Consider the following 70,972-nt stretch of genomic DNA (forward strand, 5'->3'; position numbering starts at 1 on the left):
ATCCTCGTAAGCAAAAATCATGAGATTAATCATTCAAGTGTATGTCATTTCCCAACAAAGATAATGGTTTAAGGACGACTTAGTTCAAGATTTCTTTTTACTTTAGTTTTAAAAGCAATTGTGCTTGGGGTTAGGTAGGGTATTGTGTATCAGCTAAGAAAAATATTTGATGAACGTCTAATAGCCTATCAATATCTTGAGAGAGAAAAAAAATATATAAATATGATAAGATTTATGATGTGATAAGAAAAAATAAAAAATAAAAAATTTTATATGTTATGTACCCTCTTCTCTCATGTAAGATTTGATATCTCCTTTCAGTACACTTCAGATTTTGACCAGAATTATACTCTCTACTAGCTTCAGTGAAACAGTTGAATGATATTTTTGCCGTTAATATGCCTCTCATTACATTAAGTCTCATTTTCACCCGCTTTTTAAACATGACATCCCTCCCTGCCTTTGAATGAAGTCCATTTCTAATACATTAGCTACCTAACACCTGTCAGTGATCATATTGTTACCGTGTATGACATTAATTACAGATTACAACATGCAAGATATATAGGATTTGAATAGAATATTCGCTGTCCATTAATTCTTATTATTATACCTATGATTAAAAAAAAATCTTGTGTGTTGATAATGACTTTAATATTCCAATAATCTTTATCCACACATATATACTCAAGTATTAGTCAAAATAAACATTAAAACTATGTTTGACAAATTAATAAACATGTATGCTACATATTAATATTTAATCAAAATAAAAGTATTGCTTAAAACTTATAAGTATAGTATATAATTTCATTAGACAATATTTAAAGATAATCCAATTCCTAATAATAAAAAATTAGAGACACAGTTATTTATTTTAAACAAAAATATTAAATTTTTTTTCCAATTATAAATATATGATAATAAAGTTAAATTACTCATTTGGTCCTTATAGTTTTGTACCTTCCAGTTCCTATAGTAAGGTTAAATATATTTAATTAAATTATGATTTGTATCTTTCGGTCCTTATAGTTTGAAAGTGGTTTTTTTTTAGTCCTTATAGTTTATATTTTAATTTTCTTTTAGTCTTTATAGTTTAAAAGTGGTTTTTTTAGTCCTTATAGTTTTATATTTTAATTCTCTTTTAGTTCCTATAGTTTAAAAGTGATCTTTTTAGTTTATATAATTTGTATTTTAATTATCTTTTAGTTTTTACTACAAAAAAATTATAAAAATAATTAACTACAAATTAGTTATAAATTATCAAATATTTTGTTATTACAAATTATCTTACGATAAATTAGTTATGAATTGCTTGTTAATATTTTTGTAGTTAATTATAATTAATATTACTCATATATTTTGATGATAAGAACTAAAATAGAATTAAAATATAAAGTATAGAGAATAAAAATACCACTTTCAAATTATAGGGACTAAAAGAAAATTAAAATATAAATTATAAAGACTAAAAAAATTATTTTCAAAATGTAAATGATAGGAACTAAAAAAATTATTTTAAAATATAAAAATTAAAAGATACAAATAATAAAATTATAGGGATAAAATGAGTAATTAAAGTTAATACTAATATGGATAGGGTCACACACGTGCAATTGTATCCAAAAAAAATCGTATGTAATTTCTCACGTCTAGATTCACACGTGCAATTTTTTTTTATTTTAATAACACTGAAAATGTTCATCTGGAATGAAATTGTGTTTTATGGAGTTTTTTTATTCATAAAATAGATAGACAGCGAAGAGTTTATCCTAACTCATTAATCATATTCAATATTTCAACCAAGTGAGCTAATAAAACACTTTAAAGTGTTAGGAAGTAAGATCCTTGGAAAATAAAAAAGGAGAAAAATCTTATGCTAATGAAAAATCTAATAAAACAACAGAAGAATGTATGTTGTACATAAAACAACAACAAAAACAATAATAATAATAATTAGTAGATGATATAGGGTTCAATAACTTGATTCAATTTTTTATAGTGAGCAATTAAGAATAAGAAAGGTGAGAGTGACAGGAGAAGGAAGAAAACGCGTTTGCAAGTTCTAACATACAACTGCCAATATGGCGTGTGCTTGTCATCTCCATCTGTTAGATACTGCCTTCCTCGCAAAACTGATCTGTCATCCAATCATCACCGTTTTAGAACTTCTATTTTTTTTTCTTCCTAAAATGTAAGATATATAATATTTTAAAATTGACCCTATTATATTCAAATACTTAATTTTAGAAAAAGATAAACCACCTTTTTATTCCCGAAATGAAAGAGTTAGGGTATTTATTAATGCTTGAAATTGTGAGTCGTTCATTTAAATCCTAAAATTTAATTATGCATTATTAATTTAATAATTAATTATATATTAATATTCTCACTTAAATTATAAGCATATAACGATTGGACCATAGTACAGTGAGTAACATTTTGTTTTTCCTTTCAAAATGATAATTTATTATTAAAAAAATTCTCAAAGGCCAGAAATTATAAAGTACATGTAATGATCGCATTAATAATGAATATTACTCCTTCAACTAAGATTAACAGACAACTAAATCCAACAAATCAAAGTAAGCTTGTCTTTAAAATTAATAAATAAGAATTTATTTAACTATAAATCTTAACATCTTAAAATTATGATATTTTTGGAACTAAACGAAGAGCACCATCATTCATTATATTAAGACAAATTTGTACGGTTAGTTTACGTTTTTTTTTCTATAATAGAAAATATAAGAAAAAAAAAGGAGGAAAACATAGAATAAAATAATGGATATTAGTATTGCCAAGAAATATTAAAAAAATATATTATAAAAAATATTCTAATCTTTACTTTAACTTAAGAGTGTCATTAATGTTTGAATCAGTATCTTAAACGAAAAAAAATGTAGATACAATGAAAGAAATTATTTTTCAATTAAATTTAAAGTTTTATATTAATAATTTGGGTAAAAAATGGTACTAAAATTAACACTATAAATTATTGAGGTAGATCTTAAAGAATTACGTTTAGAAAATCTTAGATAATGAGTCCGAATACAATAGTTACCATTTCTAGTGAGAAGAGAGATTATAGGGAGTCAATTTATAAAATAAATGAGACAGGTTAGTGTTTTTCTTCTTCAAGAAATTATAATTAAGATGTTGGTGAAAATAGCTGAGAGTGGATAACTAATATTCTTTCTGTTCATTTTTATTCATCTTTTAAGATTTTTATGCAAAAATTAAGAAATCTAATAATTTTTTATTCTAATTTAATAGATGTATAGTTTTATATTTTTATCATTTTTTATTTCTATTCCACAATAAATACATATGTATAAATTAATTAAAGATTAGGTGAAAGTAAAAATATAATAAACAAAATATTAATAAATGTTATTTTAATCTTTAAAAATGATAAATAAATAGAAATATTTTTTTTTTCAAAAAAAAAACAATAATAATAAAAGAACGAAGGTAGTAAGAGTTTTTTTTTTTCAGGAAAGGTAGTAAGAGTTCACTTATAAAAGTTTGAACAGGATAAAAAAACTCTTTTGAAAAACATATAATTATTAACAAATTTAATATTACTAATTAATTAATCAACTTTTTTAATGAACAGAAAATAATTAAATGAGTCTTATATTAGAACGAAAATAGTATTTTTAAAACATTAAATATTTAATTTTTTAAGAAAAGTATAAGAGACTTTTTACAAAGATTAAGAGATAAGTACATAACACTACTCCACTTATTAATTATTTTCAGTTTTTTTTTGTACCAAAATTATTTTCAGTTTTGTTATTGAAATATAGTATTATTTTCTCTTACAAGTTAGGTGCGGTATTTAAGGTAGTTTTCAGTTTTGTAACACTTTCTCACTCCATTTTCAACTTCCATCCTCCTTCTTCTCTCTGCCCTCTGGTGTTTCCAGCTCGAAGCACCTGGCAAATCCAATCCAACCCTAAAAACTCGGGATCGTTCCGCTTTGACTCACCGAGTCGCTTTTCAGCTCCTCTTCCCATGGCATAAGGTAAATCAAATCCCCTTCTTTCTCTTCCTTCACTTCCCTCTAATTTTCACATTATCATCCACGCCCTGATTAGTGATTTTCCCACACCTTTCTTTCTTCACCCTGTTCTTCACTGTATACCTAGTTCATCATTTTTTTCCCTTTTTGGATTTTGCTGATTTTGGAAAATCTGGGTCCAAGCTGAGCTGATCATAACTCCCCACCCCCACCCCATTTCCATTTTCTGATTCGGGTGTCTAAAAAATCAGATCTTTAGAGCAAATTAAGGTCTTTGTTTGATTTACAATTCTGGGTGTGTGTGAATTGTAATTCTATTCAGAAGGTGTTTGCAATTGTATGATAGAAAACAAAGCAAGGTTTTTGGTTTTGGTTTGGAATTTTGTGTAATTATGAGGAGCATGAATCGGTACTATGTTTGTGTTCCATTGTTTGTGTGCTTGGTATTGGCTATTGAACTTGTTGTAGCAAAGGATTTTGAGCCTAAAGATAAGATCTTGCTCAATTGTGGTGGTCCTCCTAGTAGTACTGATACTGATGGCCGTGAATGGACCACTGATGTTGGTTCCAAGTTTGGTTCCTCCACCGCAAAATCCGCCACGTCACCGGCGGCGACACAGGACCCTGCCGTCCCTCAGGTTCCCTACATGACGGCACGCGTTTTCCACGCGCCGTATACCTATACTTTTCCGGTGGCTTCTGGCTGGAAATTCCTCCGGTTGCACTTTTACTCGGCTTCTTATTCCAGCCTCAATGCTTCGGATGCGCTGTTTGCCATGGCAGCGAATTCCTACACGGTTCTTAGGAACTTCAGTGTTGCTCAGACCACCTTGGCTTTGAATTATGCTTACATTATGAGGGAATTCGCCATCCATGTGGAAGGGGAAAGCTTGAATGTGACTTTCACTCCGTCTACCAATGCCTCGAACTCGTATGCGTTTGTCAATGGGATTGAGATTGTGTCCATGCCTGAGATTTATACTTCCACTGATGGAACTTTAATGATGGTGGGTTCGAATGCTCCTGTCACTATTGATAACAGCACTGCACTTGAGTGTGTTTATAGGTTGAATGTGGGTGGGAATGATATCTCTCCCTCCCATGATACTGGTATGTTTAGGTCATGGTCCGATGATATGCCCTTCCTCTATGGGGCTGCATTTGGAGTTACCGAGCCTGCTGATCCAGATGTGAAGTTTGAATATCCTCCGGACACACCAAGTTATATTGCTCCACTTGATGTCTACACTACTGCGAGAACAATGGGACCGAATGCTGAGATCAACACGAATTACAACTTGACTTGGATCTTCAACATTGATTCTGGATTTTCCTATCTCGTGAGACTCCATTTTGCTGAGGTATCATCAAATATAACCAAAAGTAATCAAAGAGTATTTGATATATTCCTCAATAATCAAACCGCTATGCCTGAAGCTGATGTTATTGCCTGGGCAGGCGAATTTGACCTTTCACATTCTAATGGGGTTCCAGTGCATAAAGATTATGTTGTATTTGTTCCCAATGGAGAACCACGGCAGGACCTGTGGCTTGCATTGCATCCAAATGAAAGTAATAAGCCCATGTATTATGATGCAATCTTGAATGGAGTGGAGATATTCAAAATTAATGATACTGCAGGTAATCTGGCAGGGACAAATCCTATTCCTCCTCCTGTGCAAGACATAATTGACCCGTCAATGGCTAGGGCATCTCATCATGGTAAATCAAAGAATCATACAGGCATAATTGCAGGTGTTGCTGGAGGAGTTGTTTTAGTACTTGTGATTGGGCTATTTGCTTTTGCTGCATCACGTCGTCGCAGGCAAGGAAAGGATTCTGGTACAAGTGAAGGGCCATCTGGCTGGCTTCCACTTTCTCTTTATGGTAATTCACACTCTGCAGCTTCTGCCAAGACCAACACAACAGGAAGCTATGCATCCTCTCTACCATCAAACCTTTGTCGTCATTTCTCATTTGCTGAAATCAAGGCTGCCACAAACAACTTTGACGAGGCTTTGCTTCTTGGTGTGGGAGGATTCGGTAAGGTTTACAAAGGAGAAATTGATGGTGGAACAACCAAGGTAGCAATTAAACGTGGGAATCCACTATCTGAGCAGGGGGTGCATGAGTTCCAAACTGAGATTGAAATGCTCTCAAAACTTCGTCACCGCCACCTTGTTTCACTGATTGGCTACTGTGAAGAAAACACTGAAATGATCCTTGTCTATGACTGTATGGCCTATGGAACACTCAGGGAGCATCTGTACAAGACCCAGAAACCTCCACGTCCATGGAAGCAGAGGCTTGAGATATGCATTGGAGCTGCCCGGGGTTTACACTATCTACACACTGGTGCTAAACACACTATTATCCACCGTGATGTGAAGACAACAAACATTTTACTAGATGAGAATTGGGTGGCTAAGGTTTCTGATTTTGGACTGTCAAAAACAGGTCCAACTTTGGATAATACCCATGTAAGTACTGTGGTAAAGGGTAGTTTTGGGTACTTGGATCCAGAATACTTCAGGAGGCAGCAACTGACTGACAAATCTGATGTTTACTCGTTTGGTGTGGTTCTCTTTGAGGTATTATGCGCTCGCCCAGCTTTGAACCCCACCCTTGCTAAGGAGCAGGTGAGTCTGGCTGAGTGGGCAGCTCATTGCTACAAGAAAGGCATTCTTGACTCTATCATTGATCCTTATCTAAAGGGCAAGATAGCTTCAGAATGCTTCAAGAAGTTTGCCGAGACTGCAATGAAGTGCGTGGCTGACCAGGGCATTGATAGGCCATCCATGGGTGATGTCTTGTGGAACCTTGAATTTGCTTTGCAGCTGCAAGAAAGTGCCGAGGAAAGTGGCAACGGCTTTGGTGACATTCACTGTGAAGTGGAGCCATTATACACAGATTCTAAAGGAAAGGACTCCAATCCGGGTTATGATGGTAATGCGACCGACTCCAGAAGCAGTGGTATTTCAATGAGCATTGGAGGTAGAAGCTTGGCTAGTGAAGACTCTGATGGGCTAACCCCTAGTGCTGTGTTCTCCCAGATAATGAATCCAAAAGGTCGTTAAGGTTATGCAGCAGTAACAACACTTTCAATACATACACAGTCAACCCACTCAAGTTCTGTAGTACAATCTGCTTTCACCAAATTTGAATGTTACTCGTTATTCATTTTCTTAATATTGCTATTCCTTTGTATGTTGTTTCTAATTTTTTATGATTATGTAAGTTGTAATTTGTGACCATGTTATATAAAGATTGAAGAGCAAACATGTTGTAACGAGGTTGTTATCTGAATTTTTTGAAAACCCTTTCCTTCAAAGATTGATAAGAGACGTGAAAGGCAAAGAATACGTGTTTCTTTCTCTCTTTTTTTTAAGGAGCACTACTTTGTTTCTGTCATAAGATAAAGTCTACAAGTAGTCACAAAATTAGGATCATAGGATTGATTTCCTTGAAAATGTTAATTGCTCCTGTTTATAACCGTGTATTTTGTAGGACTGAAGTATGTTGGTAAGAAAGATTGTGCTCTAAACTAAATCATGCATGCCAAGTTACTATGCCATGAAATGGATATCTTGATTTTTGATCTTATTTTCTGACTGTAAACCTAGCATATGCATTATAATGATCATGATAAATGGTGTATTGATAAGCATCAACATGATCTATGTGTATTATATCTGGGGACCGGGGTGGTCCTTGTTCAGCTGAATCCATATGGATGGACTATGTGCGAATGTGTGTGATTAGAAGTGAAGTTCTTCTGTCTTCAAAAATGAAAAAGAAAAATCTTCTAAAAATATCACTATTATCAGCAATTTTTTCTGGATCCCACTAACCATGAAAAAAATATTAAAGGGACAACGTGTGAAGGAGTTAGAGGAGGAAGAGCATTTTTCAAAGTTTGCGTTGTATGCATGACTCCATAACAGTGACACCTGTGCGGTGTGTACATAATATTCTCATTCATGAATGTGACACTTGCACTAAACATCCACCGTCATATTTGTTTTTCTCTTAATATACGGGGTCACTGTTTATACCATATATAAATTAGTTTATAAAAAAGCATAAACTTTTAAGTATGAACCATTGACCTAGGAAATGGTTAAATGTGAAGTGAACTAAGCTTCTTGGGTGCAAGGCACATAGTTGTAAATTGTTTGGTTTGAATTGGCTGGTAGTGTAATCTTTGTGTGAAGAAATGAAAAGAACTTGAGGTGCGAGATGCTTCGAGAACCAATGTTGAGAATACCTTCCAATTAGGCTAACCATTTTACCTATCTTTTGACATTAGCAGCCACATTAACGGAAAAAATGAATTAATAATTTATTTAATACTTACTTTATTGAATATTAAAAAGATTTATATAAAAATATAATAGAAAAATTTAACATTTTTCAAAATTAACACATAAGATAAAGTGGGTGAAAGAAAATGAAATGCTATAAGATAAAGCAACTGTTGAAAAGATTTAAGTCACACGTGTTGGATAGATGTCTTTCATTGCCAACCACCTTAAAGTTATCACCCAACACAAAAATCAATTTCACATGATCAATGGCAAAAGGGAGACATGCCATGTTAGGATATCTATAAACACGTTAGAAACCAAGGGAAAACATTTGAAATATATAAAGTTTTATAAGTTATGTTTAAGTGGATTTATTTTTTAGGGAAATAATTTTACAGATGTAAGGCACTAATTTATTCTCGAAATTATTCGTGTCGAAACATGTATGATTTGTAATACTTAGAAGAAAAATGTTATTTGTTATGAATCATTTTTCCCATTAAAAGCATGACTCGTAATTGCAAGGGAAAACAGGTATTGAGTAATATATTAGCACCGTTTTGGTACAAATTAATTGTAAAGGATCAAATTACAATCTATCTTTATGTATTTTATTTCTTTGTGTTGAGTTAGAAACCAAGGGTATGACTGTTGTCCTCCAATTAGAGACTAATCCTAGACTAATCCTACTAGTGATATATGATTGGCATTGATTAAGAGAATTTTACATAAAAAAAAAATGAAATATGAATTCGTGACGTGAATGTATCGTCTACATGTGAATGCAATAGACATGCATTACTCATACCAGTCTTAGGCCAAATAAAACGCTATAGACATGCACCCCATATGGTCCTCATGCTAACCATACGTACACATGAAGCCAACCAAAACTGCAAAGCCTCACTTTGATACCCCCACCCCCATACAAAGTCCCTGACAGAAACAGAAAGAGATTGAAGCCATAAAAGAGGATTAGAAAACCATTCATAGAAGGGAAAAATGAAAGGTGCTTAACTTAGCATCTAGCCATTAATTGACCATCGGGATCCTCATTCTGCATAACATTTGTCTTTAAAATTTGGTCATGGCTTTCCCGATACAAAAACATTCAACAGATCTCTTAAGTGACCTTTCATTGCTATTAGTTAACTCTGGAGTGACAATACATGTGATATTGACATGAATAGTTGACACTAACTTGACATTAAGGGCAAAATGCGTGAAAACTTAAAAGAGACAAATCATGTTACCAAACCTTTAGAAAAATGGCAAAAGTGGTGAAAATGGTGTCTGAATTCCTAATTCCTTACTTTCCCGGTCTACTAAATCCTCTGAGTCATTTAGGTTGTTTGATTTATAAATAAAAATTATTTTAAATACATCATTACTACATTTATTAACTGTACTTTTATTTATTAAATTGCATAGAGTTATTTATTAGTTAAATTTAAGATAATAATTTGATTATATAAAAAACTACCATCTTAAATATTACACCGCGTTAATAGTTTGTTAAATTTGATTAATTAAAATAAAAATAAATTTATAAGATATTGTATAATTTAACTAATAAATAATTAAAATAAAATTTAACAAATATATTAATTGAATCGGGTTGGGACAACCCAAACTTTTCCTCAAATTATACTGAGTCTAATTCCTTAAAAGTTGAATCCATAGAAATAATTTCAGACCAGATTAATGGGATAGAACAAGTCATAAACATCCCTAAAGATGAGGAAAGGCTAATGAAATTCGTTCTCTTCAACCCTTTGAGACTAGATTAAGGAAGTTACAAAATGTACAAATTGGTTCCTTAATGCAAGATGTTTAAATTAGACCGTTTAAAACTCTCATTTTTGTCTCGTGTTTTCCCATGTTATCAAATGTAAAAAAAAAATTACTTATTTTTTATTTACAAGGTATTTATTAAGAAATGAAAATATTTACTAAATAAATTAATAAGATTTTGTGTATTTTAACTAATAAATAATTTTATATAATTAAAAAACATTTAATAAATAAATTTATCATCTTAATTTTTAATATAATGAAGAGTTGAGTTATTTATACAACAATTTATAAAACAATACTCTTTTTCATGTCTATCTCCCTCTATCAGACTTTTTTTTAGTTTTTACCCAGAGGGGTTTAAACTTTTTTTCAAAATTATCAAATGAAGATAGTTTTTGAAAATATACCCATTTAGGGGTAAGTCATATATGTAAATACGATTTTATAAATAGAAGTCATAAATATAAATATGACTCCTAAATTTTATTTTATTTTTAATTTTCATAAATAGAAATCTCAAAACATGGTATGACTTCATCTTCCCTTTGATATTGATTTTTTAATTATAAAGCAGAAGTCGTGAATGAACTCACTATTTTGGTGAGGAAAAGTAAAATAAATAAATAAAATTCAGAATTCGTAAAAGCAAATATGAATTTGGTGAGGAAAATTAAAAAACAAAAAACCACATAAGTCATTATAATTTATATATGACTTTTGAAACAAAGTCGTATTCCAATTTACGACTTATCCATAAACGGTTAATTATTCAAAATTTACCTCATCTGATAATTTTGAAAGAAAAAAAAAACCTTGGTAAAGAAAAAACCTATCCATCACATCTTTCGTTATATATCGTTTTTCTCTTCTTTTTTTTTCTCTCTGTATTTTTTTTTTTTTACAATTTATTGTACAAACAACATTTCTCTACAATAAATATAAACATACACTTACTCTTCGTATACTTTTCCACTCCATTTTCTTCCCACCTCTCTTTGTTTTCTATCAAACTATATTATTTATTTTTAAAAGATATTTATATTATTTTTTAAAATTAAAATAGTAAAAAAAATATTAAATTCAATTCAATTCACAGTATCCTGTTTTAAAATGAGCAGATAGCTTTATATTTAATATTCATTTAGTATAAAATATCGTAATCTTATTATGCTGAAATTTAAAATCGAATGCATCATATATGAATTGGTAAAAAAATATCGTAATCTTCATTATTTGTTCACTTTAGATCAATAATTTTTTAGGAGTAAGGCCAAACAACTGATACAAGGAGTGCAACATCAGTTAGCCCAACTGATAAAGAAAAAGAAAAAAATCTATACACACTATACTGTGCATTGCTACAAACCATCAAGTAGGTCAACGATCTCTCTCTCATTTTCTTTCTCTTTGTATTTAGTATTTTGATCACTTTTAATTCAAAACAAACAAATGAAGGGGACAAGGTAGTGTAGTCACAACCAAATGCCAAGCCACCGATTGATCAATGGGAATTGAGCCATATGGCATGACACAAAATTGAATTTGCTTAAACAACAAAATACAACAAATTTTTATATTTGCAAAACAGGCTTGTTCTAACTAACTACAGCAACATCACTTTGGATTGGAGAAATTCATGTGCCATGTCTTATATTTACATCCGAGGAAGAATACAACGACACTCACGGGAAAAAAAAATGTAGAACACTAGTTATGACTTGTGAAAGGACAAAGGGCACAGCAACATGAATAAGAAAACAGTCACTGCTTATATTCGGGAAGCGAATCATTAATGGCAACAATCTTCTTCTGCAGTTCTGGCTTGTTGGCTCCTACAAGTTTGTCAAGTTGTTGTCCATCTTTAAGAAAGAAGAAAGTTGGTGTGGCTTTGATGTCCCATGAAGTGCTAAAGTCCTGCAACATTCGTGTTCAATAAAATGCCTTAACACTCACCAGGGACAAACTTCATGGTCATGAAACAAACTTTAATGTGATTATGTCCCCTTTTTCAAGGTAAAATTATATTTTTGCTGCAGGTGGCACTTGAGTTTGTTTTGTGTTTAGATATAAGGGAATACTAGTTCTTACAAAATAACTCTGAAATAATAGTATAATAATGTCTATAGCTTCAGTACTTACAGTTAGTTCATCCACATCAACTACCAAGAACATCATAGAAGTGTATTTCTCAGATAATTCACAGTAATATGGTGCAATCATCTTACAAGGACCACACCATGCTGCACTGAAATTTGCAATCACCTGTTGAAGATGGATTCATAGTATTAAATTATTGTACCGAAGGAAAATAAATTACTCAAATTCTAACTAAGACCCCGAGGACACTTATCAAGGAAACAAAAATTGAAAGTTTTTATGAAAAAGAAAGCATCTGTTATATTAAGAATACAAAAGTCATTTAATACATGCTTTCTTCTAAGTAACTAGAAGCATTTAGCGAAGTGTACATAGGCATAATATGAATAAATTTCTCAACGAATTCTTATAGAAGAAGAAAATAAGGAGTTACAATGAATCAAACTTCTCTCATAAGTTAAAGTCAATTTATGCACCTAGGTTTCTTTAAAAGTTTCCTCTTCTAACTTCTTCAAAGGTTACACATAACCTGATTTCAACTAATTTAGAACACTTATTTATTTTACTTCTTTATTTTCTTCTCTTATAAGTACTTATTGAAAAGTTTATCCAAACTAAACCTTAATGATCCTCAATTAGTGCTCTTAAGGTACTCATTAGCAAACCCCAACAGATTATATAGAATAGCAAGTAAAATAAAGTTAAAAGAAAATATACAGGAAAATCTGCAAACAGTATATTTATATTACTATATATTTTATTCAAAAAGGGAGGGAACGACATCAATATATCTCTATAAGCATCCACTATTGGGTGCTGGTGAGAGAGAGAGAGAGAGACAGACAGACAGACAGTACTAATCAACAATAATTTAATATCCTAATACCTAGTTTGCAGAAATTTTACGCCACTACTAGACTAGCAAGAGTAAAAGTGTAAAACCATGTCAAAACTCAAAAGAGAGACAAAATCATGTCGCGCTTTTCAAGGTTCAAGAGTACATTGCAGGATATCCATTGAGATTATCAGGTTATATCCTTAGTCTTTAGATAAGTCTTAGACTGTTGCATCAGTCTCCATATTATCATGAAAAATTCTTTCAATGTTTTTGTCAAAATTAATAGCAGGGAATCAAATATCCTGATTCTGAATCAGATCACACACATTGTTTGTCAGGTGCTTACACAAATACAACTCATCACAATGCTAGAAATGAGATAGTAGCATGTTGATTACATTTGAAAGATAATTGAAACAGAATCCAAAATTAGCTTGACAATAAAGTAGAAGCACTCAATAGAAAGAAAACAGAAGACACAGAGCATTTCATTAATATGGACGCTTGAGTGTAGAATTCTTTCCAAAGTTATAACCTTAAAATTCCTAAAGAGGTACTGAAAATACAGATGTTATCAAACTATACACATGCATGATAAGTCATGGTAAGGTATTAGTGGTTCATCCAAACCACACAACAAAATGGAAATAGGTCTTTAATTTTACTGTCCTACAGAGTAAAAAAGAGGGAAAACTTACAATTTTGCCATCCCTCCTTGCTTCTTCCAAATATTGGTCCCACGCTTCTTTGGTGGTAATAAGTTTCACATTCCCAGCAGCAAAATCCACATTATGATCAGAATCATTATCCCTAGCTTTATTCTACAAGCATTAGAAACATGAAACTTCTCAGTCAACTAGTTTATCAATGTTTACAAAGTTAAGCATTGAGGCTCCGCTAAGCTATCCCACAAAAACACACTGAAATCTTTTCCCGTTGTTCTTTGTGGCAGCCAGTAGCAGGTAGAAACAGAATAGTCAGGGCTAGAGGCTGACATCAGAATCAAACTTCTAGCTACAGAAGGAATACTATCATATCATACTGCATTAATAGGGTTTCCATACGCCAAAAACACTGCAATATCAGAGATAAGCAAGAACGGGGATGTGGAAAAGAGACATTTTGAAATAACCGTTAGTTACAGATAATCTCTCCCTTTGTCCCCATTTAAAAGATAAAGGAAGACCGGGGGGTGGCAGGAGGAGAAGTAAGTGAAGAAAGTTGCAAAATAGAAAATGCATACATAAAATAATTGCCAATTTCTAATTCTTCCATAGTTCTCATTAGTTTTGCATCCTGTTAAATTTGTTTCTCTATTCTTGTTTTCATCATCACTGTCTAACCTATCTGCTACAGATTACGTACAAGTTACAGCACATTTCACACAACCACAAAAAGAAGCCACAGTAAAAATCTATCAGTTCAAAATTACAAACAGCAAGGGAGCCTTCCTTATGACATCCAGGTAAACACTATCAATGAGAAAACACCATACAACACACTTTGCAGGAAATTTATTTTGCTTTCAGAGTATGCTTTCTGATGAAGAAAACAATTTATCAGAGATAACAGGTGAAAGGCCTGAGGCTTTCAACTTATAATAGGCATAAGAATAAAGATTATGAATGATTGATGCATCCAAATATTCTCACCTTAGACACACAACTCCCCATATAATTGTTTGAAAGCCACAAACTTTATACTTTAATGAATGGAAGCCTGAAAGAAGGAAGACCACCGATGTCAGCATATCAAATTTTTCCAAGTCAACCAGAACAAAAGGGAAAGTACAGAAGACAATAGCCAAGTCACAGGTTGATTAATAATCGTATGCAACACTCAATTACTGGACTATCTATCAGCCTGCAAGTTACACCAAGGCCACAGGTAAAGCAAAAAGTAAGCAGCATAAGAAAATATGCACTCCTATAAATGTTCACCTAACCAAATATCAGAAATCACATCCTTATATAAATTTCCAAAAAAAAGGAACCACAAACAACTACAGTGCAAGAAAAGATGAAATCTGATAATAGAAAGTATTTTACTCTTCAAACATGCATGCATTCTCAACATTTGTCAAGTTGAAGCAGAGGGTAACAAAAACCCTACACTCCTCCACAATCACAAGAAGAGTAGAGTGTGCCATATAGAAGCCAAAATGAGACTGAGAAGAATGAAGGGACACAAAATGAAAATTAGAATGTATATTTAGACATGACACATGGTTTATTTCTCAATTTTTCATCCATTCCTACAAGAATGCCAAAACACAAGCTCCCATAAATGCAAAGCAAAGTAAACAAACTCCCAACATGTTGGTTTTTCCTCAGAAAATTGGTTTTGTTGCTGAGAAACTCAAGAAGACCAGAATGTAAATAATTCGGGGAATCAAATCAATACCAAATTTTCCATATCTGGAAGGTTAAAGTTGCAAGCTTTCCATCATTTTCCATACAATAAAAACAACCCCATCAAAAATAAATTAGAAAAAGAAACAAATTTAATTGAAGGAAGAGTCACAATTAAATCACCTCAAAAAAATTGAGGTTTGAGATAGCTTAATTAGAGAGAAGGATAAATTCAGTGATGAAAGACAAATCGTACCCAATTAACAGAATTAAGATGAAACGAGGTAGTGATTGTGAAAAACCACAAATTACTACCACTCCTCGGATTCGGAGAAGATAAGGAAAGAGCTATCGCGGTTTCGTGAATAACAAAGATTTTGGTGTTGGTTTAAACACAGGATAATATATACTCAAACAGGTTCTTGAAACAGAAGCTATTTATAATTATATAATTATATTGATATATAATCAAGTTTTGGTATGGATGTCTGATGAATTATAATTATAAAAGGCCTCTAACTTAGAACGTGGCAAAACAAAACTACTTATAATATTAATATTAGTTAATTAATTAATCACTTGAAGCCACCTAAGATGAATATAAAGTAAAATCCTAAGCTTGATTTTAACACCGTCCAGGTTCAATCAATTCCTTACATACCAATAATCCTTACTCTCTAACAATATAACTCTTCAAACTTGAGACGCCAATTGTTCTCTTTTTAGCGGCCAAAGTTTTAGATCCGTCAATATTCTTACAATAATTAAGAAAGAAAAAAAATTATGAACACCAAAAAGTACCAAAGGGGCCTAAATCTCTGGACTAGACCTGACTTTGATATAGCATCTGAAAATGTACGTACTGAATCACGCATTTTTTTTGTGTGATGAAATAATAAATTATCTATTTTTTAATCAGGATATATTTTTTAAAAATCAATAATTAATCTCTGAAAATACAAAAAATGTTAAGAATTGATCTCCCTTAACATATATTTTATCCATACGTTTTTGCCGAAAATTGATAATTAAAATTTGAAATTATTATTCCGAGTCACTACTAAATCACGCATTTAATTCTCTCTAGAGTGTTTTGTTGCATTATTGCACATTTATACAGATAAATTTTGAAATTCTTATAAAGGTTTTATTGAGCCTTTATGATTGGTTTCTTTTTTTCTTCTTTCTTGGTACGGCCGGTATTTGTGTTGAAAAAAAATAATTTATGCAGCATTTTACATTTTTTTTTACAATGGTGACACGAAGTTAAAAACATTTGACAGAGACTCGTAGTTTCTGTTATGTTCATCTATCTATTGTGTTCTTTAGGCACCTATAATATACAGTACATATGCTTCAAAATTGACCACATATCCGTATAGTACCTGCATTAAATACTACTAATACAGTAATATATATAAATGAGACTACCTTTGTATTAAAATTTGACTGCTTTATCTTTAAATTTCTTAATATATATTTTTTCTTTAGATAATGAATGAATTATTATCCTAATTTGAATAATGACATTTTGTTTTAAATTTGGCTGTGATTATACTTTTAAATAATTTTAAAAAATAAATAAATAAAAACTAACAATGAATGATAATGAGAATTAATATAAATGTTAGTTATGCTAAAGAAAAATTAATCAATAAACTATAAGCAATTTATAAGCATATATAATTATATTTTAAATAGTGTTTATACTGTTGGAACTATATTTTAATTTTTTAGAAAAGTTATTGTATTTACGTGTCTTATTATCTTATATCTATATCCATGCAATATAATTATACACTTGTCAATTCTTCTTATGATAAAGTTAAGAAATAAATTGTTGCCGTGTAATTTCTAATGGATAACGTTAAATAAATCTCCATCATTGACAGAAAGATGTATTCGCATCTCAGATTCTTTCACAATTCTTGGTTAATTAAACAGAGTTTTAATATGGAATATCAGAATAGCTAGCTAGTTAGAATCTATGATTGTTACAAAAATATACAACAAGAATATATCAGATTGTGACAGAAAAAGAAGAAAATAAAAAAATAGTGTGGGTCTGATCTATTTATATACGTATCAATGGGTGTCACGTGGTATTTATTAAAAGAAAAGTTGTAATAATAGTACTAATACAAATCAAAGTGCATGCCACGTCTGTTCCAAAGAATTTAAGAAAGAAGTCCATGGTGATTGTGGCCATGATTTTCGTGTTTAAATCATTGATAGTGGCTAGTGAATCAGCCAACACGCGGTTTCTGATCTCAAGTATCAACGCTGGACTTTAGAATTTAGATACATATATACAATAACTCTTTTTTTATGTTAAATTCATATGTACATCTCGTATTATTACAATTTTTTTAATTAACTTTATAAATTTTATTTATTTTTAACTGAGTTCTTATATTAATTTTAAATTTATATTAAGGTACCTATATTAATTTATTATGAAAAATTTATTAGACTTTGACAAATATTTTATCATATATAGATAATGTTATTTCATGTTGGTCCAAATAATGTTGTAGCACATAAAAAAAATTAATTTTTTTATCTAACCTGTCTCAACATCTCTTGTTTTTCATTCTCAACCGTCTATTATCTTTCAAATTGTAATTCAACCCTTAAATGTGGATGTCATCTCCAACTGTAACTTCAATCATAGTGCATGATTATTCTTTAATTTGTTTTTAATGTTGTTTGATTCTCCTTAATCACCTATGTAACAGTTTATGATTTGGATTTACACCTCTCTAATCAGCTTAGGTATATTGATTTAAGGTTCACATCTACGTATACCAATATGATCAATATTTCATCACCTCTAATAAATTCTTCACAACAAATTAACATAAGGACTCATTACAAATTTAAAATTAATATAAGGATGCAATTAAAAGAAATAAATACAGAAACCTAATTACAAAGTTTATAATAGTACGGAGACTTAAAGATTAATTTAACCCTTTTTAACACCATTTGTAATTTTCTATGAGTATTTCATTGTGTTGTGTACGGGTTGAATTTTGTTTGTACTTATTACGAGCTTATTTGTTTTATATAAGATAAATAATTTTTATATAGTACAAGTAAAGTTTATGATTAAGAATAATTAAAATGTATACCTTTATTATGGCTAATAGTGCAAAATTAATTTTATCTAATTTCAAAATGAAATAATTATTAATTATTTATCAGCGTTTTTCATTTATAAAGTGGGTTAGTTTTTGAGTAAACTACGTTCTCTTTTTTTTAGAAAATTTATAAATCACATTCTCTTCTCTTTTTATTTTTAAAACATGCATTCTTCTCATAGTAGTAACTAGGAAGTAATTATTAATGTTTCTCAATGAGTTTTGGGTAGTAGTGACTAGTAAGCACTTATGAATTTCTTATTTTCTTTTTTACAAATTTTACTTATTGTCGTGATAATTAATTTTGAATATTTTATGAAATGGGAATTATTTATGAAATGGATGAAATGTGCAAGGAGAAAACAGAGTGGTGGGGGCTTTTAATTTTGCCAAGCTGGAGTCAGAAGACAAGACAAGACAATGAGCCCCACAACCTACTCTTTTTCTGTGGACTATAATAGCTTTAGGTACAAGACAGTTGTGCAAGAGAAGAGATGAACCACGGAACTATAATAGCTTTAGTCAGGTGTCAAAGCAAAACAACAAAAGCACCAATTACAGGCAAATCAAACTCCAACCTTAATAAATAGGGAAAGCAAATTTCTAAATGCAATAATAAGTGACGCAGGAATCCATTTGTCGCTTGAAACTTTGTATTCATAAAAATAAGAATAACAATTATCTAACTTAACTTTTTAAACTCTTGTTTTTTATTCCTATGTGAGTTTAATCATAATGTATTATTAATGTACCATTTAATTATAAATTATTATTAATATAATTTTTAAAGTAATTATTATAAAAATCAATAAACTTATCATACAAAATGAATTATAATTAAAAGATAATGTAAAATTATTTTATCTTTTTTGAATTTTAGCTTATTAAAGTGCTTTATCTTCAAGAGATTTTCAAAATTTATATTTAACTGATTTTTTTTCATTTAAAACAATTATTCCAGTGGATACTTTGTCCAGAAGCAAAGGGCATTCATATCTAATAGACAATCTATGCTGAAAATAAGCCATAGTTGATGCCGATAAAATTCAGGGTTTGAGAACTGAGTCTCTACATGCCTTAGCTCTAGCCACTAAGTTAGAACAAAAGAAAAAAGTTCACATCATATTTAATTACATTTTGTTGGAGTGTCTTATTTTACAATCATCCCATTCTCGTTAGTAAGACGTTGTCCATTATTTTCTAACCACCCCATCATCGTTTTCAATGTTTTTACAATTGGGTTAGTGTTACATATAAAACAGCACCTTAACATAGTTTATTAGAGATTATTTAACAGGAGATGTTATCACAATTATTGTGCCCGTCTAAATCAGTTTATTTTGAAGAACCAATTACTTAATTTTACTGGCATTCAAAAAATGCTTTCGAAAAACCTGATTATTTTTCTTGGAAAAAGCTGATTAAAACATATTGGGAAAGGTCTGTGCTTCATATGACTATTTCTACATTACTTCATAGAGGAAGTTACAACACAGCAATGACACAAATAACATCCTGTTCATGCGTTTGCATCATGATAAAAACATCACAGTGGTTGTTGAACACAGTTATTTTTTTTATCAAATTAAGACACCTCCCTTCCCTAGCCCCTCATAACAGAAACATAATCTTACCCAGAAAACAGGAAGTGAAAAGCAAACCCACAAAAGTTTTCATAGATGCAATCCATTTCAATATACATTATCCAAACACAAATCAGCCCATGGCATACTTCTGGGTCCAGCTGCGTGCAGTGGCCTCATACTTGGCCCGGTCAGTTTTGTACATGTGAGCGATTTCCGGAACAAGTGGATCATCAGGATTTGGATCAGTCAGCAATGAGCAGATAGAAAGCAGTACCTGCATATGCCAAGAAACATAATTATAGAACCCTTTACTTGGGATTCCTCTCAACATCAGCAATCATTTTATAAATTCATAGCAATCAATTGTACAAAAAAGCTTAAAGACATCCCTTGATAGCTGCCAATGCCCTCCACCATTTTCCCGGGCCCTACTAGGGAGCTTTTTGGGGGTCTCTATGGACCCCTCCACCAGGCCCAACCAAAAAAGTGCTTAAAAGACAGAATTACATTGTTAAAATAAGTCTAAATTTACCCTGCCATTGCACCAGGCAAATAAAAATACAGAACCAGACTACCTAATTATGTTGGCAGGAGGCAAAACAACCAACCACAACTAAAAATCAGTATTGTGTAGACTGTACAAAATGCACAATTCTCAACTATTAAGGATGAATTTGACACGCAATTAAAAGTTAACAGAGAAAATCCCAGGTAAGATATTTTCAAAGAGTAAATTAAGAGAAATCCCTCACTCCAATGTTTGGTAAAAAACTTTGAATAATTCAAAAACCATCCCTCTTTATCAACCTAAAAGAACACTCCTCAGCCCCTCAATTCCTCCATTATTGTAATCAGAAACTACCCATGGCAGTGACTCATCTATGACATTCCAAGAATTCTTGAGCAGTAGAGGAACTGGCTGCATCAATCTGAACAGTGGTGGTGGATTGAGCAACATAACCCAGCAGTAAAGCACCTCACAGATTTGATTTCAAGCTAACTTCAGTTGAGGATTAAATGGAAGAGTGAAACCTTGCAAACCATGCCAGTGATGGTATATGCAGAGGATCTGCCACAACAGAGTGTTCACAGAGAAAGGGTTTGACACGAGAGAAAGAGATGGATGGCCAAAGGTACCAATTAGAAATAGGGAGAAAGGGTAAACATCACTGTAGCTTCACTTGGGATAAATTTAATCCCTAAGAGAGGGGAAACATTATTCTCCTAAAATCTTGTGCTTCTATTACTGGTGTACTTAATCATCTTTTATACATAAACTTTTACTGTCCCAAAATCTTTCCCCCTTTTAACATGCATAATAAATTTAAGAGCTGAAGAGACTGACATAACATTCTTATTGGCATGACACGTGCATATCCATCTACACAAACTTCTTAACAGCACTGGCAATGAATCACATGCATAATAAATTCAAGGAAATAAAGGTAAGCCTAGAAGAGAATTCTTTTGTTTTAGGGCATGGACTTTCCCAGAAAGAAGAGTAACATGTGACTTTTAGATGTCAAAGGCTTATAGATTACTCAATAAAGTCAAAACAACACAAAACAAAAAAAGTTGGAAAAAATCTAATTAGGATAATTAAGAATAATTTTAAGTCACTATAGTTTAGTCTAATTAACTGTATCTCTTACTTTTTGTTCAAAATCTCCTTCTAGTTACTAAGTAACACATGTCAGTAACTACGTATAGGTATACATTATATGATAATCTCCCCTAAATGAAATGAATAAAAATACTAAAATCTAGTTAACTACAAAATTTGATATTCATGCCCTGACAGTCTAAAGATTTTTTTTACTATCACCTGATAAAAAATGTCATTTAAAGTAACTCAGATAAAGGTAATCAAACTTACCATAGGAATACATGACAATCAATAATTGGATGACAATGTGAAAAACTTTTACACATTTAATCCTTTCAAATTAAATTCTTAACCTAAAAGTAGTTTTACAGTTTACCTATTTCAATAGATATATAATAACCACCAGACTAGCAGACTTTGACTAAAATAATGAAAACAAAACAAGTGAATAAATTGTAGTGATTTGGTACAAAACAACAGATTTTCAGAAGTTTCTTTTTGGTAATTCCCCCATAAAATCATTGTTTGTCCTCTTTCTTAAGTGGGGAAACGTTAATTCCATTCTGTAACAGTCACGACTTGATTCAAGCCACACAATTCAAAGATCCATATGTTCATGTCCACATATTTAAAACTAAAGGGAAAGCAAATTGAACCTTAGAGATGGTGAGTGCAGGGCTCCACTGCTCCTTCAGGATATCAAGACAAATGCTACCATTGCTATTGATGTTCGGGTGAAACACCTTAGTCCTAAAGGCAACCTGGTTGACCAATAATAGTTAGACATTTACAACACATTTAAACAGCAAAATACCTCAAATCCACACACAGACATTAACGCATTACCTTAGGAGGCTTGAAAGGATAATCCGGAGGGAAGTGAATAGTGACTAGGAATACACCTCCAGCATAAGGACTATCAGCAGGACCCATTATTGTTGCTTGCCAATGGAACATGTCCTCAGCTACTGGACCTACAAAATAAACATTTGCATTTGCACATACTACAAACAAACAAAACATGTATGGTTCAAACTCACAACATAAAACATGTATGGCTCAAACTCACAACATAAACACACACAAGGTTTTAAAAAAGGTCCGCAACCATTATTTCGGTTGCAACATCTACTTAAACACAATTTCCTGCGACATCAAGGAACACAACGGGACCACAATTTAAAACCTTGTACAGACAGTTATCATATTTCCTATGATTTATTTTCTCATGAACTTGTATAATTTTATTTTACCCCAGCAAGGTTAGTAAGAGTGCACACATAGAATCACACGTACATAGCTTACAAAATGTGGCAGAAACAGCCTAATTTGCGCTTATTTAAATTTATTTCATTTAACCCTAGAACAAACAGAAACCCAGGAAAAAAATAGATTTTTATCACATCCCAAATAGTGCGGACAAAAAAATCGTGGTGGGGGAGTGGAATGGAGAAGAAAAGGGGTACCAGCGCTGCAAGAAGTTGGTGGGTCTTTCTGCAAGTCCTTGAGCTCCTTGAGGATGCGCTTTGAAGCCATAGGAGGGACGATACGCGTTCAGATCTGAAAGGGAAAGAGCGATCAGAACGGAACCCTAGAAATGAAAGTGAAAGTGAAAAGGGAAATAGAGAGAGACATGTGTATATGTGAGTGTGAGGCTGAGGTGGTTGGATTGGAGGATTAGGAATGAGGGATGGATCGAAAGAGAAGAGGAAGAGACGCAGCGTCAATCCCTCCAATCCCAAACCCCTCTCTCTGTGTCTGAAACTGCTCGCTCTCTCTCTCACACACTCACAAATACCCGCAAAATGTCCCTTTTTGGTTGGATATATTCCCACACCAAATGACACCCTTATCCATTTCTTTCTTCTTTATATTCCACCCCTTGCCCTTGTGAACCTAAAATTGATTTAAATCAATCCAAATCATTTGCTTCGAGTTTGTACTGTATTTAGTGTGTGTCTGGGTAGAAATGTAATTTTCACCTTTTGAAATAACGAGTAAGAAATAAAGTTAAGTAATATGAAAGCTTATTCCATAATACTTATTTAAGAATGTAACTTTCACACAAAAAAAAAGAATGATAAGAACAAATTTGATTGTGTAACAACACTAGCAAATAGAAACTAAACTTGTTTTCACAATATAAGTTAGAGGTGTATGCACCATGCAAAAGGTACATGTATGGTCCTCTATGCAGTATATGGTTACACATAGAAAATTAAACATGAAAAGTTGGTTCAAATGTTGTATGATCAATTTGGTTGTCGCTGGTGTAAAAGATAAATGAAAATGCAAGTGATCAGTAATTCAATTTTTAGTTGTCAATGTGAGCTATATCTCTTTGTCATGTATACCATTATTTAGATTCATAATTCTTATTTTTTTTATTTTGTTACACTGAATAACCAACCAAAAAGAGACAAATTGGTAAGAGAACTAAGAATTTGGTTTCGAGGACCAGAACCCTCCAAAGAAGAAAAGTAAGAAATATGGAAATTTCATTCATTCATATCTTTGTTTGTTTATTACAATTGTATTTATAGTAATCCTAGTAACAGAATTTGTTTGTTGATGATTTTGTTATGGAAATACACACTTCACCCTTTAGACAAAGTCCTTGAAGTAAGTGGGCTTCCTCACTGCTCTTTTGGTTTTCTTCTTCTTGCACCTGTGCTGTGTCTGTTGCTACCCCTTGAATGGTTTCATCTGCTGCCTCTGCCTCTGACTCAACTTGATTCATGTCTTCTTCTTTCCTCTTATCACACAAATGACAATAACAGTGAATAAACTTCATCAACAAAGGTGGACATAATTAAGTTCATACTGTATAAGTTAAATTAATAATTTTTTGTAATATATCTCTTACGAGTAATTTTATTTTTTTAATGATTTTACATAATAGTAATTATTTTTTAATTAGTTATTTTTATGATATTTGTATATCATTTTTTACTCTCCTAATAATAACACTTGAGTTTTTTGTGACTTTTATAATCTTACGTGCTACTAAATTAAAAAAAATAAAAATAGAGAACTCATTAATGTGAGGACATGACAGTTCCTAACAATGTTATTGACGATAATCAATCAATCCTCATTTTGATGTCAGTCATGCTTATTTGATTAAAAGCAGGGCATGTTCCTACATGAACTTATCATGAAACATGAACAACTTTGAAAGCAAATGTATGCTACGTAAAGGTGGATCATGTACGTATTTCTTTTTTATCATTGAAAGCTTCCATGGGATTACAACGTGTTTGGGGGTTAATTGTCATGTGGCTTTAATGGCTTGTAATTGGCTTTCTTCAATTCCTTGGGCTTTTGATTGAAACAATGCTGTGTTTGGACTCTTATGTATTCATGTTCAATTTAAGCATTTTTATTATTAATAAAATCCTTTGTTTATAAAAAATCCTAACAATATTTTAACTCAATTTCCCCATTTGAAGAGTTGTGTCATACATGCACATACTATAAAAGCTGAGAATATTCATATTTCTACAATAAGGGCGTCGCATTTAGAATTTCTAATTAATAAAAAATATAAAACTATATTTATATTAACTGGCATATCACTAGCAAAAAAAATATTAATAATTTATGGTAAAAATATTAAATTTTTGAATAATTATTTTAAAAAGTCACATTTAGAATTTATAGCTAATCAACCATGTAAAACTATTTATATTAACAATATATAAAAATTAAACTCAAAACAATAAACAAGAAAAGATGATAAATTTTCGCCTAAACAGAGAAGCCTATTATTCTAGATTATACGGTTAGAACTAGATAGTTTATCAAAGCAAATAGTACCTATTTTGTTGCGGTCAAAATAATAATTAGATTCTTGTAAATGATACTCATTTTAGACTTAGTCCTATTAAAAACATACACAGGTTTAAATCCTCATGTGTCCTTATTAATACAATTGAAATAGTGAATGGTTTGGAAATCACATTTTTTAATAATAATTTTTATAAAGCTAAATGAATATTTAAAAAAAAAAAGGTTAAATTAAACACGCAACAACGTGAATACCTTAGATTGAATTTAACGAATAGATTATCTCCACTTTTCTAATTGGTCTCCCAAATTAAATTTTAATTAGTTTTTAATTCATATAGAGGTTAAAGTTTAATATCTATAGATGACAATGTAAAAGTCATCCAAACACAAATTTTGAGTTGTAACAAAAATGTTAGCCTCAACTTGGGAGCTTTCCTCCTCCATGCCTACTATCCCTGAGCAGTCCATAGTTGATCATTGTTCATTGTAAACGTTATCCCTGAGCACCCCCCTATGAGGAGACTCAACTGCACCAAGAGGCTTCAAAAGTTGGTCCACGTAAGAAGGGGGAGTCCCTTCCATTATCACCTCACAACCTTTTTTTGACTTTCTTTGTGCTACATTCAAAAGATCTTCTTCTTGGCTCGATTGGCTTGACTCACTTTTCTCACAAACCCTAGCAGAGCTCATCATCTCTGTTATTGCAAACTACAGACTTACTAGCAGACCCTACATAATGCTTTCATTCACTCTATTTAATTAAGAGGTACATGTGTAACAAAAAAAAAAGCTATGTTATGTACTACTAGTATTCAACCCCACGTTGTTGGAGCTTTTTCTAATCTTTATTTTTAAAATATAGAAAAAATAACACGATATAAATAAAATATTTTATTTGCATATACATTATTATTTATTTAGAATACGTAATATGAATTAACTATTCCTCTTGAATTTAAAATTATTTGGGAGTATATATGCCGTCATTAGTTTTTATGATTTCACAGTTATTTAAATTTTGATTGCTTCATAAGTTTTGAATAAAATGATTATTTATATGTTTAAAATATTAAAATAAAAATTTAAATCTGACCATACATGGCATAGTCTCACTATTTTTACCTATATAAACATCCCATTTAAATCTTAGAAGCACATAAAATTGTTAAATAGGAAATGAGTAAATCTTAGTATTAGAAGCACATAATAAAAATGTTAAAAAGGAAAAAAAAATCCAGTACAGACAAGTCCAAAAAGTAGACAACAAATGGGGGCATTAGAAGCCGTTGGATTTCTGGTACGGAACTAAAGATGTCGTGAAACTGGCATCAAATCAAATCAACGCTAAAAACACGCACCGACATGACATCACACAACACAACACGCGCCCTACCCTTCATCAATTGCTTCTTTCTCACTCACTGAAACTCAACCCTTACTTTGCAATTGCATTCCCAGATTCATTTCAGACAACGCAACCTTAACTTTCCCACATACGCTAACTCAATAACCCTTTCATTCCGTTCATTGCTCTTTCCAGATTCTATTTGTAAGTATTCTTATCAATAATTTCAATTCTTTTTCTTTCTTCAAATTATCCTCAAATTTGTGATTTTTTTATATGCTAGATTTAAGATTTCATGATGCCCATCGTTTCTAATCGCAAACTGTAAGATTTTTGTGTGTGTTTGTGTTTACGTTATGATGAATTTTGATTGAATGTGAATCTGGGTCTTGGATCCTGAAGTTGGCATTGAATTGCATTTGGGGGTCAGAGTTGACTAAACATTGGATTTTAATCATTTTATGTTTTGGGGTGGCATTTTTGAAATCTAAACATGAAATTTCTGTTTTTGTGTGTGAGTAGTGCCTCTTAGAAGTTGGAATAGAGAACTAGAGCTGGGTGGATGGAGGATGACAAGAGGAGGAGGAAGAACAAGAAGAAGAAGAACAAGCAGAACAAGAATGTGGAAAATGGGGTGGGAGAAACTGCTAATAGGGATCAGAATCTGCTGAGTAATGGAAAGGATGAGCATACTAATCTTTCCAAGACTGCAAATGAGCAAAGCTCGAATGTCGATTTGAATGGGGTTGGAGAGACATTAAGTAGGGATCACAATCTGGTAAATAATGGTAAGGATGAACCTGCTAATCTTTCAGGAGTCGCTGATGAGCAATGCATGGATGCAGATCGGAATGGGGTTGTTGAAACCCCCAATAGTGATCAAAATCTGGTGAAAAGTGGAAAGGATGAGAATATTCCATCATTAGAGTTTGCAGATGGGCAAAGTACTAATATGGATTCAAATGGTCATCCGCCAAATGGTAAAGAATGTGTAAGTTTTCCTTCAATCAATGTAGATTTTTACTTATGCTTCATTCAAGGTTTATGCTAATGGCTCATGTGCTATATTTTAGATATTTCCCTTAGATATTGTTATTACTTCTTTTATCATTGAAACATATAATTTAGTTTGAATTTCATATTATTTGTGAATAGTTTAATTGAAAAATGTTACTGGCTTCATTCTCTGTCTTTACTATAAAATTTGTTTGAGTTGAGTGTTATGGAAATGAGTGCTTTGCTAAACTAGATGAAAATATCTTTTGACAGTCCAGCTCATAAGAGCTAATAAAAAAATTGCGAAATGAAAATGATATGCTCAAACAAAATGTAGTGAAATGTCTTTATAAAATTTTTATTTTCATGTATATGCTGGCGTGTTTTATAGTTTCAAGTTTTTAATATGTGTAGCTTATCTTTCCACAAAAAATGATATACTTGTTCACAATGAGGTAATATTGGGTGTGTTTGGCAAAATTAGCTGATAAACTAGCTGAAAATTGAAAAATTAGTTGGACATTGAAAAAGTTAGCTGAAAGTTGATAAGTAGTTATTGAATTAGTTAATAAGTATAAATGACATATTTAATTACTTGGATATAACTTGAAATTTCGTGTGTGTGTGTGTATAAATATTCAAATGATTTATCTTAAAAATTAGGATAATAAATTTTTTAATTTTATTATCATTTTTTAATTTTTTATTAAATGAAAAGAGATAATATAAATGAACTTATATTGTAATGAAGTGATACTTGATGGGAGTGAGAGTGTTAGGATTTTTTAATATAAGAAGGCTAAAGGAGGATTTCTAATTAGATCAAGAAGCTTATAACCTCAAAAAGGTACATGAAATAGCATTTTAAACAACATTATAAGCTATTGAAATGAGCTTCTTTACCAAACAAATCTATTTTGGTCTAACAAACTTCTAAGTTAGTCAGATACGCTAAAAGCTAGCTTATTTGCCTTGCCAAACACACTCATTTTCTTAAGAAATTTCAACCGTTTGTTTCAAAATAATATTTCAGTTTTTATAACTTGTAGTTGTATATCATCACTCCACAGGCTATATCAGAAGAGACAATCAGGAAATTAAAAGAAGAGAATGATATACATATTCAGAAAGAGGTAATATTTTATCTGAGACGTATTTGTCCTTTGATTTATTATGTTTCAATGTTTTTATCATATGCATGGTTTATCACTCCACAGACTTTATCAAAAGAGACAATCAGGAAATTAAAGGCAGAAAATGATATGCACATTCAGAAGGAGGTAATATTTTATCTTGATAACCTTTCCTTTGTTTTAGCAATTATGTTTCATGTTTCTGTTACGTATACAACTATACATCCCATCATTTCTCAGGCCATAATGGAAGAGACAATCAGAAAATTGACAGAACAAAATGACATGCATATGCAGAAAGAGGTAATATATTTTAAATTGTATCTGAATGAGATTTTCTCCTAATGTTTTTATCTTGCAGTTTTCTTTTAACTCATATAGGCTATCTTTCCACAGATTGCATCAGAAGAGACTATCAGAAAATTAAAAGAAAAACATGATATGGATGTTCAGAAAGAGGTAATATTATATTTAGAAATATCTGTCCTTTATTTGAGCACTTATGTTCATTGTTTATATGACATGTACAACCTTTCATTCAACAGGCCATATCAGAAGATACAATTAGAAATTTGAAAGAAAAAAATGATGTGCACGTGCAGAAAGAGGTGATAGATTTTAAATTCTATCTTATATATCTAATTTAATGTTTATCTGGCATTTTTCTCATTACATGTATAGCATATCTTAAAACAGACCCTATCACAGGAGACAATAAAAAAATTGAAAGAAGAAAATGAAGTGCACATTCAGGAAGAGGTAAATTTACTTTAAACTTCATCTCAGAGATTCATGTCAGTTATTTGAGTGCTTAAATCACAAATGTTGTTTAGTATGAATGCATATAACCTATCTTTCTACAGGCCATATCAAAGGAGACAATTAAAAAACTCAAAGAAGAAAATGATAAACTACTTCAGAAAGTGGTAATATATACTGCAAATTTTATCAATTATCAGAGGGATATTTGTTTTAATGCTTAAATTGCAACTATATATTTACTTTCTCAACTGGCATTCTAGAAAAATGATTAAAAATTAGCTACCATATGTTTTGCCTTTCTTTTACAGGTTTCCTTGGAAGAGGTCATCAATAATTTACAAACTGATAATGAATTGCAGACACAAAAACATGTAATTGAGTTTGAATTAAATAGTTTTGACGAATGTGTGGAAGGATCTTATATTATTGGAATTATTTTATTCTTATCTATGTTTAACTACTGACGGGGGTATATTTAAATGAATTATCTGCAGACTAGTCTGGAAATGAGAATTGCACAATTGCAAAGTGAGAATAATTCCTTACTTCAAAAAGAGGCGAGTGATTATGTTTTCCCTTTAAAAAGATTAAGAATCATTGATTTTGAGAATATTATACATCCAGATATTTAATAGTATATCATATGTAGGCTGGATTGGTGGAAAAAACTAATCAGTTGCTGAATGAAAAGGTAGTTTTGAGCCTGAAAGCTGTAAGAATTGCTTCATCAACTTTGTCATTTCCTATACCCGCTATATATTTAACCTTAGCTGATTCATATATTTAGAAATTTTGTTAATGAAAGTTGGATGACATTTTAAATCCAATGTACATCATTCCACAGGAGAGTTTAGAGAGAAAAATAAATCTTCTGGAGAATGAGTTGAGTTCTTTTAGTGAGAAAGAGGTAATAACTTGTCTATTATCTCATGTTTTATTGCATTGGATATATTGTTTGCTTAATTGATGACCTTAACTATGTCATGTAGTGGACTAGCTATTAGCACCTGCTTTAGACTGGGTAAATATAAATAATTGAATTTGAATTGAACAATTTAGCTGAATGTTTGAATGGATCTTATGTGTGATTTGAAGTATATTATTGATGGCATATTGGATCTTGGGCCCAATCCAGATCATTGGGCTGAACAGAACAAGGATCAATTGCTGGATCCAAGCCATAAAGAAATGGAGGGTCTGGAAGGTTTATACCAAAAGGCAGCAGGATGGGTGAGAGAGAAAATTAATTAGGCAGCTGATGTGTCATGTTTTTGTTACATAGGGAGGAGGCTACATGTATATAGGGAGGAGGGTTATTAGTAAGGGGAGGCAATTTTAGAGAAAGAAAATTTTAAGAGATCTCTTGGAGGAGCCGTAGGTTCTGGTTGTTATCTTGTTTTTACAATCTCTTTGTTCATTTTACAATATTAATATATATTTGTTTTCCTTTTAGTTTTCGGTGTTCTATCAATTATTTTGATATGTTTATCTATTGACTTACATTTAATTTGATTATTTGCAGGTTGGACTTGAAACAAGAATTGCACAATTGCAGAGTGAGAATAATTCCTTACTTCAAAAAGAGGTGAACAACCTAATATGTTTTTTACCCTTTTAAAAGATGTAGGAGCATTGAGTTTGAGAAATGATTTATCAAGATATTTAATATTTTCAAATGCATCATGTGATATGCAGGCTACATTGGTGGAAAGAACCAATCAATTGCTGAATGAAAAGGCAGTTTTGAGCCTGAAAGGGGTAAGAATTGCTTCATTTTATTATGTACTACATTCACTCTCTGTATTTAACCTTAGCTGTCCCCCCTCCCTCTCATGTTTTGATTTAATTTGATTTTTTTTATTGGTAACTAAATCTTAATATACATTGTTCCACAGGAGAGTTTAGAACAAAAAATATATCTTCTGGAAAGCGATTTGAATTCTTTAGTCAAGAAGGAGGTAATAACTTGTCTAAGTACTCTGTTCTCTCATATGTTATTATATTGTTTTCTTAATTAATGACCTTAAATTTCATATAGTACATTAGCTATTGTTAGCGCCTAATTTTGACTCCAAAATATAAAAAAATGTATAGTATAATAATATATATATTTTTTAGAAAAATAATTTAAAATAAAGTTCTTGCCCATCTTTTAAAATAAAAATCCCCAAGTCCCAACAAATCTGTTTTTGGTGTCCAAAACTCCCCTATAGTGTCTAGGTTTAAGGTACCTTTCTGTTTGATGGTAATTAGGGATTTGATTGGAAAATAAAAAAGATTGATTGATTGATTGGACGAAATAGAGGTGGTTTTTAAATGAGGTCAAGGGGAGTTTGGTAGCAGTATCCATGAGCCTCTCCTCTACAGCCATAAATCTTTATGGATTTAGAATAGAAATTGTTTCCCCTCTGACCTTTACATAAGGGCATATTAGTTCTGTACCAACCAATTCTATGTGAATGGCAATGGATAAGCAGAAGGCTATATTATTGCAGACTACTGACATGCTCAATACTTAGTAGATAGAACTGTCAATAATGCATTTGAGTTCTTTAGAAAATGCAAGAACATTTTACCATCAATGCAATAAGAGTTAAAAGGAAGAACAAGGACTAGCACAACGTTTTTGATCTGAAATGTGAAAATATGCCTGTGAACTGTTTGTTCATATTTCGTTTATTCTTTTTCCCTGTATTTTGCTATTCCATATTGAAAGCAACAATTTTGTCATCATAATTTTTGGTATTGTCTGAGGTGATGAATAATGCATGCTTTATTTCTTGTAAATTTCTCCCTTATCAGAGGCATATCATGTGTTTTATTTACAGAATTCAACTAAAGAAACTATTTCAAACCTGAATGGAAACATTGCTGTGCTACAAGCGCAGGTATGTAACTCATGTATATACACTAATATTTTTCTTGAAAAACCTAGGAAAGTATTATAGATTATTATTTTTATATATCATTAACTGTAGTTTTCTTGTCATAATCTTTAGGATTCATAAACTTTTAACTCGTTTGAAACATTATCTTGTAATGTTCAGTTTTGGAATCGTTTATAGAATAGGACTGCCATTTGAAGTGAGCCTTATGATTCATCAAAACACTGCTGCAATCTAAGTGTATAATTATAACTGTATATGTGAAATAAAAAATAAATCTTTGCACAGTTCTTTAATCTTTACTTGGGTAGTAATACTTGCATCTCTTATAAGTCAAGTGCCTGTTGTTTTCCTTGCATTTTTGAGACTGTTAAGAGTGGCCTGACTTTCAGAAGTTCTCTGTCTCTTCAACCTAGCTGTTGAAATAAGATATAGCAAAATTTTCATTTTACTGTGCCAAGAAACGTTATCTTGCAAGTTGATATCTCTTAGTAATACTTGTTACTGGTTTATAGTGAATGCTATTGAAGCTTATAAAAAAATGGTCTGAGTAGTTTTATTTGCCCAAGAGCAGATGCCTTGAGTGCAGATGAAAGTACCAGTATTTCTTCAACTTTTCTTACTTAAGACATTGTGGCTATCTGACATTTCAGGTTGTTTTTCTACTTGTTTTTGGACTTGATATATTTAATTTTTTAGAATGCCTTCATTTTGGCTTATGTTCTTTTGGATATCTTTGATGAACTTCTCATACAAATGCTGCTCCATTAATTAAGTATTGTTTTACTCCCATTGGTTTCAAACATCGACTTGATGAATTACCCTCTCCTCATTGATAAGAACTTTGGGAGAAGCTCACCACAAAAGCTAGACATAGCTATAGAATTGACTGTGGCCTTATAAACCCCTTACTAGAATTAGATCCTCACATCTAACCATGCTCGGCAACCTCGTCACCCATGTGGGTTAGGTGTGCTCTTGCCCTTTGACTAGTTGCGGGAAAACATGGCTGGTGTCACCAGCTGTGCCACTTGTTTGCAGCTGAGAAACATGGTGAAAAGCTTTGATACTAATGGATAATAACCTTGGGAGAAGAGAACAACACCAAAGCTAACTATTGTACTAGGAGAATCCCAACACTAGAATCCCGTACTTCCAATGTGGGACTCAAGTTCCATACCTTGCAATTGGATCCTAACATTCACATGTTATTTGTCCATTTCATAACAAACCTGTGTTAATTCTGATATGGAAATTAAAATCAAAGTTTGGCAGGTGGAAGAATTGGAGGAGTCCAGGAATAATCTTTTTCTAGAAAACCAGCAATTGAGGGAAAAAGTGTCGAGTCTTCAGTCAACGGTCCAAAATCATGAAAACAGTAACACTTCTTCCTGCTCATGGGATGCATCTGTAAAGGTTTTACTTTTGTTACCCTACATGGTTTAAATCTACAGTACACATTCATTCTTAGGAAAACTAGTTTTCTTGACTTTTTATTTTTGAAAGAAGGAAAGGATCATTGATGGAATGATGGTTATATATGACTCTGGATAATGATCTTCTAATGTGTTATATTTGATGATACTCAAATCTATGGTGGTGGATGGAAGTCTAGCAGTCCATGGCTGTTACCAGTTGCATTTTAAGTTGTCATATCTTAATTTCCAAATAGGATGATGGAGCATGACCATGAGTTACATGTTATAAACCTGTCAAATGTGTGAATTAGTGACTTGAAGTAGGGAGGAAGAAGAATCTTCACTGCTTGCCTATTTATATTGCCTCTGATCATATTTCATTTTTTTGGTGGACAGGATCTTGCTTCTGAAAACGAGGACTTGAAGTCTGAAATTGAAGCAGCCTTTACGTTGGTGGAGAAATTGATGGCTGAAAATGCAGAACTTGTTGAGAAGGTAATATGCCAGGTTCTTTGTGGTTATTACTTTTATTAAAGAATATCACGGATTGCTGATGACTTACTAGAGGGTTTCATATTTTGGTTTTAGTAGATTTAGATTGGTTGGGTTAGTTTGTATAGGTAGTGTTATGCATGTTTAATCCATTTTTATCTTCAGGTCACCGAGTTATGTGTTGAGCTGGATCACCGAAGTGCAGAAGTCGGACATTCTGGAGTCACTGAATCCAATGGGATGACTGAATTTGTTAAACCTACTGGTGTTGCCATTCCTCTACCAGAATCTGCTGAGTATGCGTCTGTATCATCCCCCAAGTTGAATTCATTGGAAGAGACTTCAGTGAAGGATAATGGTAACTCTAATGATGCTAAGCATGTTGTTGGGGTAACGTCAAACTCGTCGTTGGTATCGGCTGATGATGCTGGAGAAATCGTGCAAATTCCATTGGATGATAATGAAATACAAGATATAGAGTTGCAGGATGCTAAGAATGTGGAAAATGATGCTGATGCTGTGCCAATCACAGATGCTCCCCTTATCGGTGCTCCATTTCGTTTGATATCATTTGTTGCTAATTTTGTTAGTGGTGCTGACTTGGTTAACCAAAGCTCTTCAAACACTGCTCGTTGACTTGGTTGACCAAAGCTCTGTTTTTTTTGGCTGGCAGTCTTGAACATACAATAACCTCACTTACATTAGGCAGAATACCAATATAGGTTGGCCTAATTTGGGCCATTTTAATGTTTGTATGTTAATTCTTTGAACACGGAAATATTGTACTGGGGAAAAGCATATAGTTTTATGTGTTCTTACTTCATATTGCTTTCACTTTTGGAAATTATACCTTTAAAAAATGGCATCATGAATAGACATGCATTAATTGGTGACTCGCTTCTGCTGTTGTCCGCGATGAATTCTTTCATTTTGGTGAGTGATGTTTTCACCTAAACTCGTGATAAATTGCAAAATTGGTCTACTTGTTGGTTGACTTAACTAGTATTTCTCCACGAATACTAATACAATAAGATTTTTCTTTTCTGGACATTGATGTATTTACTTACGGAATACATCGCATTGGAAGAACTTGCGAAGCATGTGAAGCTATAATTCACTGAATCAGATATATTACCATTTTATGTTGACCGAATTTTGATTTATTACTTCAGTGTGGTTTTAAACATCAGGTTAAAGAAATCACGAAAAGGCAAAAAAAAAAAATGGCAAGATACATAAAAATACAGGTATTTTTCTATTGATGCTAAGACCTCAAACGAATCTTGACTAGGCATGTTTCGATGTATAGGCAATTGGTGTATATTGTTCTTGCAGTTTGTTGCCACGGGCATATGGAAAATATTCATGCATCTTCCTCTGCTAAGTAGCCATCCATTTAGTTGTATAGAGTGAAACCATAGGACCCTTTGAACTTGTCTTGTGAGAATGATGGCTGGTTTAATAAATGGATGCTCTAAGTTCTTCAATTGTCCTGACAACTTCCTCCATTGAAGGTCTCGCGTCCGGCATCACTGCCACGCATGCCATTGCCAGTTGCAGCATCTGCACAAGTTCATCTTCAATGTTCGGATACCTCATTAGCTCAAGATCAAACACTTCAGCAGTCCATTCCTCTCTAACAACAGATTGGACCCACTTTGGAAGATCAACCACTTCATCATGCCCTGAATACTGAACTGGTGTTTTGCCAGTCAGCATCTCAAGGAGGAGAACACCAAAGCTGTACACATCAGATTTTTGAGTTGATTTTCGTGATTCGATAACTTCAGGTGATCCATAGCCTGGACTTCTGGAGGAACCACAGAAATTTGTTAGGGGAGTTAGGCCAAAATCTGATATGCAGCCTTGAAGATCTATTGAGAGAATCACATTAGATGATTTTATATTGCCATGGACAAGTTTCTTTCCATTGGCTGAGTGGATATGAGCAAGGCCCCTAGCAGCTCCAACTATGATCTTCAATCTTGTATGCCAATCTAGAGGAGCTCGTCCAGTTTCCGTTGTTCCTGTCAATTGTCATCATGTTTCACATGCCATATTAAGAAAATGACACATCAATGGCAATGTATTTTACCGCCTCTAAGCTTACATGGTCAAGCACCTCCAGTATAACAGTATAAGACCACCATTTAGTGTATTTGTCTCTTAACGTGCACAGTAATATTTAGGTTTGTTCTAATACTAATATCTAGTAAACCCAACATGAAACTAGATGTTAAGCATATAACATCACTGTGTTGATAGTAATATTGATACCAGTTAGTTGTTTATCTTGTTTTACATCTATAATAAGAAAAGAAAGCTATACGACACTGCCAGCTATGAACCTTTAGTAATCAGGAAAAAGTTCAAAGTAAGAGTAATTACCATGCAATAACTTGGAAAAACTGCCGGCTGTTGAGTAGTCATAAACCATTAGTTTTTCATCTTTGGAATAGTAGTAAGCACGAAGGGGAATCACATTTGGGTGATGATCAAGTCTTTGGACAATCTCCATTTGCTGTTCAAATTCTTTTTTTCCCATTGCCACTTCTCTTAACCTCTTCACAACTACTGTTGTTCCATCCTCCAAGATGGCTTTGTATGTTGTTCCACAACTTCCCTTCCCAAGGACTTCAGCTGAAGCTCTTAACAAGTCCTCCAGATCAAAATTATAAGAACAACCTTCAAAGAATACAAGCTTGTTTCTCTCGGGCTCTTGCACACCACTCCCAAAGTCCTCCTTAAGCTTCTGACCTTTCTCTTTAGGTGCTACATTTTGTTCACCAACTTTTTTCTTGAAACAGAAGAACACTACTAAGAGACCTGGAAGAAACAGCAATGTGACACCCCCCAAAACAATTGCTATTTTTGCTCCCTTGCTCATTTTCCTGTTTGATAGATCACTTGGTCTTTGAGAGACTGTTGGTGGAGACAATGTGGTATTAGGGGAAACTGAAGAACATTGTTTCAAAGGTGCTCCACATAACATCAAATTCCCTCTAAATGAGGAGGCAGGAAACTTATGGAGACCTGAAGGAATAGATCCATTCAAGTAGTTGAAGCTCAAATCCAAATCCTTAAGGCTAGGAAGGTTAACATCAGGAATAGGTCCTGTGAGAGAGTTGTTTTGGAGGTTAAATCCTATCAGATGTGTCAAGTTTTGGATTGAGGCTGGAATTTGTCCTGTAAAAGAGTTATGGGACAAATCAAGAAAGATAAGCCGCGGTGGCAGAGAATCAGGAATAACACCTGAGAAGTTGTTGTGTTGGAGATATACAAAGCGCAGGGAAGGAAGGGAAAGTAGGTCAGTTGGAAGGTTCCCCCTCAAGCTGTTGGACCTAAGACTGAGACTAATGAGGCCATTAAGCTTACCAAGTGTTCTTGGTGGGAGAAAACCACGCAATCCGACACCTGGAAGCCTCACAGAAAGCACATGAGAGCCATCATGACTGCATGTAACTCCCACCCATGAAGTGCAGATTGAGGTACTAGAGTTCCAATTGACCTTTGGACCATGATGAAGTGCAGCAGCAAAATCAAGGAGGGCTTGCTTTTCTGACTGTAGATCAGCTTTAGTTCGAGTAAACACAAGCAGGAGTAGGAAAATTGGTATTGTGGTAAAGTAGGACTGTAGCATCATCAAGTTTTACTGTTGAATCAAGGTGCGGGAACTCGTTGTCTGGTTTCAATGATTCCACTTGTTTCCCTAGCAATTGAGATTTCAAAGTATTACACACTAATCAGACAGAACAATTGTAAGTTTGTAACCAATAACCAAGCATGCAATGCAACAAAACAGTTAGTTTATCAGTCCCTTAGTTAACCTGTACTAGAATTTGTCTCTCATTTTTTAAAGACATGAATATCATTACAAATGATAGAAGAAGTACAAAAAATTGGCAAAAATGAAAAATCTATCACAGAAGCATTTTATTTATGTCATTCATTAAGAGAATATTCTCCTTGGATTCACGATATAATGAAACTAGTTGTACCCTTGGAATTTTCATGCGCTTTCTCTTTGCTGGATAAAATATTCTTCTCATTCTAAGCACACAAACAAGAACAATGCCATGCCAGAAACTTTAAGAATTATAGTTTTATGTAACATATTAATTTGTTCTACAAGTGAAAAGAACACGAACTCACTAAAAAGTAAAATGAAGAGGAAAATGCAAAACTAAAATGCTAGTAATTGAGAGAAGAAAAAACCTTGAAACCAGGAGAAAGGGAAAGCAAGTTGGAAGTGGAAACCAATATAGGGTGTGTTGAGAAGTGCAAGTTGTGCAAAATGTATAAATGTGATTTTGGGAAAGAAAAGGTTTTTGATAAAGCAGTGTTGGTTTTGTAAATTGGAGGTAGTAACGGCCAAGAGGAGGCAAAGACAAGCTTTAACGGCATAGCTTCAGGAACACGCCAGAATCCACACACACACACACAAAACCAGAGAGACATTAGAGAAAGAGAGGCTTATTAAAAGCATTATAGTACTATATAACTATCATACAATGCTATAGTACTGCGTAGAGATTTTACTTTTGGTTTTCCTGTTTATGATTTGGGAGGCACACACTCAACGTTCAAGTCTCAGCTTCAACTTGAAGCCTTCTTCCTCATGAAGCACCCACCCACATATATGCATATATACCACACACTAAGTCAATTAGCGTTACACATTTCAATAAATCATTCTTTTAAAGTAATAATGTACGCCTAACTATATTATCACTATTATTAAATATTATTCAATATACCACCAAACAAATAGAACAACTTGTGTCAAACAATAGCTTAACTAGTATTATTGAGATTGAATCTTGATATGCAGAGGAATTTTTTTTTCTTTTTGTCTAACAAGAAGAAATATGAGACTTTTTATTTGACATCTAACTAATCCCCTCATACTAAGATGGATTATTTTAAGATAAAATAATATTTATAATTATGATTTTATATCTAAGTTCTGGGATCGAACCTCAAATCTTAATTAAAAGACCACTAGAGGAAGCCTAATATCTTAAATCCTCTTCTTGTACTTTTTATATCAATATCAATTTGCTGCTTACAAAAAAAAATCAAATAGAGAATTTTTTTGGCTCATAAACATTCTCAATGAAATCAATCAGTATTGTCTACTATAGAAACTTAATAAATCATATTTTTAGTTATATCTTAATAAAAAAATAAGGGTTGAGATTCTCTACTGTTTAACGGTTTATTTAAACCGTAAGAGATGTGGTCTCGTGTTAGCTAAGTTGTAAGAGAATTTTTTTAAAGGTTACTAGGAATGAATTACATCAAAGATTTTTTTTTAATATATATATATATATATATATTTGAATTTTGAACTGTAGAATGAAACTTAAAACTATTCTAACATGCAGATCTCGATGGAAGGTATGGGTTTCCTTCCCGTTTCCCATTTTCCTATGAATTGGCCATTGCCTCAGTTACAGTTACAAAATTTAATTTACCTCAATTCCTTGGACTTAGTTCTTGTTTTGGATCACGAATAGAGTGGTGCTCGAATCACTAACATAATCTATTTTTTTACCAATTTATTTTTGTAACTCATAAATTTTTTAATTAAAAAATATTGATATTACTGTTAGACCACGTTTATTGCTGTTGTGTAACTAAAACCTAAAACCAAAAACGGACATCTTGATCGTGAAATAAAGGGGCAAAAATAAAAGAGCTTTAGACACGCATAAAAGGGTACACATTACACAACAATTAAGGAATACTATTTACACTATTTTTTTTTCCTATTCAAACTATGAGTATGAATTATATAAATTAAGGGTGTCCCAACTCACAACACAACAGTTTCCACACAAAGAGAGACTTTGCTTCTGCCTTCTGATGAGACTTTGAATAAATAGGGTTGCTTTCTCTTTTATGGGGCCTTGGATGCCAACTTGTGAATTTAATGTAGGGTTTGGAAGGGCTTGTGCATGGGAATGGAAATGGCAATATGGCATGGTGCTTGTGACAAAGGGCACTCATCCAGAAATAGAATCATTGGCATTGATGTGGTGAGCAGCATTGCATTCTTGAAGTGAAAATGATGTGTGGAATGTTGATTGTCTTGTCCCCTCCCTAGACCCAAAGGACCACAACTAAAGTATGAGCCTGCAAACCATGTGTTTCAAATTTTTGTGGGTCCAATTTCGTGTCCGTTGGGAAGGCATATTTACCCTTACGTTATTAGACGTTTGAATTCATTTAAAAGATGCACTCAAAAGAAGCATCCAAACTGTTGTTCCACATTGATGAAAATTTTATTTGAGTAAATTAGTATCACTCTAACAAATAATAGTCTTTAAACATTAAGGGTAATAATGTGTGTAAATTTTTTAATATCTGAGTTCAATTCCTTCAAATTAAAAATAAAATCTTTAAACTAATGAAACTATATAAGTAGTCTAAAGCATTAGACATTATGCTACATGGTTCCAAAAATATTGGAAAATTCTTCAAATTAGTTCCTCAATATTAGTAAAATATATCAACCCAAGAATTAAATTGATGAATATTCAATACTTTAGGATCTACTTATAATTTTATTAGTTTAAAGATTATTTAGGGGAGAGAGTGATACTTCAAGGACTAAATTGGTGATTTATTCAATTTTATTGAGTATATAAATAAAAATAATAATCTAAAAATAAATAAGATGCCCATTCACACTTACCGTATGCTGGTAATCCATTAATAAGGTACTAATGCTAATGGAGTAAACTCCTTTGTATTTTTTAGTAGATTGTACTTTGGAAGGTTTGAAATGAATTTCTAAAAAGAGAAAATTGTGTCAAGAGTCTTATTTATACCCACCATTTGACGGTTAGAACCTAATAAGAAACTCCTACAGGGCCCATGTTCTTTATACTTCCATTTTTATTCTTCACACTCCCATTTTTTCCCCCAAAATACCCTTATTTCCTCTCACCTTCACACTAGGTTGTGCCGACTTAAGAGGGCTGTTGCTTTATGGACCTACAAGTTGCTTCCTGCTTCCTTCCTTGAATGTTATTTTTTTACCATTCAGATTGGTCATTCCAGAAGCCAAAATTTGCATTCAATCCAAAATGTAATTTTACATTTCAGATGATCATTCCGGAAACAAAAACAAAAGGATACAGGAAACAACTTATAAGTGTAGGAAACAACAATCACTTAAAAGTCATGCTTTGCCAGTTTTGTGAACTTATTGGGTGTAGACATTTTTCTTTCACACACGTTACTTGCAACAATGACTATTTTGATTATATTTATTTTACTATAATGTAAAACTGTTTAGAATATTTAATGTAATTCCAATGAAAAACAAATAAACACTTCTAATGTTTTTAAAGAATTTATCAAAATTTGACTATTGTACATGGGTTAAGTAAAGAGCACAAAAATGTAGAAATACAACTCAACTCAACTATAGTGTTCATTGCCAAGTGGGAAATAACACTCAACCATAGTGTTTGCATATGACATCACATCCCGTTCATCTCTATGTACTCACAGTACATTTGCCTTTTGACAAACGCATACATGGTATGCAACTCACTCATTTATGAAAATTCTCATTCTCCCAAAGAAAGTTGGACCTCTGTCATGTAATTTTTTCCTGCATTGTTTGTATAGCTTTAAGATCAAAGTTGAATCCACTGATTTCTCAGCAGATTGCAGAAAACATATGAATGCATCTTCACTTCTTTACCTTGGAGCTATATAAGTTGAAACATCCCATTCTTTCAAAAAATTGAGATAATAATTAGAACATAAAATAGCATGTTACAAATGCACTGGGAAGAACCTCTATAGATATTGTTATAAGAGGCCAAAAGGTTCAGGAAGGTGCTCAAATCCATTATCAAATATGGGGCCTTGATCACACTTATCATCAGCACCATGCAGCCAGTTTGTGTTCTTCAAATCTTCTTTAAACAATAGTGCATCATAACGAGAACTCTCATAGATGTCCACTTCGCTCAGTTTTGCAGAATATTGTCTTTCATCTGCATCTCTTCCTTTCATCATCATATTCCTATCAATACCATTTCCCACATCAAAATTGGCTCCATTTTTACTGCTTATCATGCTTCCATTCATGTCAACAGATGCTGGAGCACTCGAGACTCGATGAGATTTGGAAGTGGAAGTTCTAATACTTTGAGGAAAGAGTGTGGTGCTTGATAGTGAACGAATATTTCCTGAGCTGTTCCTTATATCCTGTTAAATGAAAAAGCACATAGAGAATCAGGTTTGAGTTGATAGCAGAAACTTGCTAGAAGCATGCATCTTCTCAAAGTAAGCTCCAGCAACCAAATAAATGCTTATAACTATGATTCTGTTTGGATAAATTTCTCTACAAGAACTTTTAGAGAAAGAAAATAAGAAGGTAAAATGAATTTAACTTCTAGCATAAGCTAAAATCAACTTATGCACTTTTATAGAAACTCTATTCTTTTAACTTCTTCGAAAGCTAAAGAGTGTAAGTTGATTTTAGCTTATGGAGAAATTCAATGCATTTTAGCTTTTTATTTTCTTCTCCTATAAGTGTTTATGGAGGAGTTTATCCAAACAGATCCAAATGCCTAATACCATAACTTTGCTCAAAGATAAATGAAATATCAAGACAAAAGTGTCCAAATCATAAAGTATCGCAAGGTGAATGATGAATCATGGCATTGATGGCAAGGATTGCCGTATCATTTGGGCCATGATTTTCATTCAAAGTGAAAGTAGTTTGGTAGTATAAAGCTTCAACCTAATGTCTATTATGATCATGAAAAAAATGTGAAACAGTTGAATGTTGATGGCTCTAATCAGTAAACTTTGACTTTAATCCTACAGAACTGAAAGAGTAGGGTATACGAACCATGTGCTTAATAGCCATATCCAAGGATTTCTTTGAGATAGTCCTCCCAAATCCAGTGTTGTCAGGAGCAGTAGTTGAGGACCTAATAGATTTCCTTGCAGCCACCTCAGGAGCATGTGAGACTTTTCTAGGCTCAGAAGCATCAGCATGATGGCCATTGGAATAGCCACGGGTTTTTGCTGCAGGTTCTGTCACTCTCCCCCTACTAACAATAGGAGATGAATGCCTCCTTGGCATAGTAACTGGGGAGGCTTGAGTTTCAGAAACATTTGCCTTCATAGTGACACCACCAGGACGTGATCGACCTGCAGAAACCGGCCTATCAGGCAATGTTGTTCTCAGGTTTGGTGGTGTTTCAAGTGGGAAATCAGGTGGAACAATTGGCTGAGGTGGAGGCCTAACTCGCGGGCTTGGTGAGCTTGGCCTTGATGCAGGTGCTGAACTGCGTCCATTCGATGAAACACGGCCTGCTGAAGTTAAAGAACCTGTTGTAGGGGAAGGTGATGGAGATAAAGATGGCATTGAGCTCCTACGTGTGGGAGTAGAAGGCCGAGACAGTGATCGAGTTGATGAAGCAGATGGAGAATGCAAGTTCGCAGGAATGTGAGGCCTAGAACTAGGAGTGGAAGGTCTTGAGCCTTGTGATGATGGTCTATTCTTTTCAGCAGTAGAGTTGGTGGAAACTGAACGCGGTTTGGAGGGTGTTGAGGACCGCGATGCTGTGGGGCGAGACGAGGGAGTGGAAGGCCTTGCTGCAGATGAAGAGTGAGTTACGGGGGAAGATGGTCTAATGTAAGATGAAACTGAGGCTGAACTTGTGTTGAGGATTGAAGATGAGTGTCTGTTTGAAGAATAGGAGCTGTACTGTGAGTGTGAAGTGGAAATGGAAGAGCGAGTTACTGAACTGCTTCTTGCTGGTCTAGAGGGGGGATTGTTCTCTGATTGTGAGACTGCAAGCTGAAAGAAACATGATTAACAAGTTAAAACTTAATAGCATCTAGCTAACCATTTTTAACTGGTCAGTAAATTATAAACTAGTTCTCCAAGTTTCTGTAAGTTGAAACATTAACAGCAGCAACCAAGCCTTATCACATTAGGTGGAGTCAGCAACATGGAACAAATAATGTCATAGTGTTGTATTGTGAATCATCATGTCGACAGACAAACTCACAGAAACTATGCTTTAAGATCCTGTTTGGATAAACATTTTCATAAGCACTTATAGGAGCAAAAAATAAGAAGATAAAATGAATTGACCTTCTCCCATAAGCTAAAATCAACTTATGTGCTTTAGATTTTGGAAAAGTTAGATGAAAGAACTTTCAAAAAAGTAAAATGCATTTGTTAATGTTAGCTTATGAGAGAAACTCAAATTATTTTACCTTCTTGTAATGTTATTTTTTCCGATAAGTGTTTATGGAAAATTTTATTCAAATAGGACCTAGATCCTCATTTCAACTCACAGAAAGTGTGAGTTGAAACAAAGATTTGAATAAGCACTTCAACTGCTGCTGAAATTGTAATACTCAGTTGTCATAAGCATATTGGTTAGAGAAGCTAACTTTGCAAACATCTAATACCAAAAGCAAACACACATTCCATCACCTTATCCTTCTTCACTCCGAAACCCCCCAAAAAAGCAAAGACCCTGGCACCTTGCTGGTAGGGAGGAGGGTAATCCTCCTTCACTAAAATAGAAGTTTATAGCTAATATCTCATCAATCCATTTACTAACAAGTCTGAACACATGGATGTTGGTAACATATTTGGAATGAATTTGCAGAAATTTCATGTGTAAATTATGCGAGGTACACACATACCCTTGAGGCCTTAGAGGTAGATGTTGATCTAGTCAAACTTCTCCTTGGAGGAGCTAAGGTTGTTTGGGTTTCTCCTTCTGATGGAAAAACAGGGGTCCCCGGGGGAGTGAGAAGCCTAATAACACAATAATCATAATAATTACAAATTGGGCAACCAACAGTAATCTTAATTTACTTTATTCTGTGTATATGCATGTAATAATTCAAAAAGCTGAATAAACACTAACCCAGCAACTAAAACATTCTAATCTGAATTAAACTGAATTGGTTATGAATTCCATCAAAGTATATATTTTGAGAAGAAGAAAAATTTTCAGCAATTGATCCCGGATCTATGAATAATCTGAAACAACATAAAATTGCTAATAAAGCACATAGATTTCCCTGCCACTGAATGTGATTTCTTAGTTTTATTAGCCAAATTGAGTCTACAAACAAAGAGATCATGACAAATTTGAATAGCATACCAGTCATAATCATGCTTCCCTCCTTCTGTAGATGATAACAGATCATCAATCCCACTTCTAACCGGTTTCGCTGTTCCAACTGAGAGCCTCCCCAGTTTCACCGAAACTAAATCCACAAAAACAAACCATCATCACACACATAATATAAAACATAGAGATCACCTAAAAAAAACAAAAAACATGGCCAAGAGGCTAGACCCTCATAATATACATTGGAAATTAACCATAACTTAATCACAACTTTCATAATCATGCAATTCCTTCACAAATGGCAATTATCTATAATAATCATTTAACAACATTATCATCATCACCATCATCATATTTTTGTTAACCATTACAAAACATCCTTTTCATTCCCACTAAACAAGGAATGTTTTTTCTTCTTCTTATAATTGGAAACTAGTATCAAACAAAAACAGAAGCAAGAAGAAACAAAAGTGTTGGGAGATATTAAGAATAGAGAGAAAGAAAAAAAAAAGATGGAGCAAGCAAGCACCATCTGAAGAGTCATCAGAAGAAGCAGCAAGAGCGAGGGAGCGACGGTTGTCGGAGAAAAGATCGAGGTTGTCATCGTGGTGGTGGTTGTTGTTGGCCACCCCATTAAAACTATGCCCTCTACGGTGATGGTTGAGGGATCCCAATAGAGACTCTCTCACATTCCTACCACTCATCATTCTCAACAAGATCTAAAACAACTGCATCACACAAAAACAACACCACTCACTCTCTCATGTTTCATGTTCCATGTTTAGATCTATCTCAAGTGCTTTTCTTCCATGTTGTGCTCTCATTGTGTGTTAAGATTAGATGGGGTGGTGTCAGAGAGAACTAAAAAAATCACACACACCCACATGGCTTCTTTCTCAGCCCCACTTTCCCTCCTTCTTCCTTCTTCTTCTCCATAATACTATTATTTCATTCGTCAAAAATCCAACACCAAAGATCTCATCTTTGTTTGAGAGACACACTTACTATTTACAAAGTGAAATAATAATGCCCCATCCGCACATGGCATGGGATCGAGGTTCCCTTGTCCCTTATGTTGTGCTGCTTTTGTGGACTTCTCGTGCTTCCAGCTTCCTTAATCCTTTAGTGTTATTATTATTTTACTTTTTTTTTTACATTTTTTTTAAAACCACGTATATTTTTCTGTCGAAATAATCTTGTTTGAGTTGATAGAATTATTATATACTAACAAAATTTTCACCCTAAGTATTTAATAAAGTTATATATCTAAAACTTTAATCGATATTGATGGTTCAGGCATAACAACTCCAAAACAATTAATCCTAGTGTTTGATGATATTTTTTTTTTTTTACATTACTATTCATTTCTACTTCTAGATTCGCTTGAATTGGTGATTGGTGCAGGAGAATCTTGTTATGCAACAACATTGACACTTCATGTTACCGCTACTCTACATGGACATTACCTTGCAGCAGCACGTGAGTTCCACTGTTGTTGAAATTGCATCTCGTCCTTGGATATATTCAGCCTCTTTTTTCTAACCCATTTAAGGTTTTGTAAAAATCATTGGAAAAATATGTCATGGTCTAGGATATAGCCACATAGGGTATGATAGCTATGATTCACATTGTCATGCTACATTATCAATCATTTGATGCTTTATACCGTCCGTTAATTCAATTGATGTAGAAAATTAATATGTATTGTCAGATAATAAATATTAGGATTTAATTTAGAGAAAAATACAAAGATTATGCATTAAGAGGGAACAACTTCACCCACATGATGTAACACAGGTGATAAGTAGTATCTTTAAGCATATTTTAGTAATAATGTAAAATATTTCATGATTTTGACTGTGTTGATATCTTATTATAAGAAAAAGAACTGTAAGATATTTTTACATTATTGATGAATCATAAATTTTTATGCATAAATTAAACTTTAAACTTAAATTATTTTAAAGTAAATGGATTTCTTTTCTTTTACCTAGCTTGTGGGAAATAATTCATTTATGTAGAAAAACCCACACATTACCTATACGCGCTTACATGAGTTGTTGACGAGTGAAGCGGTCATTAATAAAAAACAATAATGTGTTATTGGTAAGCTAAGTGTGTGATATGATATGCAATTAATTGATAATTTATTCGTCATTAATTAATGCACGAAAGTTGTGAAATTCATACACATATAAGAATGTTAACATAAGTGTTACCTTTTTCCTCAGGAAACTTGAGTCTTTGGCTATCTTTAGAAGTTAGAAACGTTGTGTGGCCGTGAGAGAAAAAAAAAGAGAGGAGACTTTTAAGGTTGTGTTGTTATTTTAATATTCTTAACCATTTTGGTGTCAATGAATGGACCCACTTTCAATTCCAATGGCATTGTGTTGTTATTATTTTGTGGGTATTGCTAGAGAAGGTTGCTAATATAAGTCGCATTCACAAAAGGTGAAGTGTTTCTTAACCCCCCTCAACCACTTTAATATTATATGCATTCAATTATTGTAAAATAATCGTAATTTTTTGTTTTTGCTTGCATGATGATAATTCAGAGACAACAGAGTAAGTGAGATGAAGTCCTATAGAATAAAAACTTGGGTCCTTTCTTTAATTCTTTCACTGGAATATCATTTTTAAGGTGCATTTTTTAGAGACGTTGCAACTACCGTTAGCTCTAACGCACCAACCTAATTGTCTTTTCTTTCCTTTTATGACATATACCTACGAGTAGTTTCAATTTTAATGACTAGTTTTTAAACACTACTATATCAAAGACAGTATGTAGGTTTTAGGGCTAAGAGAAATAGAAATGTGTAAAGTTAATTGATTGGATAAGAGTGAATTGAAGGAAAGACAAAGGAATTTGAGTGTTTTTAGTCCATTCCAAAAATTTGTCCTTCCGCGAAGAAAATATTTTTTTTAATATTAATCCTTTTTAATTTCAAACCCATGGCTGAAAAAGCAATGTATACAAATTTTACTTTTTTTTTATCTTTCTTTCATTCATTTAAATAAATAAAAAAACTTATTATTTCTATCCATCTAAAGTATACATTTTTACAAAAAAAATTCTCTTCATATTTCTTCCCTTAAATAAACACTATAGGAAATTGGATCTAGTGGTAAATAATATCTTTCTAAAGAAAGATGAAAGTTTCCGTCACAAAAATGATATTGTGGGTTTTTAGAGAATTAAACTATAATATAAAAGTAAGTTGAGAGAGAGAAAATAAGCATATATATATATATATATATATATATATATATATATATATATATATATATATATATATATATATATAATTGGAATAAAATATTTTAGAAAACACACAGTTAATTTAATAAACAAAAGATAGATAATGTGATTACAACTAATTATAGTTACCTAACTTAATTTTATTAATCATCGTCTTAATTGTTAAAATATTTTTTAAAAAAAATATGTAAAAGATTGTATTTTATATTTATATTTATTTATTTATTTTAATCATTGCCCTTATAAGGCTAATGATTAGCCACACCGAACTTAAATCAATGGCGAAGATTTTTTATGGGTGAAAGCATTAATTATTCCTAGAACAGGTTAGAATTTCTATTGAAGAACTACCTGTTTTGAAATATAATTTCTATTTCAAGAACAACTACAAGACGGACCTTAATCGTGATTTTTTCATCCTTTTATTTAGCATCCATGGGAAGTTTGTAGTAAAAATGTAAAACACTAATTTAGAAAATGAATGTCGTTTTCGGACCAAGCGGCCTCGCGTGTCATTACAAACTTAAATCTTTAATAATTTTAATTTTAGTTTTGCTATCTATTTTTTGAAGGGTAATAGTTAAGAAATTAAATGTAATTTTTTATTTATTAAAAGCGTGACATTTAATGTTATTAGTACATTTTAATCACGATTTTAGTAAATTTTTTCTATTGTTGATTTTTTCAATTATTATTATTCTTGAATGAGAATCAAATTATCCAAGGAATAACTTTTAATAGTTATTGAGCTGGAAGATACCAAGCTCATCTCAGTACTTCTAACTAGTTATTAGCTTTTGGTTAAGGAATATTCTGATTAAAAAAAACAACTTTTAATAGTTACTATGTTTACTAACTCTTTGTGTATATTATTTTTTAATAGTTCATCGTTAAATCAATTTTTTAGTAAATTAAGTCTATATTTTTTTATTTTAAAAATTTGAAGTTATTTGATATTTTATTAAATAAATTAATTTATAAAAATACAAGAAAATGTTCATGATAAGATTATTTAGTTACAAGTGTATGATGAAAAATATATAGTTACAAATGTTTAATTTATAATAATACCAAAATATGAATGATTAACGTTATGTTCGGTAATGGTTATTTTATTAGTTGAAAAAATTTACCTCATTTATTATTCTTTTATCATTTTATACTTTTCAAATATTTTAATCGTTAAATTATCAAACACTTATATTTTAATAAATTAGTTTTTAAGCTTTTAACTAAAAGCTAACTTTTCAATTAATTTTTCTCAACAAAACCTAAATTATTAAACTTTAATATATACCAAAAGGTTATTAAATGGAGTAACAATATCAATAGTTACTCTTTGGACTTTTTTTTTATATTCAACGGGACTATTATACTGTGACAAACAGGGAGTCAATAGTCTTAAAATTAAAGATCAACAAAGTTGAACTTTTCTCTCTTCTTTTTGGTTCATCTTCTCTCTTTTTTCTTGAACTTTTCTCTCTCTTTGGTTCGTCATTCTCTGCAATGGTAGCAACCGTTTGGAATCAATCACGAAAGCCACGACGGCAAGCCAGTTAGCCGCGCCGAGAGAAGATATAACCAACCGCATTGCGCGCTTTAGCATGTGAAGTTCCGTGTTGCTCATGCTATTGCCAATGTCAAGCACCGTCATGAGATCCATCGGAGGCCGCCACTAATGTCCAGAAGCGATAGCTGTACATAACAGAGAACACGAGCGTGGTGAAGAGGATCGCGAGAACTTGGAAAGATTGCGAGAACTCGAGCCACAGGAAAGACATGAAGGTAGAAATCGCATGGTAGAAGAGCTGAAAAAAATGAGCTTACGATGTCGTAGGACGACAATGACGATTCTCAACATGTGAAGGAAACGCGAGAGGTAGAAAATGTAGGACCAGAAAAAAACACAACCAGAGGGACGCGTCCCAAGGGGGAAACATAGCAGCCACCGGAGCGGGGTCTTGTAGCGCCGCTAGAGCCACGACGTCTCTTTGATTTTGGCGGCGATAGAGACCAAGAGGCCGACAAATATGGTGGCAGAGATAATTAAAAATGAAAAGGAGGATTCTAAATATGAGAAGGTTGAATTACTTACTCTGAATTTGAAGCCTTTTTTTTGAAGAGGGAGAGGTTGAGCTTAGGGGAGAGAAGAGAATTTGGGTTTGACTTGTTGATTTTGGTTTGAAATCTGAGGTTGTCATTTGGTAGTAATTCTGTGATTGTTGAAGAGAAGAGAGAGATCGTATTCAAACACATAATTTTAAATTAAAGCATTTAAAATTCTCAGAATTTAAAATCCTTTAAAATTTTAAACTACCTCATCCAAACATACTCTCAAGAAATATTTTAATACTTTTATTATCATTATTATTCATCCATGTTCTTTTGTAATTATTACATTAAACTGTGTTACATCTTGAACCAAGTTTGGTCTAATATAATAAAATTACAGTTGCATATAAAAAATATATTTTTATAATTAAATAATTATTTACAAGCCATATTTATCTACTATAATAATTCCAACTTAGTTTAAAAAATTTATATAAAATTTAACTTTATAATAATAATAATAATAAATGTCTACCGACCATATCGGTGTGAAATAGAAATGAAATCCAATGGGGGAACAGAAAGAGAAAATGACATGGTTAGCGTAAGTTGAAATAAGCAAGTGCATATTAATAGCTAGCAAAGTGATTGATCCGCAAAAAATGGATTGAAAATGATATTAGAACAAACCAAGATATGAATTATATGAATCATATGATGGATATTGTATTTATTCATTTATTGAGCACACGTTACATGGACTCCCCCAAGACAATGCATTGCAGAGTTACATGTTGCGTCCAGTGTCAGTGATTGCGATCGAGTGCGTGGCGACTCTTTTAAATCTTGACCCTCCTATGTTCCATGCATGTGCACCCTTTTTGGCTCATGTCATTCCAATGCATTCTAATTTGACTAGCTTTTCAACATTTTTCCACTCTCTATATAAAAAATTATGTGACTACACTGCGAGTACGAATGGAGGTTGATTTAACAAAACTATATATAGTCTTCCGCCACATAGTGAATTCGAGTTTGAATCATGATGAATCTAAAAACTTTTATGCTGTGAATTAAAGCAGTATTTTTATACATAAAATTGTGGGAAACAATACTTATAGTATAGATCCACTTTTTTATACTACATTTCAAATTATGAGAGTAATTTATAATTATACCTGTATATTAATTTCACCGAGAAAAAATTTCAAGTTTGTGGGACGAGCAATTAAAAATCCATTATGTATATTTTTCATAAAAAGTTTGAATCTCTCGTTGAGATATGTGTGCGGTTGTTTCTGGAACAAGATTGTTTCTAATAAAAAAAAATTTGAATAAAAAAAGGTATTGTGAAATTGAGACCAAGACAAAGCAAAACAACAAGGGCAACAATTATAATGGTACCACATGCAGGACCAGCGCATTATTCATTACAAGATATCCATTAATTTTTCTATTTTTCTATTGTGGTAGAAGAATCAAGAATAGAAGAGTACATTTTAAAAAAAAATGACAAAAGCATTAATTAAGAGGCTTTCCGAGGAATACTGGCTGGGTTGATTTAGATAATGTTGAACAATCGAATTTTGACCACTCTCCACTACCTTGTGATCCAACAGAGCAGTCCCTTTAAATGATGTTTCAAGTACAGGGGATGAATTTTGGATATGCTAACTTTGACAATTTTCTATGTTTCTTGTCATCACTCGTCACGTGTGGTTCGTTTGAAGCAAAGAGATGCATGTGTGTAGAGAGGATAGGCCACGTAAAAGTGGAAAGAGTGTCCATGATCCAACATACAAGTAAATCATGAATATATTTGTGATGAATGCCTATACAAAATGTTGGTGCACATACGATAACTGTGTTATCATGTTTTATATTTGAGACATACTAAATAATGATAGATTATACTAGCGTGATGAAAACAATAATGATAGTGTCTATGATAATGATAACAATGATGATAAGGACAATGATGGAGGTTGTTGTGATAGAGACGACAATAGTAATGATGGTGACATTAATAATTAAGGTTGTAACATTTGTGATGGTGTTTGTGATAACAACAATGATGGTTGTAGTGGGGGAGGTAGAGGGTGGAAGAGAGTGAAAGCAACTATCCTATCCTATTGGTTTCTAACCTAGCTTCATCCTTTGGATAAAAAAATATATTATTTAAGTAATTTTACATAAAAAAATAGAGAAGTGTACTTAACAAATGTGGAGTATAAATAGCAAGACAGACATGATTTAGTTTCTTGGGTCTTAACAACAAAAATTAAATAACACAAATATCCTCAACACAACTAAGATAGTTGTTATTCTCACACCCCTTATATCTAAGTTCATCTCCCACTTCTAACGGGAGTTTTACCCTTCAAGGGTATTTTTTATTCGATTTTTTCATATCAAGGCCATTTTCAAAATATTTAAAAAAAGAAGATAAGTCATAATAGGTATTACAACTTATGCATTACAAGTTGTAATATCTATTACAATTTATTATTTATTTATTTTTAATTAAAACCGTAAAATTATTTACGATTTCAATATAATTTTTTGTTATTTACGACTTCAACTTTAAATTTGTTTTGATTTTACGAATTTGAAATTGTAATGTTTTTTTTAAATATTTTAAGTGCTTTATATTTTTTTTTTATATATTTTACTTGTATTTTCTTCTTTTTTTCAATTTTTTTAAAATGGTAAATAATTTTATTTATTTGATTATTAAATAAGAATTTTTAAGTTTAATTGTTATTAATTTTATTTAATATCTTGTATATTTTTAAAATATTGTTTTATTTAAAATATTTTATATAGTTTTGTTAATATTTTTTTATTGAATATATTTTGTATAAATTTAGACAATCTTCTAATAAAAAGAAATACTAAAATTTTAAAACATTTTAATTTAAAAATTCAAGACATTTAAATAAAAATTACATGTTTTTAACAAAAGAATTAATAATGAGATGATATTACACAGAGTTTTAAAATAATGAACTTTGAACTTGGTGCAACAAGATGAGAGATCTCAACAATATTTAGAAAAACTCATTGTAAAATATCATCTTATTATTATTATTTTTTGTTAAAAAAATATATAATTTTTTATTTAAATGTCTTGGTTTCTTAAATTAAAATATCTCTTTTTAATTTTAATATCTCTTTTTTTTAAATATTATCTAAATTTTAAATATAAAAAATATATTAAATAAAAAATATTAAAAAAATATATAACATATTAAATAAAATCATAAAAAATGTACTAGATATTAAATAAAATTAATAACAATTAAAATTAAAAATACTTATTTAATAATTAAATAAATAAAATTATTTACCATTAAAAAAAACAAAAAAAGAAAATAGAAGTCAAGTATATAAAAAATATAAAACACGTAAAATATTTAAAAAAATTACGATTTTAATGTCCTAAAATATAGGAAAAAGCTTACAATTTTAAAGTTGTAAAAAAATAAAATCTGAGAACTTTAAAGTCATAAATAAAAAAAATTACACTAAAATTATAAATATATTATGATTTTAGTTAAAAATAAATAAATAAATAATAAGTAGTAATACGATGTATAATTGAGAAGTGGTAAATAACAAGACTTGTTACGACTATCTTTTTTAAAATAGTTTGAAACGAGAATAAAAAGAAAAAACCTGAATAGTAAAACTCCCACTTTTAACTGCCTTTCTCCGCCGTCGCATCGTTGCTGTCATACACCGCTGCCCCCGCCCATGTTGCACCTCCTTCCTCCATTTTTCAGTTTTTCTCCACTGTGCATCAGAATCCACTTTTCATGTATTCTAGAGCGTTCAATTTGAAGAGTTGCATTTGAGAAATGGCATCGGCTTTGATCTCGCGTTCTTCGCGTAGGTTTCTCAAACCTTGTTCTTCTTCGGTATCTCTTTACCCTGCCATCTTCAATCCTGTGATTTCTTCTCAACAATCGGCAAGCCAAAACCCCTCTCAAAATCCCCCATTCAAGCTACCCCAGCTCCAAAGTTTCAATTTTGAGTTCCGTAAAACTACTGGGTCTCTCTCAAGTTTCCACCTTGTTGCGCACGTGTCCACGTGGCCTTCCAAGGAGAACAAGAACCACCAAAGTGGTGGTAATGTGAGTAGTAGTTGGGTTGAATTGTACTTGCCTAGGAAGGTTCAGCCCTATGCTCGCCTTGCTCGCCTTGATAAGCCAATTGGGACATGGTTGCTTCTATGGCCTTGTATGTGGTAAGAGTTCCTTATTCACTTAAGAATGCTTGCTTTCACATTCATTCACAAAACTCAGAAATGAACTTCATTGCTAATTGGAAATAGAGTAGAAGTAAGCATGCCGTGTCGTTTTTACATTGTCAACTAATCAGAAATCATCCTTGGTGTGACTTTTTAAGATAGATGACTGTTTGTGATTAGATGATAGTGTAAAAGGATTTTTAAAATTGTTAGTGCATGTATTATCTATTCTTGGAAATGTGTAGATATTGAATTGTTGTAACACCTGTGACATTGGTGATGAGTTGAGAAAAGTTCAAGCTCCTTTTTTGTATTGCAACCTAGTTGCTATATATGCCTACATTATTATTCTTTCACCTCTGATAAATTTTAAATTCCTACATGACAATTCTGTTGATCTAGCGGTTGTTTCGTTTTCGTGTCTGATTGGCAATGGATGTGGAAGCTACAACTTGTATCATCAGGTTAAACGCATGTAGAGTGCCATTATGATGTGCAACGAAACACACACCCAAGAAATTCACCATTTGTTGAAATCCTATTCTCTCTGTTTTTTTTTTTTTTTTTGTAATGTTTCTCATTTTTCATGCTTTAGGTCAATTACCCTGGCTGCTACCCCAGGTCACCTTCCTGATTTTAAAATGTTGGCTCTGTTTGGATGTGGGGCTTTGCTTTTAAGAGGTGCCGGATGTACTATTAATGATCTCCTTGATCGGGATATTGATACAATGGCAAGTGTTACGTCTTTTTAGTTGCATTGTTTTTTATAGGATATGCCAATATTGCAATTCTGTGTTGCAAATCACTGTAACAGGGTTGTGTATGTGTTTGACTAGTATAATAGGTACTGATTGGAGAATGAACTGAAAACTAAGTCATGCCAAGTGTATGGCTTTAACATTTCATATGGCCTGTAAGTTCATCTTTATTTTTTATACTTTGTATTAAAAATAATTCTTTTTCTCCTTGCCTATCATGTTTCAAATACGGTTAAATTATCAATTTACCGGCATGAAACTTCCTTATTTTCTTTTGCTCATACCCCACCCCATCTTTTTTGTTTTGGCCTGATACAGGGGGATTTGTTGTCCTCCTTTCTTCCTACTTAACCTTCCTGTCATTGAACTATTTTTATTGATAAAAAAGTTGTATTTACTAGATTGTGTAGGTCTAAGTGATGGATAAGAGGATTGGATTAGGATTCCATGCCCAAAAAGTTGCAAGAATCAGTTCCTAATGAGCATATCAAAGCCCAAATTAATTCAACTCGTTATTTCACATCCATTAGGTTAACACTAGAGACATCGGATGCTGTCTTATTTAATTTGTTTTTACTGCTATGACATTATCTTTGTGATTTTGTTTTGGTAAAAACACTTCACATTTACTAAGCATATGATTGCATCATTTGCATGTGGTGTTGTACTTCTTCCATTTAGCCTTTTCAGAAATGCTTCAGTTTGTTTTCCCCATCATAATTGATCTAAGAATTTATGTTATGAATGATGTTGTGGAATGCAGGTAGAACGGACAAAGTTGAGACCTGTGGCAAGTGGTCTTTTGACACCATTTCAAGGACTTTGTTTTCTTGGTTTTCAATTACTTTTGGGTCTTGGGATTCTTCTACAACTGAATAATTATAGGTTAGTGTTAATTTTGAATTTTAAAAATGAATCAGGGTCTATCTTTGTTATGTTGGGGCTTTAGACACTTCAATTTGTAGTATCTCAATTAGTTATGCAAAGATAGAATCTTCCTGCCTGGAACTTTGATCTGTGTTGCATGTCCTTGATTGTGGCTGTGCAACCTCGATTGGTAAAGCTAGCAACACCAAATACTTTTGATGTTTTATAGGATTAAATACTATAGAGTTATTGAGGAAAATCAACCAAGATTCTTCTCCAGAACACGCCTTTTATCTACTAAAAATAGGAGGAAAGTAGGTTAAAAGGATATGAACAGAAACATGGAAGACCATCTACTTTAAACTTTTTCCACTTAAAGTGGAGGAAAAAGGTGACTTTCTATATTAAATTGCTTAATTTCACAATGAGTGTCTGCGTTTCCTCCATGTCAGCCGTGGCCAAAAATTGATTCAATTGTTTGATAAGAAAACACTGTTATGTGGGAGCAATGAAGACATGGCATTGCTATATCCATTACCAAATGCTATCTTAGAAAGGAGATATACTGCTATGCATCCTAGAAAACACTGTCATGTACAAGATAAAGATTCATCCCCCCTTTTTTTAATGATGATCACTTTGGTTAAAAAAATGCTTTCTTTTTTTCATTTTCAATTCACTTTTTAATTATAAAAGTGTTGCTTTGTTTTCATTTTATTTTTTTTTTCAAATATTTGTATAGGAATCAGGGAAAATGATAAAAAAAGTTAGTTTCATTGTTTCCTACACAATTTTTTTAAAATAAAATGAAAAGAATGTGATATGTTTTTGTATTTAAAAGTGAAAATAAGAAACAAAAACAGAAGATATTTTCTCAAAGTAAATAGCTCCAAATTTTGCCTCTTCACATGACTTGCAAGTGTTATGCATCCTTCTACTTGAATTTCCATGTTATCAATATTTCATATGCTGGCATAACTGAATCAATATAAATTGTGAACATGTGAATTTTGGCATTTTTTTTTTTTTGAGCTTGCGTACATTTTGCAGCCGTGTTTTGGGTGCCTCATCCTTGTTGCTTGTCTTCTCCTATCCCCTCATGAAGAGGTTTACATTTTGGGTAATGAATTTCCTCATTTCCTGTTTTTTATTCTTATCCTATTTCTTTATTATTATTCTGAATTTTTTATGCTTGATCTCATTATGCTTTTATATGGTGCTCTCCTGTAACGATATTGGTTAGCCTCAAGCCTTTCTTGGGTTGACCTTTAACTGGGGGGCTTTGTTAGGATGGGCAGCAATTAAAGGAAGTCTGGATCCATCTATTGTGCTGCCACTCTATGCCTCTGGAGTATTTTGGACTCTTGTGTATGATACTATCTACGCACATCAGGTAAAACAGAATTGTGTAAGATGCAATCCCTATGATTTTGCTCCTCTGCCTTTAACTGATTCATAATCTGCATTGATGTGTAAAGTACGATTACTAGTTTTTTGCTTTCCTGACCTTCTGCCTCTTAACGGTCTTATTATACTCCTTCAAATATGGAAGTTGTAAAAGTTAAGTTATGAAACACAACGTACAATGACAAAGACTGCTTTGTATCCTCCACTTCAATCTTTTGTTTAAGGCAATGCAATCGAAATTCCTAACTAAGAATGTTTTGTAACCTTGGCATTCAGGACAAAGAAGATGACCTGAAAGTGGGAGTTAAATCAACAGCTTTGCGCTTTGGTGATTCAACAAAGGAGTGGATTACGGGGTTTGGGATTGCATGCCTTGGTGGTCTTGCTGTTAGTGGATTTAATGCTGAAATAGGTATTATTTTATGAACATTTTGTTCTCTTTTTTTCATGAATAGTTTGGGTTGCAATGATTATTTATTACCTCCCAATTCATTTATGTGGAGTAGGCTGGCCATATTATGCATCTCTGGCAGTTGCATCTGGACACTTGGGCTGGCAAATATGGACAGTTGACCTTTCTTCACGCGCTGACTGCAATAGGAAGTATGTTAGGGAGATTCATTGCATAAACTCGTGATTTAATTATCCACAAGCATCTTTTGAAAGGATTTCAAATCTTGATTTATTGGCTAGACCTTACTGTTGGAGCTTCAGAATTTCTTTTAATGTTCAATACTCAATGAGTCAATATTACCATGGAAAAGAAATTCTGAGATTATCATAAAACTTTTTCAAATTTCAGTTTCAGTTTTTCAAAGAATAAATTAATATAGCTTTGCTTCAACCACTTGATGGCATTGGCATATGACCTCAAATATAGAACCCCTTCAAAATTCAGTGATTGCTCAATTTTTTTGTTTATTACTTTTCAAGTGCTTTATTGATTGATGACCATATGTTAGAAAACATCTGACGTATCAATTAGCTTACTGTATATTGTTTACTTTTATCTTAAATCTGAACATACGAGCTGATTTGGTACCTTTTTGTTTCCTATTTTTTCTCCATACAGATTTGTTTCAAATAAGTGGTTTGGAGCTATCATATTTGGTGGAATTCTGGCTGGAAGACTTTCATCCTAGCGGTACATTTTTCCTTACAGTACACACACACACACATGAACAATCAAACATTGTTCGCATATCAAAACTCTGGACCTTAGAATGCTGTATCTGATTACGTTTTCTTTTTTTCCCTTCTATAGAACATGTTTTCAGAGCCAATTAATTTATGGCTGAGCTTTATTCATTGCATGATGAAGCTTATTCTTTTTAGTTATTTTTTGGGAACTAATTGTTGAAACATGGTTGCTGACATGATATTTGTGCACAAGAAATGAAACATTTTTTCTCCATTTGTGTTAGTTGTATCAAATGTTGTTTCATTGAAATAATTTCGGTAATGGTTGAACTGCTCAGTGAGGTCAGCTCATGCAAATAAGAATTTTTGTTCTTTCAGAAACATATTTGCCCCCTATTTACACATCCAGGGATCAAAATTGTCTTTTGCTCTTACTATTATTACTAGGAATCTCAAAAATGGGTTCAATACGACTGATCGACCCATGTAACCTGTCCGAACAGGTTGAATTGGGTTGAAAAGTTCAACTCACCAACCCAACAGGCCAATCAAATGGTAAGTTGGATTGGATTGACCTGTGGGTTGGCCTTTTTTTTTTTAACTTAATTAAAGTTCAGTCTTTAAAGTGAATGATTAGATTTGGCTGGAGAGAGTAGTAAATTTGACTGGAAACCAACACTTGAAACATGTGTTTCTGATGTGAGAAGATAAAGTGGTGTATCATATTATGTTACTCACATAATCAACTTAACCCTTTAGGGTCCAACTCTCACATAATCAACTTAAGCATTTATGCCACAAGCTCAATGTTTAGTGGGTTGTGGACCGTTTGATTGACTTAACCATTTGGGGGCCGCCTTACATAATCAAGTTAAGTATTTACACCATAGGCTCAATGCTTGGAGGGCTTTGGACCGTCCGATCATCTTAATCACTTAGAGGATCGATTCTTACATAATTAACTTAAGCATTTATCAATTTATGTCATAGGCTCAATGCTTGGTGGATTGTGGACCATCTGACTGACTTGATTCCTCAGAGGACAAATTCTTACATAATCAACACTAGACCTTTACTTCTGAGTGTCGGTCATCAGCCTACATCAATGACTGACTTGCTTCACTAGCCGATTATCTCGCCCTAAACAGACTATACTATCAAGTACCTATCCCCCCAAAACCACTAGGACGTGGCGACAATGCTAGATAGCACTCTACATCTATGATAGGTTAGGGATGCACAACACACCTGTACATAGTACGGAGCTAACAAAATCGTGCATGTACAAGTGTGTGGTTTACATGACCCAATACCAAGAGAAAAAATGTAAAGTACTGATAGAGGACAGCACGTATAATTAGTGTTGAGCCGCATGGCTCGTCCATGTTTATGGTTAGGCAGAGCTAGAGGTGTTGACAGAGGCTTTAAGCTTAAGGGTATTATGTTCCCTCTATTTAGCATCCTCGAACGCGAACAATACTCAAATTAATTACTCCCTCGAGACTTAAATATAAGCCAAAAAAAAACTGATTAAGACCATTAAGAAAATTAGTTAACATCATTTAATTATGAGTCTTAGAAATAAAATCAATTTCATTTCCTAAAGTACCCTTTACATTTAGTTGAATAGGACAAAAAAAGAGAAAGTTGTTGGAAATAAAACCCTAATTAATGAAGGGTATTTTGGAGATGGTATCATTAAAAAGGAAGTTAGTTAAAATTTACTTATATTTTAGTCCATTGCACATAGAATATTCGTTACTTTTATTTCAGTTCGAAGGGAGTATTAGTTTAAGAACTTATCTCCACCATGAATTGATGCTACTTGACTTTAAGATAGAGCCATACTCAGATATTGCATCTTGGATTATGTTATGTGTTGCATAAATTTGGTCACTTAGCCTAATCGTTCATTTAAAATGAATATTTTAAAATTAAAATTATACCATTAGTTTTTTTTTTTTTATCAAAATTTGAAATCATCTAATAATTTTGTTTTTATGATTAATTTCGATTTATTATTTTAATAAAAACAGATCAATTCATTATCCATTAGTTTAAGTTTCATTGATGATTAGGCCCCTCAGGATATCATCCAGCGTATTAAATCTATTCCCCCTCCTTCCTTGGATGATGAGGAAGATGAGTCTGGCCTGGAAATCGTTTGGGTGAGTTTTCAGTCTGTAGTGCTTATAATCTGATCGCCAATGGATTGGATAGCCAAAGTGATACTGCGTGGAACAAAGTTTGGAAGCTCAAAGTTCCTCAGACTTCGGACTTTCATTTGGTTGATGAAACATGGTAGATTATCCACTGCTCAAAGGATTGCCAAGTGGAGTAGTTCAGCACCCACTTGCTATGATTGTTCTTCCATTAATGAGTCAATCCTTTATGTTTTTCCCTCCATTGCATATTGATTATGTGAGTGAGTGAGAAATTATATAAATATAAAATTATTCATATCATTATTATGATTTTTTTTCCTTCAGAATCATTGTTAGGATTATGTGCTATAAAACTAGACACATTTTTAATGATTTTAGAGTTAAGTTAATTAATTTATATTTTCTCTTATTTAGATTCTAATAAATATGAAACATAATTTTATAAGAAAATATTTGATAAGTTGATTTAATAAACTATATATTTGATATTTTTTTGTATGTTATTATTATTATAGAGTATCCACCCAGACGATTAATCTTGTTATAAACTTTTTTTTATCTACAAGATTTGAACACGAGATCTTATTTAAGGGGACTCACTCCAACATTGCTCATAACAACTTCTTATTGATCTATACCATATGATATATTTTATTTTATAGTAATAAACTTATAAATAGATTGATAACCAACATGCTTAATGTTAAAATATACACACATAATTTCTAAAAATTTCATTTACAATGAATTTTTTTATAATAAATTATAAATCGATAACAATTTTATTTGTTAAATATTTTATAATGCAAAGGTTTAATAAATTTTAATATAAAAAATTTTAAGTTTATATTTGAATTTATACATATAGGTATTACATCACTGTTAATATTATTAGGAGGAAGAACCAATAATAATTTCAATAGGCTTAAATTTTTTAAGAATATATGCTCAATTAACATACCATTAATCTTCTTACTCAATTTGAATGTAATTATAGTTAATATGATATTTTTTAGTATACAATGATTTAAACCTAGAACCTTATGCATACTTCCCATGCCTCCACCACTAATGGATTTAACCCCAATGGATCTATTTAATATGATATTAAATATTTTAAAAAACATAAATTCATTTATTTATATATTTTTGAATTAATACTAAATACAAATAATACTAAATATAAATTTTAAAAAAATATGATTTAATCAAATATGTCCATCGCATAGATGTAAAATCTAGTTGTATGAGATTGTGAACTATGGTTTGTGAATTTTTTTAAGTATAACGAAATAAATAAACACATATAGGATAATGGTAGTGATATTTATAACAGTGTTTTAAAATTCAAATCAAACTGATCGATCGAATCACTCTAATCAAAACTCGATGACTCAACAAAATTCAGTTATCAGATCAGACAAACAATTATCTTTTTATATGAGTTCCACAATAATTATGCTCATATGGATCCTACAACCCTTTTGTCTTTGGGAGTTGCTACGTGCACCCAGCATTATTGCTGGGGCACCCAGCAAACAGTGAAGTGGCGAAACTGTCCTTCAGCAATTATTCTTCCGGAAGAAGATTCTTTCGGAAACTTTCCGGAAAAATTATTTCCGGAACTTTTCCGGAAGAACCTTCTTCCGGAAGATTTCCATTGTCTTCCGGAAGAAGCTTCTTCCGGAAGTTAGTTTTTTTTTTTAACAAATATTTTATTTTGTAATAATTTACTTTTAATTGCATAAACTAATTTATAAAATAATTAATACTATTATGCATAAATAATTAAATAATAAAATAATTAATATTATTATGCATAAATAATTAAATAATTAGTGAACGTAATTATGACTAATATTTATAATTTGTTTTTTACGCGCATGTCAAATATTAATTTAAACCATAAAAATTAATTAATTCCTAAACGTGATTATTGTTTTATAACAAAATGAAGAAAAAGAATTTTCATTTTATAATAATAAGTAAAAATAAAATAATATTTAATGCGTATGTAATGACGATTTTGCCCTTGTGTAAATTTCTTTAAATTAACGTGTTGAGGCTGTGTTTTACTGCGCTTTCTTTGTTTCTTCTTCCGTTTGCTTTGTTTCTTCTTCCGTTTGCTTTGTTTGTTTCTTCCGTTTGCTGTTGTTTCGGTGGTGGTCCCTTCAGCAGTCTGTTAGTGGTCCCGTGAAGTGAAGTATTTGAAGATTTGGTGGTCCCGTGTTCCGTATTTGAAGTTTTATTAGTGGCTGTTGTTCCTATTTTGTTGGAGGTACGCGTTTATTTCGTTTTCCGGTTAGTTTTTAGAGAAGAAAAACAGTAAAAAGTGTATCCGAAAGAAATTTTAGGCACAGAAGGAGGAAGGTCCGGAATGACCACTTCCGGAAGAAGGTCTTCCGGAAGTTACGAAGCCCAATTCCGGAAAAAGGTCTTCCGGAAGTAGTTTCCGGAAGCACTTCTTCCGGAATTGGCCTTCGTAACTTCCGGAAGACCTTCTTCCGGAAGTGGTGAAGGCCAATTCCGGAAGAAGTGCTTCCGGAAACTACTTCCGGAATTTGCATTCGTAACTTCCGGAAGAAGTTCTTCCGGAATGTTAAATTATTAGTAATTTTTTTTAATTTCTGTTTTATAATTTATATATATATATTTCTGTTAGTTAATAATGAATTATTGGTTTAATTAGGTATAATGATATATATTGTGGATTATAATTTTTTTGTTTTATAATGGTATATATATATATATATTTCTGTTTTATAATTTTTTTTATTTCTGTTTTATATATGTTGTGGATTATTGATTTGATTAGGTATAATGGTATAATATTAAATGATTTAGGTAACTTAAATGTATAATGGTACAAAAATGTTTTATTAGTTGTTTATTATAGTGATAAGTTTAGTTTAAGTAAATAATGTAGTTATAAATTTAGAATATAGTGATAATTTTAATATAGTCGTGTATGATGCATATGTCCTATTAATATGTTTGTTATTTAAGGTGTAGTAAATTTTTGGATGTGGTTATATGATAATTTGAATGTACTTGTGTATGATGCATATGTCCTTAAGATGGACGAAGATCAATGGAGGTATGACTTTGCGATGTCACAAGAAGTTCATATGGATTATGATTATGATAATCAAGAAGAATGTGGAGTGAATGAACCACATGTCGATTGTTCAAATGCTTTTAATACATCTCAGGTAATCATAGGTAATTTGAGTCATTGGTTGAATTGATGGTTTGTATGAAAATTAATGTGTTAGGGTTGCGTTGTAGGTATTCGCTACTCGAGATGATGTTTTGCAATGGGCTCGAACAGTTGCCCATGAAAATGGATTTGTTGCAGTGATTATGAGATCTGACACAGAGACCGGTAGCAGAGGAAGAAGTTCATTTGTGTTAATTGGGTGTGAAAGGAGTGGTACGTACAAGTGTAGAAATAAAGAATTCGTTAGAAAAGACACCGGGAGTAGGAAATGTGGTTGTCCCTTCAGGCTTCGTGGGAAACCAGTGCGTGGAGGGGAAAGTTGGATGGTGAAGTTGATCTGTGGGATTCATAATCATGAATTGGCGAAGTCCTTAGTTGGACATCCATACGCCGGGCGATTGACTAAGGAAGAAAAGAAAATTATTGCTGATATGACAAAGTCGATGGTGAAACCGAAAAACATCTTGCTAACGTTGAAGGAACACAATGCCGACAGTTACACCACGATAAAGCAAATTTACAATGCAAGAAGTGCATATCGTTCTTCAATAAGAGGAGCTGATACCGAAATGCAGCATCTGATGAAGCTTCTCGAACGTGATCAATACATTCATTGGCATAGATTGAAGGATGAAGTTGTGGTGCGTGATCTGTTTTGGTGTCACCCAGATGCAGTAAAGTTATGCAATGCATGTCATCTGGTATTTTTTATAGACAGTACCTACAAAACAAACAGGTACAGACTCCCACTACTTGACTTTGTTGGAGTGACACCAACGGCGATGACATTCTCTGTTGGGTTTTCATATCTGGAGGCTGAGCGTGTTAATAATATTGTATGGGCTTTGGAACGATTTCGAGGCCTATTTTTAAGACACGATCGCCTCTCTCTTGTTATTGTCACTGACAGAGACCTAGCACTGATGAATGCAGTGAAAACTGTGTTTCCCGAGTCTACTAATTTGTTGTGCAGGTTTCATATCGATAAGAATGTGAAGGCGAAGTGCAAATCTTTAATCGGGGAAAATAATGCGTGGGACTATGTAATGGATAACTGGGGTACTTTGGTTGATTGTCCGTCCGAATACGAGTTCCATGAGTCATATCAGAAGTTTCAAGTTGCTTGTTCGCCTTGGCCGATGTTCGTTGACTATGTTAACGACACATGGATTATCCCCCACAAGGAAAAATTTATTACAGCATGGACGAATAAGGTCATGCACCTAGGCAACACAACAACAAACAGGTATTAACAACTGATTTTATTTGTTAGTAACGATTAATATTAAATGGTATTTAATTGTTGTATATTTTCATGTTTGTTGTGTATTTTAAATGTAGGGTTGAATCAACTCATTGGGCTCTCAAAAGAGTACTACAAAATAGCGTTGGAGATCTATGTAGTGTTTGGGATGCCATGAACAACATGATCACGCTGCAACACGTCGAAATTAAAGCATCCTTTGAAACCAGTACGCATGTGGTTGGCCATGTATATAAAAAAACCTTATACAAGAGGCTTCTTGGGATGGTTTCGAGGGATGCTTTAAATCAAATTGCTTCTGAGATTGACCGTCTACGTTATCTCGGCAACAATGTCTCTTCTTGTGGTTGTGTGATGAGAAGCACGCACGGGCTTCCTTGTGCATGTGAGCTTTCTAGGTATACTGCTAGCAGCATCCCATTGGAGTCAGTCCATCTTTTTTGGAGGAGACTTTGCTTTTCAGACCAAGGGTTATGTGAGACGGAAGTCACCATCAAGGAAGAAATAGAGGTCATATCTAAAAGGTTTGATGAACTTGATGTGGCTGGCAAAGTAAATCTGAAGAGTAAACTTCGAGAAATCGCATACCCTGATCATAACTCTATGTGCCCTCCTCCATCAAAGGTGAACACTAAAGGTGCACCGAAGAAACCGATGAAAAGAAGTCAAACATCCACAAAGCGTGATCCGTCTTACTGGGAGTATGTTGATGCTTTTCATTCTGTTCAAAGCAGCAACTCTCTAGTGAAACGAAGTGCATCATGTTCTCAACCGCGTCAGCCAACAAGGATCATCCCGATGTTGGATCAATTTGCGTCATTCTTTCAAGGTTTCATTCGTGACGTTGTGGATGTGAAAGCGGACGGTAACTGTGGATATCGGTCCATTGGCGCTTTATTAGGTATGGGGGAAGATTCGTGGCCGTTAGTGCGTAATGAATTGCTTAAAGAACTTGGCAGGTGGTCGCATGAGTACATCAACCTCTTCGGTGGCACAGAGAGATTTGAACAATTAAAGTTGTCCCTACTTGTTGATGGATTTTCAAAGGTATGTTTTTAGGTTAATTTTTTTTAATAACAATGTTTAAATTACTTACATGTGTATGTTTGGTTCATTCAGGTTAGTGTGGACAAGTGGATGGATATAACAGACATGGGATATGTGATTGCTTCACGGTATAACGTAATCCTTGTATCGTTGTCCCAACAACAAAGCATGACATTTTTCCCTCTTAGAAGTCAACCACCACCTGACTCTTCTGGCCACCGCATCATATGTGTCGGTCACGTGTTTGGAAATCATTTTGTTCAGGTACATTGAATATAGTTAGTGTAACAATTATGCAATGACTTCGCTGGTTCGTTTGGCACGGTCAGCGCATGATATAATGTTTGTTCATGTACAACAGGTTTATTTGAAAGACCATTGTCCGTTGCCGCCCCCAGCGCTGTTGTGGTCAACCAATTGTTATTCTCAGGCAAAGCAATGGGCAATTCCATATATTAGTAGAATGCAGCAATACACAAGCTTGATGTCATTCAAAACACACTATGTAGACCTAAATGAAGACTAAACATGCATTGTTTATTTAATTGTATTCATTATGCGATATAATTCGTTGTAACCCGTTACTAACCAATTAATATTATCAACTACTCGTTTGGTTAAGCAAGGAAATTGTTGGTCCAACAAAAATCATTTACGCGTGCAACATACATCATTGTCATAATTGACAACACATAATGACATGCATGCGTATTACAGTTTGAGCGTGACAACACATTGGCTGACTTCAGTACACATTTTGAAACTAGCAGTCGCTCGACAACACATTGATTGACTTGACTACACATTAGCGACAACACATTGGCTGACTTGACTACACATTTACGCGTGTCTATTTTTTTGTAAACAAAGTTAAACAAAGGCTCGGTCACAACCATCTATATATATGGCAGACTAGGCTACTAAATCACACATTATCTTGCTTTCAAATAATCTCCCAATTGATACACAAACTATGGCATTTCTAGGAGAAACTAGCAGTCAGACGATTGTCAACTCAAGGTTGGCTTTCATTTATCCAAATGGATCGATTATTCACAATGATACTGGGGTTTACTTCCAAACTTCAACTTCGGTGCCCATTCGAGTACCAAATAGGTGTGATTTTGCAAGCCTAAAAACCAGAATACACAATACCCTTCAGCTATCCGACAAACAATTTTTGGATGAAATTCACTACCGGAAGCCATTCACCGATACAGGTAACCAAATTCGCTTTGAGTGTATCAAATTGATAAATGATGACGATGTCAACACAATGTTAATGTGTAATGATCAATTTTCTTGTGTTGGTCCGATTGAGTTATTATGCACCGTTGGAAGAACACCAGATGGAATAATAAACTTACTTGAACGCACTATGCCTCGTATTCATGACGCGATCCTGTATTACAACGACAAATGGAACATGCCACCGCAGAACAAATTTGTTGGTTGCGCGTTCACAGGAAAAAATCCTAAGAAATTTCAAATTCCTTCAACATGTACCATCGATGAACTGAAGAATTTAATCAAGCAAGTTGCACCTAAAGGGATTCCCCCTCTTGGAATTCACGAATCACAAACGGTAAGACGATTGTTTTTCCGCCAACCAGCTCGGTTTGAGTATTCAGATACGGTTATAAAATATGAAATAAATGAGCTGATCACCAACGAAGAACTGCTGAAGGTGTTAGTATAATCTAACTACTGGAAAAAATATGGACCAATAGAAATTTTAGCTGTCTTTACAAAATATGTTGAAGACGAGGTCAGTGGGACGTCGCTAAAGAACTGAATGTCATGTTTAATTTTTTGTTTTTTCGTTGATGTAACCTTTATATGTTTACGGCATGTTTAATTCCCATAATAAAGTTGAATGCGTTGTTTCAGTGGTCCAAAAAATTAATTGTTAAAAGGGTTCATTTCGTATTTTTTTGGATTTTGAGGCTTTGTTTTGACGTGTTAGTTGACGGAACCATGGAATGGGACTATTTTTTTTGGATTCTTTGACGTCCAAACATGAGAAATGGCCGCCCTCCGTTGTCTCAGGGCACAGGCACACCCACGCAAAAAAATCCCAAACATGGGTACTTGAACATGGAAAAAAGGTTCATTTCGTATTTTTTTGGATTTTGAGGCTTTGTTTTGACGTGTTAGTTGACGGAACCATGGAACGGGACTATTTTTTTTGGATTCTTTGACGTCCAAACATGAGAAATGGCCGCCCTCCGTTGTCTCAGGGCACAGGCACACCCACGCAAAAAAATCCCAAACATGGGTACTTGAACATGGAAAAAAGGTTCATTTATGTAATTCTTACAAACAAAACTCATGATTTTAAAAACTTATATTTTTTATGTAATTCTTACAAACATGGAAAAAGGGTTCATTTATTTAATTCTTACAAACATGGGTACTTGAACATGGAAAAAGGGTTCACTTATGAATTATTAATCATTTTAAAAACTTTTATTTTTTATGTAATTCTGACAAACAAAACTCATGATTCTAGGTTCCCTTTTTTAAAAAATAAATTTAAAACAACCGTAAACTTCGCTTAAAGACCACAAACAATCGGAATAACAAACTATATTATAAAATAATAAACTGTGCAAAACACGTCAACTATATTAAACAAAAACTGTAATAATTACAAATATTCATGTCAACTACAACACAACAAAATAAATACAATGATCAATGGTCCGTGCGGCGTCTCTGACGAGCCCTGACCGTCCCATCAGCACTGGGTCCCCCTCTCGCGATCGTCAGGCAGTCCTGCATAATGTCAAGGTGGTGGTCCTACAAGCCTCATCTAACTGGTCATACATATGAACCAGCGCGGCAACCCCCCAAGCGTAACCACCACTATGAGCGAGGTCCCGGAAAGCGTCAAGGTGGACCACATGCACGTATGTTGCACTCTTATTAGCAAAAAGAGTGCAACCGACAAGGTGCAGCAGATAAGCGCGAGCTGCGACAATCCACCGCCGGGCCTGACATCTGGTCTCATAAATGTCACGAACCCATCCTAATCGTACATATGCTCCACGTGTGAGTGCTGTCTCGGCTCTGGCCTCCTCCGCAGACACTTCCAGCAACTCCGTGAGCAAGAATCCGGCCTCCTCCGTAGAAAGAGCGTGGAAACTGTGCAAGGCGCCAGTGATGGGCAAATGTAGAATGGACGACACATCATCCAATGTGATCGTCAGCTCTCCTACTGGAAGGTGGAAGGTGCTAGTCTCACTGTGCCACCTCTCCACAAATGCGGATATAAGTCCAGGATCGCCAGTAATAACTGAACAATCTATCAGTGGACTTAATCCTGTGGCAGCCACCAGGCCTTCAATCTCAGGCACTGGCCTCCCAATCAGTGTCACCTTCCTCCCATGTGACACTAACTTCAAATCAGGACGTTCCTGATTTGAAGTACAAATTATACAATTATTAAAAAAAAATTAATCATAAACAAATAAATAAACAATGACAAATAATTAACAAATTAAAATACCTGTCCACTCCACACGGCATGTGCAACATGCTCGGCAAATGATGTGAGCACTGACGGGTCACGTGGACCACCAGGGAATCCCTCTGCAGCATCATCACCATCTGACCCCTCACCACTATCAGCACCCTGTGCGTCCGCACGCATCTCAGGTGCCTCCGTAGGCTGCTCAGGGACATCATCAGTCATGTCAGCGACGTCCTCAGCCATATCACGTCCCTCCGTAGTCATCTGATGAACGCGTAGCCTACGGGCTGAGGCAGTAGGCCTACGCCTCTCGGGAACATCGCCAGCATCCTCGTCAGCAGCTCTATCTCTGC

At 33.0% G+C, this 70,972-nt stretch overlaps 7 protein-coding genes across 23 annotated transcripts; 3 read left to right on the forward strand and 4 right to left on the reverse strand.

Moving 5' to 3' along the window:
• Nucleotides 1-3,857: 3,857 nt before the first annotated feature.
• LOC114397739 (receptor-like protein kinase FERONIA) lies at nt 3,858-7,384 on the forward strand. Its single transcript, XM_028359925.1, has one exon. It carries the CDS (start codon nt 4,420-4,422, stop codon nt 7,102-7,104), a length of 2,685 nt encoding a protein of 894 aa, XP_028215726.1. The 5' UTR covers nt 3,858-4,419; the 3' UTR covers nt 7,105-7,384.
• A 4,214-nt stretch (nt 7,385-11,598) lies between these two features.
• LOC114395112 (thioredoxin H9-like) lies at nt 11,599-15,848 on the reverse strand. Of its 3 annotated transcripts, XM_028356817.1 has the most exons (6): nt 15,674-15,845; nt 15,470-15,504; nt 14,719-14,785; nt 13,765-13,887; nt 12,271-12,393; nt 11,599-12,045 (listed from the first exon to the last, which is right to left on the reverse strand). In XM_028356817.1, exons 3-6 carry the CDS (start codon nt 14,737-14,739, stop codon nt 11,893-11,895), a joined length of 420 nt encoding a protein of 139 aa, XP_028212618.1. In that variant the 5' UTR covers nt 14,740-14,785; nt 15,470-15,504; nt 15,674-15,845; the 3' UTR covers nt 11,599-11,892. The 3 variants fall into 3 exon arrangements, with proteins under 3 accessions (XP_028212618.1, XP_028212617.1, XP_028212619.1); XM_028356816.1 differs by lacking the exon at nt 15,470-15,504 and having other exon boundaries at nt 15,674-15,848; XM_028356818.1 differs by lacking the exons at nt 15,470-15,504; nt 15,674-15,845 and adding an exon at nt 15,601-15,619.
• A 4,155-nt stretch (nt 15,849-20,003) lies between these two features.
• Nucleotides 20,004-23,589, reverse strand: LOC114396031 (ubiquitin-conjugating enzyme E2 28). Its single transcript, XM_028357927.1, has 5 exons — nt 23,386-23,589; nt 23,219-23,312; nt 22,599-22,726; nt 22,409-22,513; nt 20,004-20,420 (listed from the first exon to the last, which is right to left on the reverse strand). The coding sequence occupies exons 2-5, from the start codon at nt 23,286-23,288 to the stop codon at nt 20,277-20,279; spliced, it is 447 nt and encodes a 148-aa protein (XP_028213728.1). The 5' UTR covers nt 23,289-23,312; nt 23,386-23,589; the 3' UTR covers nt 20,004-20,276.
• Nucleotides 23,590-26,889: 3,300 nt separating this feature from the next.
• On the forward strand, nt 26,890-35,471 carry LOC114394722 (WEB family protein At4g27595, chloroplastic-like). Of its 8 annotated transcripts, none has more exons than XM_028356391.1 (20): nt 26,890-27,093; nt 27,412-27,880; nt 28,956-29,018; nt 29,103-29,165; nt 29,259-29,321; nt 29,415-29,477; nt 29,564-29,626; nt 29,715-29,777; nt 29,882-29,944; nt 30,089-30,151; nt 30,275-30,337; nt 30,430-30,492; nt 30,625-30,687; nt 31,303-31,365; nt 31,476-31,538; nt 31,676-31,738; nt 32,609-32,668; nt 33,941-34,081; nt 34,480-34,578; nt 34,741-35,471. In XM_028356391.1, the coding sequence occupies exons 2-20, from the start codon at nt 27,452-27,454 to the stop codon at nt 35,209-35,211; spliced, it is 2,082 nt and encodes a 693-aa protein (XP_028212192.1). In that variant the 5' UTR covers nt 26,890-27,093; nt 27,412-27,451; the 3' UTR covers nt 35,212-35,471. The 8 variants fall into 8 exon arrangements, with proteins under 8 accessions (XP_028212192.1, XP_028212194.1, XP_028212193.1 ...); XM_028356393.1 differs by having other exon boundaries at nt 30,430-30,471; XM_028356392.1 differs by having other exon boundaries at nt 29,727-29,777.
• Nucleotides 35,472-35,677: 206 nt separating this feature from the next.
• On the reverse strand, nt 35,678-39,193 carry LOC114394724 (probable inactive receptor kinase At5g58300). Of its 2 annotated transcripts, none has more exons than XM_028356399.1 (3): nt 39,115-39,193; nt 36,964-38,284; nt 35,678-36,602 (listed from the first exon to the last, which is right to left on the reverse strand). In XM_028356399.1, the coding sequence occupies exons 2-3, from the start codon at nt 38,216-38,218 to the stop codon at nt 36,034-36,036; spliced, it is 1,824 nt and encodes a 607-aa protein (XP_028212200.1). In that variant the 5' UTR covers nt 38,219-38,284; nt 39,115-39,193; the 3' UTR covers nt 35,678-36,033. The 2 variants fall into 2 exon arrangements, with proteins under 2 accessions (XP_028212200.1, XP_028212202.1); XM_028356401.1 differs by lacking the exon at nt 39,115-39,193 and adding an exon at nt 38,791-39,072.
• A 2,734-nt stretch (nt 39,194-41,927) lies between these two features.
• LOC114396716 (flocculation protein FLO11-like) lies at nt 41,928-46,800 on the reverse strand. The gene is made up of 5 exons (XM_028358842.1): nt 46,243-46,800; nt 45,744-45,849; nt 45,277-45,391; nt 43,457-44,413; nt 41,928-42,807 (listed from the first exon to the last, which is right to left on the reverse strand). The coding sequence occupies exons 1-5, from the start codon at nt 46,418-46,420 to the stop codon at nt 42,406-42,408; spliced, it is 1,758 nt and encodes a 585-aa protein (XP_028214643.1). The 5' UTR covers nt 46,421-46,800; the 3' UTR covers nt 41,928-42,405.
• A 7,867-nt stretch (nt 46,801-54,667) lies between these two features.
• On the forward strand, nt 54,668-61,936 carry LOC114394608 (4-hydroxybenzoate polyprenyltransferase, mitochondrial). Of its 7 annotated transcripts, none has more exons than XM_028356244.1 (9): nt 54,668-55,273; nt 55,872-56,007; nt 56,798-56,919; nt 57,952-58,021; nt 58,145-58,294; nt 58,585-58,720; nt 58,815-58,911; nt 59,381-59,452; nt 61,485-61,936. In XM_028356244.1, exons 1-8 carry the CDS (start codon nt 54,885-54,887, stop codon nt 59,448-59,450), a joined length of 1,170 nt encoding a protein of 389 aa, XP_028212045.1. In that variant the 5' UTR covers nt 54,668-54,884; the 3' UTR covers nt 59,451-59,452; nt 61,485-61,936. The 7 variants fall into 7 exon arrangements, with proteins under 7 accessions (XP_028212045.1, XP_028212043.1, XP_028212044.1 ...); XM_028356242.1 differs by having other exon boundaries at nt 61,527-61,936; XM_028356243.1 differs by having other exon boundaries at nt 61,536-61,936.
• The last annotated feature ends 9,036 nt before the right edge of the window (nt 61,937-70,972 follow it).

Source organism: Glycine soja, chromosome 18 (assembly GCF_004193775.1).
Source record: "Glycine soja cultivar W05 chromosome 18, ASM419377v2, whole genome shotgun sequence".
Classification (NCBI taxonomy): Eukaryota; Viridiplantae; Streptophyta; class Magnoliopsida; order Fabales; family Fabaceae; genus Glycine; species Glycine soja.

Excerpts from the sequence above, each read along its gene's own strand:
- LOC114397739 (XM_028359925.1), top strand. The coding sequence starts at position 4,420 with ATGAGGAGCATGAATCGGTACTATGTTTGTGTTCCATTGTTTGTGTGC.
- LOC114395112 (XM_028356816.1), bottom strand. The coding sequence starts at position 14,739 with ATGGGGAGTTGTGTGTCTAAG. Across the intron at positions 13,888-14,718 it reads TGGGGAGTTGTGTGTCTAAG|AATAAAGCTAGGGATAATGA; the intron begins GTGAGAATATTT and ends TAATGCTTGTAG. Across the intron at positions 12,046-12,270 it reads TTGATGTGGATGAACTAACT|GACTTTAGCACTTCATGGGA; the intron begins GTAAGTACTGAA and ends CGAATGTTGCAG.
- LOC114396031 (XM_028357927.1), bottom strand. The coding sequence starts at position 23,288 with ATGGCTTCAAAGCGCATCCTCAAGGAGCTCAAGGACTTGCAGAAAGAC. Across the intron at positions 22,727-23,218 it reads ACCAACTTCTTGCAGCGCTG|GTCCAGTAGCTGAGGACATG; the intron begins GTACCCCTTTTC and ends TTTATTTTGTAG. Across the intron at positions 20,421-22,408 it reads CTGCACTCACCATCTCTAAG|GTACTGCTTTCTATCTGCTC; the intron begins GTTCAATTTGCT and ends TGGCATATGCAG.
- LOC114394722 (XM_028356391.1), top strand. The coding sequence starts at position 27,452 with ATGGAGGATGACAAGAGGAGGAGGAAGAACAAGAAGAAGAAGAACAAG. Across the intron at positions 29,478-29,563 it reads ATATGGATGTTCAGAAAGAG|GCCATATCAGAAGATACAAT; the intron begins GTAATATTATAT and ends TTCATTCAACAG. Across the intron at positions 30,493-30,624 it reads TAGTTTTGAGCCTGAAAGCT|GAGAGTTTAGAGAGAAAAAT; the intron begins GTAAGAATTGCT and ends ATCATTCCACAG.
- LOC114394724 (XM_028356399.1), bottom strand. The coding sequence starts at position 38,218 with ATGATGCTACAGTCCTACTTTACCACAATACCAATTTTCCTACTCCTG. Across the intron at positions 36,603-36,963 it reads TTTTTCCAAGTTATTGCATG|GAACAACGGAAACTGGACGA; the intron begins GTAATTACTCTT and ends GACAATTGACAG.
- LOC114396716 (XM_028358842.1), bottom strand. The coding sequence starts at position 46,420 with ATGATGAGTGGTAGGAATGTGAGAGAGTCTCTATTGGGATCCCTCAAC. Across the intron at positions 44,414-45,276 it reads CTACCTCTAAGGCCTCAAGG|CTTGCAGTCTCACAATCAGA; the intron begins GTATGTGTGTAC and ends TGTTTCTTTCAG. Across the intron at positions 42,808-43,456 it reads ATATGGCTATTAAGCACATG|GATATAAGGAACAGCTCAGG; the intron begins GTTCGTATACCC and ends TTCATTTAACAG.
- LOC114394608 (XM_028356244.1), top strand. The coding sequence starts at position 54,885 with ATGGCATCGGCTTTGATCTCGCGTTCTTCGCGTAGGTTTCTCAAACCT. Across the intron at positions 56,008-56,797 it reads ATCGGGATATTGATACAATG|GTAGAACGGACAAAGTTGAG; the intron begins GCAAGTGTTACG and ends TGTGGAATGCAG. Across the intron at positions 58,022-58,144 it reads TGAAGAGGTTTACATTTTGG|CCTCAAGCCTTTCTTGGGTT; the intron begins GTAATGAATTTC and ends GATATTGGTTAG.